Source organism: Rattus norvegicus, chromosome X, assembly GCF_021556685.1.
Source record: "Rattus norvegicus strain SHRSP/BbbUtx chromosome X, alternate assembly SHRSP_T2T, whole genome shotgun sequence".
In the NCBI taxonomy this organism is placed as follows: domain Eukaryota; kingdom Metazoa; phylum Chordata; class Mammalia; order Rodentia; family Muridae; genus Rattus; species Rattus norvegicus.
The window spans coordinates 123,470,460-123,542,548 of record NC_141554.1 but is presented as its reverse complement, the minus strand read 5'-3'; the positions used below and the strand labels follow the sequence as shown (position 1 = coordinate 123,542,548).

At 40.0% G+C, this 72,089-nt stretch overlaps 1 long non-coding RNA gene across 1 annotated transcript; it reads left to right on the top strand.

Moving 5' to 3' along the window:
* Nucleotides 1–37,093: 37,093 nt before the first annotated feature.
* On the top strand, nt 37,094–54,779 carry LOC103690894 (uncharacterized). Its single transcript, XR_015646705.1, has 7 exons — nt 37,094–37,123; nt 44,266–45,767; nt 46,678–49,136; nt 50,353–50,603; nt 51,251–51,302; nt 51,436–51,517; nt 51,626–54,779. It is a non-coding gene; the product is annotated as an uncharacterized LOC103690894 (long non-coding RNA).
* Nucleotides 54,780–72,089: the final 17,310 nt, after the last annotated feature.

Sequence of the window (72,089 nt, the reverse complement as noted above, 5' to 3'; positions counted from 1 at the left end):
TTTTATTGTATATTTTTTATTTAAATTTCAAATATTATTCCCTTTCCTAGTTTCCTGGACATAAGCCGCTATCCCATCCCCCAATCCTTCTTCTATAAGGGTGTACCCCTCCCCCACCACCCTCCTTATGCCCCCCGACATTCTCCTACACAGGGGTGGGCATCTTGCCTTGGCAGGTCCAAGGGCTTCCCCTTCCACTGGTGCCCCAACACCAGTGGTAGCTATTCTCTGCTACCTATGCAGTTGGAGCCCAGGGTCAGTCCATGTATAGTCTTTGGGTAGTGGTTTAGTCCCTGGAAGCTCTGGTTTGCTGGCATTGTTGTTTTTATGGGGTCTCAAGCCCCTTCAACTCTTTCCGTACTTCCTCTTATTCCCACAAGAGGGTCCTGTTCTCAGTAAAGTGGTTTGCCGCTAGCATTGACCTTTGTATTGGACATGCTCTGGATGTGTCTCTCAGGAGAGATCTATATGCAGTCCCTTTCAGTATGCATTTTTTAGCTTCATCAATCTTATCTAGTTTTGGTGGTTGTATATATATGGGCCACATGTGGGGCAGGTTCAGAATGGCTGTTCCTCCAGTCTCTGGTCTAAACTTTGCTTCCATATCCTCTCCTATGGATATTTTCCCCCTTTTAAGAAGGAGTGGGTGCATCTCCATTTTGGTCATCCCTCTTCTTTAGCTTCCTGTGATCTGTGGATTACATATTGGGTAATTCGAGCTTTTTGGCTAATATCCACTTATCAATGAGTACATACCAAGTGTGTTTTTCTGTGATTGAGTAACCTCACTCAGGATAATATTTTCTAGTTCATTCCATTTGCCTATGAATTTCATGAAGTCACTGTTTTGATAGCTGAGCAGTACTCCATTGTGCAGATGTACCACATTTTTTTGAACCCATTCCTCTGTTGAAGGGCATCTGGGTTCTTTCCTGCTTCTGGCTATTATAAATAAGGCTGCTATGAACATAATGGAGCATGTGTCTTTGTTATATGTTGGGGCATCTTTTGGGTATATGCCCAAGAGAGGTATAGCTAGGTCCTCAGGTAGTGCAATGTCCATTTTTCTGAGCAACCTCCAGACTGATTTCCAGATTGGTTGTACCAATTTGCAATCCCACCAACAAGGGAGGAGCGTTCCTTTTTCTACATATCCTAGCCAGCATCTGCTGTCACCTTAGGATTTATCTTAGTCATTCTGACTTGTGTGAAGTGAAATCTCATGTTTTTTTTTTTTTCATCTTTATTAACTTGAGTATTTCTTATTTACACTTCGATTGTTATTCCCCTTCCCGGTTTCCGGTGCAACATCCACCTAACCCCTCCCCCTCCCCTTCTATATGGGTGTTCCCCTCCCCATCCTCCCCTCCATTACCGCCCTTCCCCCAACAATCACGTTCACTGGGGGTTCAGTCTTGGCAGGACCAAGGTCTTCCCCTTCCACTGGTGCTCTTACTAGGCTATTCATTGCTACCTATGAGGTTGGAGCCCAGGGTCAGTCTATGTATAGTCTTTGGGTAGTGCTAAGTCCCTGGAAGCTCTGGTTGGTTGGCATTGTTGTTCATATGGGGTCTCGAGCCCCTTCAAGCTTTTCCAGTCCTTTCTCTGATTCCTTCAACGGGGGTCCCTTTCTCAGCTCAGTGGTTTGCTGCTGGCATTCGCCTCTGTATTTGCTGTATTCTGGCTGTGTCTCTCAGGAGAGATCTACATCCAGGCTCCTGTCGGCCTGCACTTCTTTGCTACATGCATCTTGTCTAATTGGGTGGCTGTATCTGTATGGGCCACATGTGGGGCAGGCTCTGAATGGGTGTTCCTTCTGCCTCTGTTTTAATCTTTGCCTCTCTATTCCCTGCCAAGGGAATTCTTGTTCCCCTTTTAAAGAAGGAGTGAAGCATTCACATTTTGATCATCCGTCTTGAGTTTCGTTTGTCTTGAGTTTCGTTTGTTCTAGGGATCTAGGGTAATTCAAGCATTTGGGCTAATAGCCACTTATCAATGAGTGCATACCATGTGTGTTTTTCTGCGATTGGGTTACCTCACTCAGGATGATATTTTCCAGTTCCAACCATTTGTCTATGAATTTCATAAAGGCATTGTTTTTGATAGCTGAGTAATATTCCATTGTGTAGATGTACCACATTTTCTGTATCCATTCCTCTGTTGAAGGGCATCTGGGTTCTTTCCAGCTTCTGGCTATTATAAATAAGGCTGCAATGAACATAGTGGAGCACGTGTCTTTTTTATATGTTGGGGCATCTTTTGGGTATATGCCCAAGAGAGGTATAGCTGGATCCTCAGGCAGTTCAATGTCCAATTTTCTGAGGATCCTCCAGACTGATTTCCAGAATGGTTGTACCAGTTTGCAACCCCACCAACAATGGAGGAGTGTTCCTCTTTCTCCGCATCCTCGCCAGCATCTGCTGTCCCCTGAGTTTTTGATCTTAGCCATTCTCACTGGTGTGAGGTGAAATCTCAGGGTTGTTTTGATTTGCATTTCCCTTATGACTAAAGATGTTGAACATTTCTTTAGGTGTTTCTCAGCCATTCGGCATTCCTCAGCTGTGAATTCTTTGTTTAGCTCTGAGCCCCATTTTTTAATAGGGTTATTTGTTTCCCTGCGGTCTAACTTCTTGAGTTCTTTGTATATTTTGGATATAAGGCCTCTATCTGTTGTAGGATTGGTAAAGATCTAAAAACAAAGTTATTATACTAGATTGATGTAGTCTTGTAGACATTAGACACAGTATATTAATGTCCCCAGGTGAGATTATTGAATATCAGAACCTTGGACATATCTTCTTTTTTGTTTGTTTGTTTGTTTGTTTGTTTGTTTTTTGTTTCATGGTGGTATATGCCTTTAATCCAGCTATTGGGAAGCTTAGACCAGAGTACTGCATGTTTGATAGCAGTTAGGCTACTCAGCAAGACCAGGCTACCAAAAAACAATTCTAAATATCATAGAATGCGATCACAAACTCCTACGAACACCATATTGGCAGTTTATAATCAGAAGTAGTTTGTTGCTGTTTCTATGCCAATCTCCCTCTTTCTAGATGGCTCCGAAACTCATGTAGTAGAATCAGTCAAATGCATAAAGTATGTGGTTATATCATATGACTGGAACTGATAAAGTAAGACAATAAAAATAGTGTAACTTTTTTTCTCAAATGTAATTTGAGTTTCTTTGTCTACGTTATGTTCACATTATCTTTCCTGTGGAAAACTATATTAAAAATGTTGAATTTTTATTCTTTAATTTTAAGTAGTAATTCTTATAATAAAGCAGGAAAGTCTACAGCTATCATTTAGGCCTAACATATTGTTTGTAAATTCTACTGGTCTATGAAATTCTCAAGCTTCCAAACCAGTAACAGAAATCAACTGTGTTACGTATCTAATGTTACTGCATCACATTACCACACATTTACAGTGATGGTGTATTATTATTCTATCATTCTGTAATATAATATTCTGATACGGGTCTCACTGAAGGATACATTACTCTCTGTCGGGCAAAGGGAGAAAGTCTCTCTTTGCCTTTTCCAGCTTTTGAACCTTTGGTTTGTGAACCAATAGCAAAGTTGAGTTCCACTCTTACTGTTATCTCACCCTCTACCTAATCTGCTGGCATTCTAGTGCTGAGTAAGTGGAGTTTATCCACTGTAAAGGTTTTGAAGCACAGAGTCAAGCTCACACACATAAAAAAATTCCTCAAGTCATCATTGTCTATTAAGGTATTACTTTTCTTACTCTTCTTTTTGTTCAAAAGCAAAGAAAATAATTAAGTCCTCAACAGACCCTAGAAACTGACCAGAACAGAGATGCAACAAACCGAGTCCAAGTCCACTGATGAACTTACAGTTACCAAGACAGACATTGCTTTCACAATATGTTATTGCAAAGTACCTTAGATGATTATCTTTTTTTTCTTTTATTGTATATTTTTTATTTAAATTTCAAATATTATTCCCTTTCCTAGTTTCCTGGACATAAGCCGCTATCCCATCCCCCAATCCTTCTTCTATAAGGGTGTACCCCTCCCCCACCACCCTCCTTATGCCCCCCGACATTCTCCTACACAGGGGTGGGCATCTTGCCTTGGCAGGTCCAAGGGCTTCCCCTTCCACTGGTGCCCCAACACCAGTGGTAGCTATTCTCTGCTACCTATGCAGTTGGAGCCCAGGGTCAGTCCATGTATAGTCTTTGGGTAGTGGTTTAGTCCCTGGAAGCTCTGGTTTGCTGGCATTGTTGTTTTTATGGGGTCTCAAGCCCCTTCAACTCTTTCCGTACTTCCTCTTATTCCCACAAGAGGGTCCTGTTCTCAGTAAAGTGGTTTGCCGCTAGCATTGACCTTTGTATTGGACATGCTCTGGATGTGTCTCTCAGGAGAGATCTATATGCAGTCCCTTTCAGTATGCATTTTTTAGCTTCATCAATCTTATCTAGTTTTGGTGGTTGTATATATATGGGCCACATGTGGGGCAGGTTCAGAATGGCTGTTCCTCCAGTCTCTGGTCTAAACTTTGCTTCCATATCCTCTCCTATGGATATTTTCCCCCTTTTAAGAAGGAGTGGGTGCATCTCCATTTTGGTCATCCCTCTTCTTTAGCTTCCTGTGATCTGTGGATTACATATTGGGTAATTCGAGCTTTTTGGCTAATATCCACTTATCAATGAGTACATACCAAGTGTGTTTTTCTGTGATTGAGTAACCTCACTCAGGATAATATTTTCTAGTTCATTCCATTTGCCTATGAATTTCATGAAGTCACTGTTTTGATAGCTGAGCAGTACTCCATTGTGCAGATGTACCACATTTTTTTGAACCCATTCCTCTGTTGAAGGGCATCTGGGTTCTTTCCTGCTTCTGGCTATTATAAATAAGGCTGCTATGAACATAATGGAGCATGTGTCTTTGTTATATGTTGGGGCATCTTTTGGGTATATGCCCAAGAGAGGTATAGCTAGGTCCTCAGGTAGTGCAATGTCCATTTTTCTGAGCAACCTCCAGACTGATTTCCAGATTGGTTGTACCAATTTGCAATCCCACCAACAAGGGAGGAGCGTTCCTTTTTCTACATATCCTAGCCAGCATCTGCTGTCACCTTAGGATTTATCTTAGTCATTCTGACTTGTGTGAAGTGAAATCTCATGTTTTTTTTTTTTTTTTCATCTTTATTAACTTGAGTATTTCTTATTTACACTTCGATTGTTATTCCCCTTCCCGGTTTCCGGTGCAACATCCACCTAACCCCTCCCCCTCCCCTTCTATATGGGTGTTCCCCTCCCCATCCTCCCCTCCATTACCGCCCTTCCCCCAACAATCACGTTCACTGGGGGTTCAGTCTTGGCAGGACCAAGGTCTTCCCCTTCCACTGGTGCTCTTACTAGGCTATTCATTGCTACCTATGAGGTTGGAGCCCAGGGTCAGTCTATGTATAGTCTTTGGGTAGTGCTAAGTCCCTGGAAGCTCTGGTTGGTTGGCATTGTTGTTCATATGGGGTCTCGAGCCCCTTCAAGCTTTTCCAGTCCTTTCTCTGATTCCTTCAACGGGGGTCCCTTTCTCAGCTCAGTGGTTTGCTGCTGGCATTCGCCTCTGTATTTGCTGTATTCTGGCTGTGTCTCTCAGGAGAGATCTACATCCAGGCTCCTGTCGGCCTGCACTTCTTTGCTACATGCATCTTGTCTAATTGGGTGGCTGTATCTGTATGGGCCACATGTGGGGCAGGCTCTGAATGGGTGTTCCTTCTGCCTCTGTTTTAATCTTTGCCTCTCTATTCCCTGCCAAGGGAATTCTTGTTCCCCTTTTAAAGAAGGAGTGAAGCATTCACATTTTGATCATCAGTCTTGAGTTTCGTTTGTCTTGAGTTTCGTTTGTTCTAGGGATCTAGGGTAATTCAAGCATTTGGGCTAATAGCCACTTATCAATGAGTGCATACCATGTGTGTTTTTCTGCGATTGGGTTACCTCACTCAGGATGATATTTTCCAGTTCCAACCATTTGTCTATGAATTTCATAAAGGCATTGTTTTTGATAGCTGAGTAATATTCCATTGTGTAGATGTACCACATTTTCTGTATCCATTCCTCTGTTGAAGGGCATCTGGGTTCTTTCCAGCTTCTGGCTATTATAAATAAGGCTGCAATGAACATAGTGGAGCACGTGTCTTTTTTATATGTTGGGGCATCTTTTGGGTATATGCCCAAGAGAGGTATAGCTGGATCCTCAGGCAGTTCAATGTCCAATTTTCTGAGGATCCTCCAGACTGATTTCCAGAATGGTTGTACCAGTTTGCAACCCCACCAACAATGGAGGAGTGTTCCTCTTTCTCCGCATCCTCGCCAGCATCTGCTGTCCCCTGAGTTTTTGATCTTAGCCATTCTCACTGGTGTGAGGTGAAATCTCAGGGTTGTTTTGATTTGCATTTCCCTTATGACTAAAGATGTTGAACATTTCTTTAGGTGTTTCTCAGCCATTCGGCATTCCTCAGCTGTGAATTCTTTGTTTAGCTCTGAGCCCCATTTTTTAATAGGGTTATTTGTTTCCCTGCGGTCTAACTTCTTGAGTTCTTTGTATATTTTGGATATAAGGCCTCTATCTGTTGTAGGATTGGTAAAGATCTAAAAACAAAGTTATTATACTAGATTGATGTAGTCTTGTAGACATTAGACACAGTATATTAATGTCCCCAGGTGAGATTATTGAATATCAGAACCTTGGACATATCTTCTTTTTTGTTTGTTTGTTTGTTTGTTTGTTTGTTTTTTGTTTCATGGTGGTATATGCCTTTAATCCAGCTATTGGGAAGCTTAGACCAGAGTACTGCATGTTTGATAGCAGTTAGGCTACTCAGCAAGACCAGGCTACCAAAAAACAATTCTAAATATCATAGAATGCGATCACAAACTCCTACGAACACCATATTGGCAGTTTATAATCAGAAGTAGTTTGTTGCTGTTTCTATGCCAATCTCCCTCTTTCTAGATGGCTCCGAAACTCATGTAGTAGAATCAGTCAAATGCATAAAGTATGTGGTTATATCATATGACTGGAACTGATAAAGTAAGACAATAAAAATAGTGTAACTTTTTTTCTCAAATGTAATTTGAGTTTCTTTGTCTACGTTATGTTCACATTATCTTTCCTGTGGAAAACTATATTAAAAATGTTGAATTTTTATTCTTTAATTTTAAGTAGTAATTCTTATAATAAAGCAGGAAAGTCTACAGCTATCATTTAGGCCTAACATATTGTTTGTAAATTCTACTGGTCTATGAAATTCTCAAGCTTCCAAACCAGTAACAGAAATCAACTGTGTTACGTATCTAATGTTACTGCATCACATTACCACACATTTACAGTGATGGTGTATTATTATTCTATCATTCTGTAATATAATATTCTGATACGGGTCTCACTGAAGGATACATTACTCTCTGTCGGGCAAAGGGAGAAAGTCTCTCTTTGCCTTTTCCAGCTTTTGAACCTTTGGTTTGTGAACCAATAGCAAAGTTGAGTTCCACTCTTACTGTTATCTCACCCTCTACCTAATCTGCTGGCATTCTAGTGCTGAGTAAGTGGAGTTTATCCACTGTAAAGGTTTTGAAGCACAGAGTCAAGCTCACACACATAAAAAAATTCCTCAAGTCATCATTGTCTATTAAGGTATTACTTTTCTTACTCTTCTTTTTGTTCAAAAGCAAAGAAAATAATTAAGTCCTCAACAGACCCTAGAAACTGACCAGAACAGAGATGCAACAAACCGAGTCCAAGTCCACTGATGAACTTACAGTTACCAAGACAGACATTGCTTTCACAATATGTTATTGCAAAGTACCTTAGATGATTATCTTTTTTTTCTTTTATTGTATATTTTTTATTTAAATTTCAAATATTATTCCCTTTCCTAGTTTCCTGGACATAAGCCGCTATCCCATCCCCCAATCCTTCTTCTATAAGGGTGTACCCCTCCCCCACCACCCTCCTTATGCCCCCCGACATTCTCCTACACAGGGGTGGGCATCTTGCCTTGGCAGGTCCAAGGGCTTCCCCTTCCACTGGTGCCCCAACACCAGTGGTAGCTATTCTCTGCTACCTATGCAGTTGGAGCCCAGGGTCAGTCCATGTATAGTCTTTGGGTAGTGGTTTAGTCCCTGGAAGCTCTGGTTTGCTGGCATTGTTGTTTTTATGGGGTCTCAAGCCCCTTCAACTCTTTCCGTACTTCCTCTTATTCCCACAAGAGGGTCCTGTTCTCAGTAAAGTGGTTTGCCGCTAGCATTGACCTTTGTATTGGACATGCTCTGGATGTGTCTCTCAGGAGAGATCTATATGCAGTCCCTTTCAGTATGCATTTTTTAGCTTCATCAATCTTATCTAGTTTTGGTGGTTGTATATATATGGGCCACATGTGGGGCAGGTTCAGAATGGCTGTTCCTCCAGTCTCTGGTCTAAACTTTGCTTCCATATCCTCTCCTATGGATATTTTCCCCCTTTTAAGAAGGAGTGGGTGCATCTCCATTTTGGTCATCCCTCTTCTTTAGCTTCCTGTGATCTGTGGATTACATATTGGGTAATTCGAGCTTTTTGGCTAATATCCACTTATCAATGAGTACATACCAAGTGTGTTTTTCTGTGATTGAGTAACCTCACTCAGGATAATATTTTCTAGTTCATTCCATTTGCCTATGAATTTCATGAAGTCACTGTTTTGATAGCTGAGCAGTACTCCATTGTGCAGATGTACCACATTTTTTTGAACCCATTCCTCTGTTGAAGGGCATCTGGGTTCTTTCCTGCTTCTGGCTATTATAAATAAGGCTGCTATGAACATAATGGAGCATGTGTCTTTGTTATATGTTGGGGCATCTTTTGGGTATATGCCCAAGAGAGGTATAGCTAGGTCCTCAGGTAGTGCAATGTCCATTTTTCTGAGCAACCTCCAGACTGATTTCCAGATTGGTTGTACCAATTTGCAATCCCACCAACAAGGGAGGAGCGTTCCTTTTTCTACATATCCTAGCCAGCATCTGCTGTCACCTTAGGATTTATCTTAGTCATTCTGACTTGTGTGAAGTGAAATCTCATGTTTTTTTTTTTTTTTTCATCTTTATTAACTTGAGTATTTCTTATTTACACTTCGATTGTTATTCCCCTTCCCGGTTTCCGGTGCAACATCCACCTAACCCCTCCCCCTCCCCTTCTATATGGGTGTTCCCCTCCCCATCCTCCCCTCCATTACCGCCCTTCCCCCAACAATCACGTTCACTGGGGGTTCAGTCTTGGCAGGACCAAGGTCTTCCCCTTCCACTGGTGCTCTTACTAGGCTATTCATTGCTACCTATGAGGTTGGAGCCCAGGGTCAGTCTATGTATAGTCTTTGGGTAGTGCTAAGTCCCTGGAAGCTCTGGTTGGTTGGCATTGTTGTTCATATGGGGTCTCGAGCCCCTTCAAGCTTTTCCAGTCCTTTCTCTGATTCCTTCAACGGGGGTCCCTTTCTCAGCTCAGTGGTTTGCTGCTGGCATTCGCCTCTGTATTTGCTGTATTCTGGCTGTGTCTCTCAGGAGAGATCTACATCCAGGCTCCTGTCGGCCTGCACTTCTTTGCTACATGCATCTTGTCTAATTGGGTGGCTGTATATGTATGGGCCACATGTGGGGCAGGCTCTGAATGGGTGTTCCTTCTGCCTCTGTTTTAATCTTTGCCTCTCTATTCCCTGCCAAGGGAATTCTTGTTCCCCTTTTAAAGAAGGAGTGAAGCATTCACATTTTGATCATCCGTCTTGAGTTTCGTTTGTCTTGAGTTTCGTTTGTTCTAGGGATCTAGGGTAATTCAAGCATTTGGGCTAATAGCCACTTATCAATGAGTGCATACCATGTGTGTTTTTCTGCGATTGGGTTACCTCACTCAGGATGATATTTTCCAGTTCCAACCATTTGTCTATGAATTTCATAAAGGCATTGTTTTTGATAGCTGAGTAATATTCCATTGTGTAGATGTACCACATTTTCTGTATCCATTCCTCTGTTGAAGGGCATCTGGGTTCTTTCCAGCTTCTGGCTATTATAAATAAGGCTGCAATGAACATAGTGGAGCACGTGTCTTTTTTATATGTTGGGGCATCTTTTGGGTATATGCCCAAGAGAGGTATAGCTGGATCCTCAGGCAGTTCAATGTCCAATTTTCTGAGGATCCTCCAGACTGATTTCCAGAATGGTTGTACCAGTTTGCAACCCCACCAACAATGGAGGAGTGTTCCTCTTTCTCCGCATCCTCGCCAGCATCTGCTGTCCCCTGAGTTTTTGATCTTAGCCATTCTCACTGGTGTGAGGTGAAATCTCAGGGTTGTTTTGATTTGCATTTCCCTTATGACTAAAGATGTTGAACATTTCTTTAGGTGTTTCTCAGCCATTCGGCATTCCTCAGCTGTGAATTCTTTGTTTAGCTCTGAGCCCCATTTTTTAATAGGGTTATTTGTTTCCCTGCGGTCTAACTTCTTGAGTTCTTTGTATATTTTGGATATAAGGCCTCTATCTGTTGTAGGATTGGTAAAGATCTAAAAACAAAGTTATTATACTAGATTGATGTAGTCTTGTAGACATTAGACACAGTATATTAATGTCCCCAGGTGAGATTATTGAATATCAGAACCTTGGACATATCTTCTTTTTTGTTTGTTTGTTTGTTTGTTTGTTTGTTTTTTGTTTCATGGTGGTATATGCCTTTAATCCAGCTATTGGGAAGCTTAGACCAGAGTACTGCATGTTTGATAGCAGTTAGGCTACTCAGCAAGACCAGGCTACCAAAAAACAATTCTAAATATCATAGAATGCGATCACAAACTCCTACGAACACCATATTGGCAGTTTATAATCAGAAGTAGTTTGTTGCTGTTTCTATGCCAATCTCCCTCTTTCTAGATGGCTCCGAAACTCATGTAGTAGAATCAGTCAAATGCATAAAGTATGTGGTTATATCATATGACTGGAACTGATAAAGTAAGACAATAAAAATAGTGTAACTTTTTTTCTCAAATGTAATTTGAGTTTCTTTGTCTACGTTATGTTCACATTATCTTTCCTGTGGAAAACTATATTAAAAATGTTGAATTTTTATTCTTTAATTTTAAGTAGTAATTCTTATAATAAAGCAGGAAAGTCTACAGCTATCATTTAGGCCTAACATATTGTTTGTAAATTCTACTGGTCTATGAAATTCTCAAGCTTCCAAACCAGTAACAGAAATCAACTGTGTTACGTATCTAATGTTACTGCATCACATTACCACACATTTACAGTGATGGTGTATTATTATTCTATCATTCTGTAATATAATATTCTGATACGGGTCTCACTGAAGGATACATTACTCTCTGTCGGGCAAAGGGAGAAAGTCTCTCTTTGCCTTTTCCAGCTTTTGAACCTTTGGTTTGTGAACCAATAGCAAAGTTGAGTTCCACTCTTACTGTTATCTCACCCTCTACCTAATCTGCTGGCATTCTAGTGCTGAGTAAGTGGAGTTTATCCACTGTAAAGGTTTTGAAGCACAGAGTCAAGCTCACACACATAAAAAAATTCCTCAAGTCATCATTGTCTATTAAGGTATTACTTTTCTTACTCTTCTTTTTGTTCAAAAGCAAAGAAAATAATTAAGTCCTCAACAGACCCTAGAAACTGACCAGAACAGAGATGCAACAAACCGAGTCCAAGTCCACTGATGAACTTACAGTTACCAAGACAGACATTGCTTTCACAATATGTTATTGCAAAGTACCTTAGATGATTATCTTTTTTTTCTTTTATTGTATATTTTTTATTTAAATTTCAAATATTATTCCCTTTCCTAGTTTCCTGGACATAAGCCGCTATCCCATCCCCCAATCCTTCTTCTATAAGGGTGTACCCCTCCCCCACCACCCTCCTTATGCCCCCCGACATTCTCCTACACAGGGGTGGGCATCTTGCCTTGGCAGGTCCAAGGGCTTCCCCTTCCACTGGTGCCCCAACACCAGTGGTAGCTATTCTCTGCTACCTATGCAGTTGGAGCCCAGGGTCAGTCCATGTATAGTCTTTGGGTAGTGGTTTAGTCCCTGGAAGCTCTGGTTTGCTGGCATTGTTGTTTTTATGGGGTCTCAAGCCCCTTCAACTCTTTCCGTACTTCCTCTTATTCCCACAAGAGGGTCCTGTTCTCAGTAAAGTGGTTTGCCGCTAGCATTGACCTTTGTATTGGACATGCTCTGGATGTGTCTCTCAGGAGAGATCTATATGCAGTCCCTTTCAGTATGCATTTTTTAGCTTCATCAATCTTATCTAGTTTTGGTGGTTGTATATATATGGGCCACATGTGGGGCAGGTTCAGAATGGCTGTTCCTCCAGTCTCTGGTCTAAACTTTGCTTCCATATCCTCTCCTATGGATATTTTCCCCCTTTTAAGAAGGAGTGGGTGCATCTCCATTTTGGTCATCCCTCTTCTTTAGCTTCCTGTGATCTGTGGATTACATATTGGGTAATTCGAGCTTTTTGGCTAATATCCACTTATCAATGAGTACATACCAAGTGTGTTTTTCTGTGATTGAGTAACCTCACTCAGGATAATATTTTCTAGTTCATTCCATTTGCCTATGAATTTCATGAAGTCACTGTTTTGATAGCTGAGCAGTACTCCATTGTGCAGATGTACCACATTTTTTTGAACCCATTCCTCTGTTGAAGGGCATCTGGGTTCTTTCCTGCTTCTGGCTATTATAAATAAGGCTGCTATGAACATAATGGAGCATGTGTCTTTGTTATATGTTGGGGCATCTTTTGGGTATATGCCCAAGAGAGGTATAGCTAGGTCCTCAGGTAGTGCAATGTCCATTTTTCTGAGCAACCTCCAGACTGATTTCCAGATTGGTTGTACCAATTTGCAATCCCACCAACAAGGGAGGAGCGTTCCTTTTTCTACATATCCTAGCCAGCATCTGCTGTCACCTTAGGATTTATCTTAGTCATTCTGACTTGTGTGAAGTGAAATCTCATGTTTTTTTTTTTTCATCTTTATTAACTTGAGTATTTCTTATTTACACTTCGATTGTTATTCCCCTTCCCGGTTTCCGGTGCAACATCCACCTAACCCCTCCCCCTCCCCTTCTATATGGGTGTTCCCCTCCCCATCCTCCCCTCCATTACCGCCCTTCCCCCAACAATCACGTTCACTGGGGGTTCAGTCTTGGCAGGACCAAGGTCTTCCCCTTCCACTGGTGCTCTTACTAGGCTATTCATTGCTACCTATGAGGTTGGAGCCCAGGGTCAGTCTATGTATAGTCTTTGGGTAGTGCTAAGTCCCTGGAAGCTCTGGTTGGTTGGCATTGTTGTTCATATGGGGTCTCGAGCCCCTTCAAGCTTTTCCAGTCCTTTCTCTGATTCCTTCAACGGGGGTCCCTTTCTCAGCTCAGTGGTTTGCTGCTGGCATTCGCCTCTGTATTTGCTGTATTCTGGCTGTGTCTCTCAGGAGAGATCTACATCCAGGCTCCTGTCGGCCTGCACTTCTTTGCTACATGCATCTTGTCTAATTGGGTGGCTGTATATGTATGGGCCACATGTGGGGCAGGCTCTGAATGGGTGTTCCTTCTGCCTCTGTTTTAATCTTTGCCTCTCTATTCCCTGCCAAGGGAATTCTTGTTCCCCTTTTAAAGAAGGAGTGAAGCATTCACATTTTGATCATCCGTCTTGAGTTTCGTTTGTCTTGAGTTTCGTTTGTTCTAGGGATCTAGGGTAATTCAAGCATTTGGGCTAATAGCCACTTATCAATGAGTGCATACCATGTGTGTTTTTCTGCGATTGGGTTACCTCACTCAGGATGATATTTTCCAGTTCCAACCATTTGTCTATGAATTTCATAAAGGCATTGTTTTTGATAGCTGAGTAATATTCCATTGTGTAGATGTACCACATTTTCTGTATCCATTCCTCTGTTGAAGGGCATCTGGGTTCTTTCCAGCTTCTGGCTATTATAAATAAGGCTGCAATGAACATAGTGGAGCACGTGTCTTTTTTATATGTTGGGGCATCTTTTGGGTATATGCCCAAGAGAGGTATAGCTGGATCCTCAGGCAGTTCAATGTCCAATTTTCTGAGGATCCTCCAGACTGATTTCCAGAATGGTTGTACCAGTTTGCAACCCCACCAACAATGGAGGAGTGTTCCTCTTTCTCCGCATCCTCGCCAGCATCTGCTGTCCCCTGAGTTTTTGATCTTAGCCATTCTCACTGGTGTGAGGTGAAATCTCAGGGTTGTTTTGATTTGCATTTCCCTTATGACTAAAGATGTTGAACATTTCTTTAGGTGTTTCTCAGCCATTCGGCATTCCTCAGCTGTGAATTCTTTGTTTAGCTCTGAGCCCCATTTTTTAATAGGGTTATTTGTTTCCCTGCGGTCTAACTTCTTGAGTTCTTTGTATATTTTGGATATAAGGCCTCTATCTGTTGTAGGATTGGTAAAGATCTAAAAACAAAGTTATTATACTAGATTGATGTAGTCTTGTAGACATTAGACACAGTATATTAATGTCCCCAGGTGAGATTATTGAATATCAGAACCTTGGACATATCTTCTTTTTTGTTTGTTTGTTTGTTTGTTTGTTTGTTTTTTGTTTCATGGTGGTATATGCCTTTAATCCAGCTATTGGGAAGCTTAGACCAGAGTACTGCATGTTTGATAGCAGTTAGGCTACTCAGCAAGACCAGGCTACCAAAAAACAATTCTAAATATCATAGAATGCGATCACAAACTCCTACGAACACCATATTGGCAGTTTATAATCAGAAGTAGTTTGTTGCTGTTTCTATGCCAATCTCCCTCTTTCTAGATGGCTCCGAAACTCATGTAGTAGAATCAGTCAAATGCATAAAGTATGTGGTTATATCATATGACTGGAACTGATAAAGTAAGACAATAAAAATAGTGTAACTTTTTTTCTCAAATGTAATTTGAGTTTCTTTGTCTACGTTATGTTCACATTATCTTTCCTGTGGAAAACTATATTAAAAATGTTGAATTTTTATTCTTTAATTTTAAGTAGTAATTCTTATAATAAAGCAGGAAAGTCTACAGCTATCATTTAGGCCTAACATATTGTTTGTAAATTCTACTGGTCTATGAAATTCTCAAGCTTCCAAACCAGTAACAGAAATCAACTGTGTTACGTATCTAATGTTACTGCATCACATTACCACACATTTACAGTGATGGTGTATTATTATTCTATCATTCTGTAATATAATATTCTGATACGGGTCTCACTGAAGGATACATTACTCTCTGTCGGGCAAAGGGAGAAAGTCTCTCTTTGCCTTTTCCAGCTTTTGAACCTTTGGTTTGTGAACCAATAGCAAAGTTGAGTTCCACTCTTACTGTTATCTCACCCTCTACCTAATCTGCTGGCATTCTAGTGCTGAGTAAGTGGAGTTTATCCACTGTAAAGGTTTTGAAGCACAGAGTCAAGCTCACACACATAAAAAAATTCCTCAAGTCATCATTGTCTATTAAGGTATTACTTTTCTTACTCTTCTTTTTGTTCAAAAGCAAAGAAAATAATTAAGTCCTCAACAGACCCTAGAAACTGACCAGAACAGAGATGCAACAAACCGAGTCCAAGTCCACTGATGAACTTACAGTTACCAAGACAGACATTGCTTTCACAATATGTTATTGCAAAGTACCTTAGATGATTATCTTTTTTTTCTTTTATTGTATATTTTTTATTTAAATTTCAAATATTATTCCCTTTCCTAGTTTCCTGGACATAAGCCGCTATCCCATCCCCCAATCCTTCTTCTATAAGGGTGTACCCCTCCCCCACCACCCTCCTTATGCCCCCCGACATTCTCCTACACAGGGGTGGGCATCTTGCCTTGGCAGGTCCAAGGGCTTCCCCTTCCACTGGTGCCCCAACACCAGTGGTAGCTATTCTCTGCTACCTATGCAGTTGGAGCCCAGGGTCAGTCCATGTATAGTCTTTGGGTAGTGGTTTAGTCCCTGGAAGCTCTGGTTTGCTGGCATTGTTGTTTTTATGGGGTCTCAAGCCCCTTCAACTCTTTCCGTACTTCCTCTTATTCCCACAAGAGGGTCCTGTTCTCAGTAAAGTGGTTTGCCGCTAGCATTGACCTTTGTATTGGACATGCTCTGGATGTGTCTCTCAGGAGAGATCTATATGCAGTCCCTTTCAGTATGCATTTTTTAGCTTCATCAATCTTATCTAGTTTTGGTGGTTGTATATATATGGGCCACATGTGGGGCAGGTTCAGAATGGCTGTTCCTCCAGTCTCTGGTCTAAACTTTGCTTCCATATCCTCTCCTATGGATATTTTCCCCCTTTTAAGAAGGAGTGGGTGCATCTCCATTTTGGTCATCCCTCTTCTTTAGCTTCCTGTGATCTGTGGATTACATATTGGGTAATTCGAGCTTTTTGGCTAATATCCACTTATCAATGAGTACATACCAAGTGTGTTTTTCTGTGATTGAGTAACCTCACTCAGGATAATATTTTCTAGTTCATTCCATTTGCCTATGAATTTCATGAAGTCACTGTTTTGATAGCTGAGCAGTACTCCATTGTGCAGATGTACCACATTTTTTTGAACCCATTCCTCTGTTGAAGGGCATCTGGGTTCTTTCCTGCTTCTGGCTATTATAAATAAGGCTGCTATGAACATAATGGAGCATGTGTCTTTGTTATATGTTGGGGCATCTTTTGGGTATATGCCCAAGAGAGGTATAGCTAGGTCCTCAGGTAGTGCAATGTCCATTTTTCTGAGCAACCTCCAGACTGATTTCCAGATTGGTTGTACCAATTTGCAATCCCACCAACAAGGGAGGAGCGTTCCTTTTTCTACATATCCTAGCCAGCATCTGCTGTCACCTTAGGATTTATCTTAGTCATTCTGACTTGTGTGAAGTGAAATCTCATGTTTTTTTTTTTTTCATCTTTATTAACTTGAGTATTTCTTATTTACACTTCGATTGTTATTCCCCTTCCCGGTTTCCGGTGCAACATCCACCTAACCCCTCCCCCTCCCCTTCTATATGGGTGTTCCCCTCCCCATCCTCCCCTCCATTACCGCCCTTCCCCCAACAATCACGTTCACTGGGGGTTCAGTCTTGGCAGGACCAAGGTCTTCCCCTTCCACTGGTGCTCTTACTAGGCTATTCATTGCTACCTATGAGGTTGGAGCCCAGGGTCAGTCTATGTATAGTCTTTGGGTAGTGCTAAGTCCCTGGAAGCTCTGGTTGGTTGGCATTGTTGTTCATATGGGGTCTCGAGCCCCTTCAAGCTTTTCCAGTCCTTTCTCTGATTCCTTCAACGGGGGTCCCTTTCTCAGCTCAGTGGTTTGCTGCTGGCATTCGCCTCTGTATTTGCTGTATTCTGGCTGTGTCTCTCAGGAGAGATCTACATCCAGGCTCCTGTCGGCCTGCACTTCTTTGCTACATGCATCTTGTCTAATTGGGTGGCTGTATATGTATGGGCCACATGTGGGGCAGGCTCTGAATGGGTGTTCCTTCTGCCTCTGTTTTAATCTTTGCCTCTCTATTCCCTGCCAAGGGAATTCTTGTTCCCCTTTTAAAGAAGGAGTGAAGCATTCACATTTTGATCATCCGTCTTGAGATTCGTTTGTCTTGAGTTTCGTTTGTTCTAGGGATCTAGGGTAATTCAAGCATTTGGGCTAATAGCCACTTATCAATGAGTGCATACCATGTGTGTTTTTCTGCGATTGGGTTACCTCACTCAGGATGATATTTTCCAGTTCCAACCATTTGTCTATGAATTTCATAAAGGCATTGTTTTTGATAGCTGAGTAATATTCCATTGTGTAGATGTACCACATTTTCTGTATCCATTCCTCTGTTGAAGGGCATCTGGGTTCTTTCCAGCTTCTGGCTATTATAAATAAGGCTGCAATGAACATAGTGGAGCACGTGTCTTTTTTATATGTTGGGGCATCTTTTGGGTATATGCCCAAGAGAGGTATAGCTGGATCCTCAGGCAGTTCAATGTCCAATTTTCTGAGGATCCTCCAGACTGATTTCCAGAATGGTTGTACCAGTTTGCAACCCCACCAACAATGGAGGAGTGTTCCTCTTTCTCCGCATCCTCGCCAGCATCTGCTGTCCCCTGAGTTTTTGATCTTAGCCATTCTCACTGGTGTGAGGTGAAATCTCAGGGTTGTTTTGATTTGCATTTCCCTTATGACTAAAGATGTTGAACATTTCTTTAGGTGTTTCTCAGCCATTCGGCATTCCTCAGCTGTGAATTCTTTGTTTAGCTCTGAGCCCCATTTTTTAATAGGGTTATTTGTTTCCCTGCGGTCTAACTTCTTGAGTTCTTTGTATATTTTGGATATAAGGCCTCTATCTGTTGTAGGATTGGTAAAGATCTAAAAACAAAGTTATTATACTAGATTGATGTAGTCTTGTAGACATTAGACACAGTATATTAATGTCCCCAGGTGAGATTATTGAATATCAGAACCTTGGACATATCTTCTTTTTTGTTTGTTTGTTTGTTTGTTTGTTTGTTTTTTGTTTCATGGTGGTATATGCCTTTAATCCAGCTATTGGGAAGCTTAGACCAGAGTACTGCATGTTTGATAGCAGTTAGGCTACTCAGCAAGACCAGGCTACCAAAAAACAATTCTAAATATCATAGAATGCGATCACAAACTCCTACGAACACCATATTGGCAGTTTATAATCAGAAGTAGTTTGTTGCTGTTTCTATGCCAATCTCCCTCTTTCTAGATGGCTCCGAAACTCATGTAGTAGAATCAGTCAAATGCATAAAGTATGTGGTTATATCATATGACTGGAACTGATAAAGTAAGACAATAAAAATAGTGTAACTTTTTTTCTCAAATGTAATTTGAGTTTCTTTGTCTACGTTATGTTCACATTATCTTTCCTGTGGAAAACTATATTAAAAATGTTGAATTTTTATTCTTTAATTTTAAGTAGTAATTCTTATAATAAAGCAGGAAAGTCTACAGCTATCATTTAGGCCTAACATATTGTTTGTAAATTCTACTGGTCTATGAAATTCTCAAGCTTCCAAACCAGTAACAGAAATCAACTGTGTTACGTATCTAATGTTACTGCATCACATTACCACACATTTACAGTGATGGTGTATTATTATTCTATCATTCTGTAATATAATATTCTGATACGGGTCTCACTGAAGGATACATTACTCTCTGTCGGGCAAAGGGAGAAAGTCTCTCTTTGCCTTTTCCAGCTTTTGAACCTTTGGTTTGTGAACCAATAGCAAAGTTGAGTTCCACTCTTACTGTTATCTCACCCTCTACCTAATCTGCTGGCATTCTAGTGCTGAGTAAGTGGAGTTTATCCACTGTAAAGGTTTTGAAGCACAGAGTCAAGCTCACACACATAAAAAAATTCCTCAAGTCATCATTGTCTATTAAGGTATTACTTTTCTTACTCTTCTTTTTGTTCAAAAGCAAAGAAAATAATTAAGTCCTCAACAGACCCTAGAAACTGACCAGAACAGAGATGCAACAAACCGAGTCCAAGTCCACTGATGAACTTACAGTTACCAAGACAGACATTGCTTTCACAATATGTTATTGCAAAGTACCTTAGATGATTATCTTTTTTTTCTTTTATTGTATATTTTTTATTTAAATTTCAAATATTATTCCCTTTCCTAGTTTCCTGGACATAAGCCGCTATCCCATCCCCCAATCCTTCTTCTATAAGGGTGTACCCCTCCCCCACCACCCTCCTTATGCCCCCCGACATTCTCCTACACAGGGGTGGGCATCTTGCCTTGGCAGGTCCAAGGGCTTCCCCTTCCACTGGTGCCCCAACACCAGTGGTAGCTATTCTCTGCTACCTATGCAGTTGGAGCCCAGGGTCAGTCCATGTATAGTCTTTGGGTAGTGGTTTAGTCCCTGGAAGCTCTGGTTTGCTGGCATTGTTGTTTTTATGGGGTCTCAAGCCCCTTCAACTCTTTCCGTACTTCCTCTTATTCCCACAAGAGGGTCCTGTTCTCAGTAAAGTGGTTTGCCGCTAGCATTGACCTTTGTATTGGACATGCTCTGGATGTGTCTCTCAGGAGAGATCTATATGCAGTCCCTTTCAGTATGCATTTTTTAGCTTCATCAATCTTATCTAGTTTTGGTGGTTGTATATATATGGGCCACATGTGGGGCAGGTTCAGAATGGCTGTTCCTCCAGTCTCTGGTCTAAACTTTGCTTCCATATCCTCTCCTATGGATATTTTCCCCCTTTTAAGAAGGAGTGGGTGCATCTCCATTTTGGTCATCCCTCTTCTTTAGCTTCCTGTGATCTGTGGATTACATATTGGGTAATTCGAGCTTTTTGGCTAATATCCACTTATCAATGAGTACATACCAAGTGTGTTTTTCTGTGATTGAGTAACCTCACTCAGGATAATATTTTCTAGTTCATTCCATTTGCCTATGAATTTCATGAAGTCACTGTTTTGATAGCTGAGCAGTACTCCATTGTGCAGATGTACCACATTTTTTTGAACCCATTCCTCTGTTGAAGGGCATCTGGGTTCTTTCCTGCTTCTGGCTATTATAAATAAGGCTGCTATGAACATAATGGAGCATGTGTCTTTGTTATATGTTGGGGCATCTTTTGGGTATATGCCCAAGAGAGGTATAGCTAGGTCCTCAGGTAGTGCAATGTCCATTTTTCTGAGCAACCTCCAGACTGATTTCCAGATTGGTTGTACCAATTTGCAATCCCACCAACAAGGGAGGAGCGTTCCTTTTTCTACATATCCTAGCCAGCATCTGCTGTCACCTTAGGATTTATCTTAGTCATTCTGACTTGTGTGAAGTGAAATCTCATGTTTTTTTTTTTTTTCATCTTTATTAACTTGAGTATTTCTTATTTACACTTCGATTGTTATTCCCCTTCCCGGTTTCCGGTGCAACATCCACCTAACCCCTCCCCCTCCCCTTCTATATGGGTGTTCCCCTCCCCATCCTCCCCTCCATTACCGCCCTTCCCCCAACAATCACGTTCACTGGGGGTTCAGTCTTGGCAGGACCAAGGTCTTCCCCTTCCACTGGTGCTCTTACTAGGCTATTCATTGCTACCTATGAGGTTGGAGCCCAGGGTCAGTCTATGTATAGTCTTTGGGTAGTGCTAAGTCCCTGGAAGCTCTGGTTGGTTGGCATTGTTGTTCATATGGGGTCTCGAGCCCCTTCAAGCTTTTCCAGTCCTTTCTCTGATTCCTTCAACGGGGGTCCCTTTCTCAGCTCAGTGGTTTGCTGCTGGCATTCGCCTCTGTATTTGCTGTATTCTGGCTGTGTCTCTCAGGAGAGATCTACATCCAGGCTCCTGTCGGCCTGCACTTCTTTGCTACATGCATCTTGTCTAATTGGGTGGCTGTATATGTATGGGCCACATGTGGGGCAGGCTCTGAATGGGTGTTCCTTCTGCCTCTGTTTTAATCTTTGCCTCTCTATTCCCTGCCAAGGGAATTCTTGTTCCCCTTTTAAAGAAGGAGTGAAGCATTCACATTTTGATCATCCGTCTTGAGTTTCGTTTGTCTTGAGTTTCGTTTGTTCTAGGGATCTAGGGTAATTCAAGCATTTGGGCTAATAGCCACTTATCAATGAGTGCATACCATGTGTGTTTTTCTGCGATTGGGTTACCTCACTCAGGATGATATTTTCCAGTTCCAACCATTTGTCTATGAATTTCATAAAGGCATTGTTTTTGATAGCTGAGTAATATTCCATTGTGTAGATGTACCACATTTTCTGTATCCATTCCTCTGTTGAAGGGCATCTGGGTTCTTTCCAGCTTCTGGCTATTATAAATAAGGCTGCAATGAACATAGTGGAGCACGTGTCTTTTTTATATGTTGGGGCATCTTTTGGGTATATGCCCAAGAGAGGTATAGCTGGATCCTCAGGCAGTTCAATGTCCAATTTTCTGAGGATCCTCCAGACTGATTTCCAGAATGGTTGTACCAGTTTGCAACCCCACCAACAATGGAGGAGTGTTCCTCTTTCTCCGCATCCTCGCCAGCATCTGCTGTCCCCTGAGTTTTTGATCTTAGCCATTCTCACTGGTGTGAGGTGAAATCTCAGGGTTGTTTTGATTTGCATTTCCCTTATGACTAAAGATGTTGAACATTTCTTTAGGTGTTTCTCAGCCATTCGGCATTCCTCAGCTGTGAATTCTTTGTTTAGCTCTGAGCCCCATTTTTTAATAGGGTTATTTGTTTCCCTGCGGTCTAACTTCTTGAGTTCTTTGTATATTTTGGATATAAGGCCTCTATCTGTTGTAGGATTGGTAAAGATCTAAAAACAAAGTTATTATACTAGATTGATGTAGTCTTGTAGACATTAGACACAGTATATTAATGTCCCCAGGTGAGATTATTGAATATCAGAACCTTGGACATATCTTCTTTTTTGTTTGTTTGTTTGTTTGTTTGTTTGTTTTTTGTTTCATGGTGGTATATGCCTTTAATCCAGCTATTGGGAAGCTTAGACCAGAGTACTGCATGTTTGATAGCAGTTAGGCTACTCAGCAAGACCAGGCTACCAAAAAACAATTCTAAATATCATAGAATGCGATCACAAACTCCTACGAACACCATATTGGCAGTTTATAATCAGAAGTAGTTTGTTGCTGTTTCTATGCCAATCTCCCTCTTTCTAGATGGCTCCGAAACTCATGTAGTAGAATCAGTCAAATGCATAAAGTATGTGGTTATATCATATGACTGGAACTGATAAAGTAAGACAATAAAAATAGTGTAACTTTTTTTCTCAAATGTAATTTGAGTTTCTTTGTCTACGTTATGTTCACATTATCTTTCCTGTGGAAAACTATATTAAAAATGTTGAATTTTTATTCTTTAATTTTAAGTAGTAATTCTTATAATAAAGCAGGAAAGTCTACAGCTATCATTTAGGCCTAACATATTGTTTGTAAATTCTACTGGTCTATGAAATTCTCAAGCTTCCAAACCAGTAACAGAAATCAACTGTGTTACGTATCTAATGTTACTGCATCACATTACCACACATTTACAGTGATGGTGTATTATTATTCTATCATTCTGTAATATAATATTCTGATACGGGTCTCACTGAAGGATACATTACTCTCTGTCGGGCAAAGGGAGAAAGTCTCTCTTTGCCTTTTCCAGCTTTTGAACCTTTGTTTTGTGAACCAATAGCAAAGTTGAGTTCCACTCTTACTGTTATCTCACCCTCTACCTAATCTGCTGGTATTCTAGTGCTGAGTAAGTGGAGTTTATCCACTGTAAAGGTTTTGAAGCACAGAGTCAAGCTCACACACATAAAAAAATTCCTCAAGTCATCATTGTCTATTAAGGTATTACTTTTCTTACTCTTCTTTTTGTTCAAAAGCAAAGAAAATAATTAAGTCCTCAACAGACCCTAGAAACTGACCAGAACAGAGATGCAACAAACCGAGTCCAAGTCCACTGATGAACTTACAGTTACCAAGACAGACATTGCTTTCACAATATGTTATTGCAAAGTACCTTAGATGATTATCTTTTTTTTCTTTTATTGTATATTTTTTATTTAAATTTCAAATATTATTCCCTTTCCTAGTTTCCTGGACATAAGCCGCTATCCCATCCCCCAATCCTTCTTCTATAAGGGTGTACCCCTCCCCCACCACCCTCCTTATGCCCCCCGACATTCTCCTACACAGGGGTGGGCATCTTGCCTTGGCAGGTCCAAGGGCTTCCCCTTCCACTGGTGCCCCAACACCAGTGGTAGCTATTCTCTGCTACCTATGCAGTTGGAGCCCAGGGTCAGTCCATGTATAGTCTTTGGGTAGTGGTTTAGTCCCTGGAAGCTCTGGTTTGCTGGCATTGTTGTTTTTATGGGGTCTCAAGCCCCTTCAACTCTTTCCGTACTTCCTCTTATTCCCACAAGAGGGTCCTGTTCTCAGTAAAGTGGTTTGCCGCTAGCATTGACCTTTGTATTGGACATGCTCTGGATGTGTCTCTCAGGAGAGATCTATATGCAGTCCCTTTCAGTATGCATTTTTTAGCTTCATCAATCTTATCTAGTTTTGGTGGTTGTATATATATGGGCCACATGTGGGGCAGGTTCAGAATGGCTGTTCCTCCAGTCTCTGGTCTAAACTTTGCTTCCATATCCTCTCCTATGGATATTTTCCCCCTTTTAAGAAGGAGTGGGTGCATCTCCATTTTGGTCATCCCTCTTCTTTAGCTTCCTGTGATCTGTGGATTACATATTGGGTAATTCGAGCTTTTTGGCTAATATCCACTTATCAATGAGTACATACCAAGTGTGTTTTTCTGTGATTGAGTAACCTCACTCAGGATAATATTTTCTAGTTCATTCCATTTGCCTATGAATTTCATGAAGTCACTGTTTTGATAGCTGAGCAGTACTCCATTGTGCAGATGTACCACATTTTTTTGAACCCATTCCTCTGTTGAAGGGCATCTGGGTTCTTTCCTGCTTCTGGCTATTATAAATAAGGCTGCTATGAACATAATGGAGCATGTGTCTTTGTTATATGTTGGGGCATCTTTTGGGTATATGCCCAAGAGAGGTATAGCTAGGTCCTCAGGTAGTGCAATGTCCATTTTTCTGAGCAACCTCCAGACTGATTTCCAGATTGGTTGTACCAATTTGCAATCCCACCAACAAGGGAGGAGCGTTCCTTTTTCTACATATCCTAGCCAGCATCTGCTGTCACCTTAGGATTTATCTTAGTCATTCTGACTTGTGTGAAGTGAAATCTCATGTTTTTTTTTTTTCATCTTTATTAACTTGAGTATTTCTTATTTACACTTCGATTGTTATTCCCCTTCCCGGTTTCCGGTGCAACATCCACCTAACCCCTCCCCCTCCCCTTCTATATGGGTGTTCCCCTCCCCATCCTCCCCTCCATTACCGCCCTTCCCCCAACAATCACGTTCACTGGGGGTTCAGTCTTGGCAGGACCAAGGTCTTCCCCTTCCACTGGTGCTCTTACTAGGCTATTCATTGCTACCTATGAGGTTGGAGCCCAGGGTCAGTCTATGTATAGTCTTTGGGTAGTGCTAAGTCCCTGGAAGCTCTGGTTGGTTGGCATTGTTGTTCATATGGGGTCTCGAGCCCCTTCAAGCTTTTCCAGTCCTTTCTCTGATTCCTTCAACGGGGGTCCCTTTCTCAGCTCAGTGGTTTGCTGCTGGCATTCGCCTCTGTATTTGCTGTATTCTGGCTGTGTCTCTCAGGAGAGATCTACATCCAGGCTCCTGTTGGCCTGCACTTCTTTGCTACATGCATCTTGTCTAATTGGGTGGCTGTATATGTATGGGCCACATGTGGGGCAGGCTCTGAATGGGTGTTCCTTCTGCCTCTGTTTTAATCTTTGCCTCTCTATTCCCTGCCAAGGGAATTCTTGTTCCCCTTTTAAAGAAGGAGTGAAGCATTCACATTTTGATCATCCGTCTTGAGTTTCGTTTGTCTTGAGTTTCGTTTGTTCTAGGGATCTAGGGTAATTCAAGCATTTGGGCTAATAGCCACTTATCAATGAGTGCATACCATGTGTGTTTTTCTGCGATTGGGTTACCTCACTCAGGATGATATTTTCCAGTTCCAACCATTTGTCTATGAATTTCATAAAGGCATTGTTTTTGATAGCTGAGTAATATTCCATTGTGTAGATGTACCACATTTTCTGTATCCATTCCTCTGTTGAAGGGCATCTGGGTTCTTTCCAGCTTCTGGCTATTATAAATAAGGCTGCAATGAACATAGTGGAGCACGTGTCTTTTTTATATGTTGGGGCATCTTTTGGGTATATGCCCAAGAGAGGTATAGCTGGATCCTCAGGCAGTTCAATGTCCAATTTTCTGAGGGTCCTCCAGACTGATTTCCAGAATGGTTGTACCAGTTTGCAACCCCACCAACAATGGAGGAGTGTTCCTCTTTCTCCGCATCCTCGCCAGCATCTGCTGTCCCCTGAGTTTTTGATCTTAGCCATTCTCACTGGTGTGAGGTGAAATCTCAGGGTTGTTTTGATTTGCATTTCCCTTATGACTAAAGATGTTGAACATTTCTTTAGGTGTTTCTCAGCCATTCGGCATTCCTCAGCTGTGAATTCTTTGTTTAGCTCTGAGCCCCATTTTTTAATAGGGTTATTTGTTTCCCTGCGGTCTAACTTCTTGAGTTCTTTGTATATTTTGGATATAAGGCCTCTATCTGTTGTAGGATTGGTAAAGATCTAAAAACAAAGTTATTATACTAGATTGATGTAGTCTTGTAGACATTAGACACAGTATATTAATGTCCCCAGGTGAGATTATTGAATATCAGAACCTTGGACATATCTTCTTTTTTGTTTGTTTGTTTGTTTGTTTTTTGTTTCATGGTGGTATATGCCTTTAATCCAGCTATTGGGAAGCTTAGACCAGAGTACTGCATGTTTGATAGCAGTTAGGCTACTCAGCAAGACCAGGCTACCAAAAAACAATTCTAAATATCATAGAATGCGATCACAAACTCCTACGAACACCATATTGGCAGTTTATAATCAGAAGTAGTTTGTTGCTGTTTCTATGCCAATCTCCCTCTTTCTAGATGGCTCCGAAACTCATGTAGTAGAATCAGTCAAATGCATAAAGTATGTGGTTATATCATATGACTGGAACTGATAAAGTAAGACAATAAAAATAGTGTAACTTTTTTTCTCAAATGTAATTTGAGTTTCTTTGTCTACGTTATGTTCACATTATCTTTCATGTGGAAAACTATATTAAAAATGTTGAATTTTTATTCTTTAATTTTAAGTAGTAATTCTTATAATAAAGCAGGAAAGTCTACAGCTATCATTTAGGTCTAACATATTGTTTGTAAATTCTACTGGTCTATGAAATTCTCAAGCTTCCAAACCAGTAACAGGAATCAACTGTGTTACGTATCTAATGTTACTGCATCACATTACCACACATTTACAGTGATGGTGTATTATTATTCTATCATTCTGTAATATAATATTCTGATACGGGTCTCACTGAAGGATACATTACTCTCTGTCGGGCAAAGGGAGAAAGTCTCTCTTTGCCTTTTCCAGCTTTTGAACCTTTGGTTTGTGAACCAATAGCAAAGTTGAGTTCCACTCTTACTGTTATCTCACCCTCTACCTAATCTGCTGGCATTCTAGTGCTGAGTAAGTGGAGTTTATCCACTGTAAAGGTTTTGAAGCACAGAGTCAAGCTCACACACATAAAAAAATTCCTCAAGTCATCATTGTCTATTAAGGTATTACTTTTCTTACTCTTCTTTTTGTTCAAAAGCAAAGAAAATAATTAAGTCCTCAACAGACCCTAGAAACTGACCAGAACAGAGATGCAACAAACCGAGTCCAAGTCCACTGATGAACTTACAGTTACCAAGACAGACATTGCTTTCACAATATGTTATTGCAAAGTACCTTAGATGATTATCTTTTTTTTCTTTTATTGTATATTTTTTATTTAAATTTCAAATATTATTCCCTTTCCTAGTTTCCTGGACATAAGCCGCTATCCCATCCCCCAATCCTTCTTCTATAAGGGTGTACCCCTCCCCCACCACCCTCCTTATGCCCCCCGACATTCTCCTACACAGGGGTGGGCATCTTGCCTTGGCAGGTCCAAGGGCTTCCCCTTCCACTGGTGCCCCAACACCAGTGGTAGCTATTCTCTGCTACCTATGCAGTTGGAGCCCAGGGTCAGTCCATGTATAGTCTTTGGGTAGTGGTTTAGTCCCTGGAAACTCTGGTTTGCTGGCATTGTTGTTTTTATGGGGTCTCAAGCCCCTTCAACTCTTTCCGTACTTCCTCTTATTCCCACAAGAGGGTCCTGTTCTCAGTAAAGTGGTTTGCCGCTAGCATTGACCTTTGTATTGGACATGCTCTGGATGTGTCTCTCAGGAGAGATCTATATGCAGTCCCTTTCAGTATGCATTTTTTAGCTTCATCAATCTTATCTAGTTTTGGTGGTTGTATATATATGGGCCACATGTGGGGCAGGTTCAGAATGGCTGTTCCTCCAGTCTCTGGTCTAAACTTTGCTTCCATATCCTCTCCTATGGATATTTTCCCCCTTTTAAGAAGGAGTGGGTGCATCTCCATTTTGGTCATCCCTCTTCTTTAGCTTCCTGTGATCTGTGGATTACATATTGGGTAATTCGAGCTTTTTGGCTAATATCCACTTATCAATGAGTACATACCAAGTGTGTTTTTCTGTGATTGAGTAACCTCACTCAGGATAATATTTTCTAGTTCATTCCATTTGCCTATGAATTTCATGAAGTCACTGTTTTGATAGCTGAGCAGTACTCCATTGTGCAGATGTACCACATTTTTTTGAACCCATTCCTCTGTTGAAGGGCATCTGGGTTCTTTCCTGCTTCTGGCTATTATAAATAAGGCTGCTATGAACATAATGGAGCATGTGTCTTTGTTATATGTTGGGGCATCTTTTGGGTATATGCCCAAGAGAGGTATAGCTAGGTCCTCAGGTAGTGCAATGTCCATTTTTCTGAGCAACCTCCAGACTGATTTCCAGATTGGTTGTACCAATTTGCAATCCCACCAACAAGGGAGGAGCGTTCCTTTTTCTACATATCCTAGCCAGCATCTGCTGTCACCTTAGGATTTATCTTAGTCATTCTGACTTGTGTGAAGTGAAATCTCATGTTTTCTTTTTCATCTTTATTAACTTGAGTATTTCTTATTTACACTTCGATTGTTATTCCCCTTCCCGGTTTCCGGTGCAACATCCACCTAACCCCTCCCCCTCCCCTTCTATATGGGTGTTCCCCTCCCCATCCTCCCCTCCATTACCGCCCTTCCCCCAACAATCACGTTCACTGGGGGTTCAGTCTTGGCAGGACCAAGGTCTTCCCCTTCCACTGGTGCTCTTACTAGGCTATTCATTGCTACCTATGAGGTTGGAGCCCAGGGTCAGTCTATGTATAATCTTTGGGTAGTGCTAAGTCCCTGGAAGCTCTGGTTGGTTGGCATTGTTGTTCATATGGGGTCTCGAGCCCCTTCAAGCTTTTCCAGTCCTTTCTCTGATTCCTTCAACGGGGGTCCCTTTCTCAGCTCAGTGGTTTGCTGCTGGCATTCGCCTCTGTATTTGCTGTATTCTGGCTGTGTCTCTCAGGAGAGATCTACATCCAGGCTCCTGTCGGCCTGCACTTCTTTGCTACATGCATCTTGTCTAATTGGGTGGCTGTATATGTATGGGCCACATGTGGGGCAGGCTCTGAATGGGTGTTCCTTCTGCCTCTGTTTTAATCTTTGCCTCTCTATTCCCTGCCAAGGGAATTCTTGTTCCCCTTTTAAAGAAGGAGTGAAGCATTCACATTTTGATCATCCGTCTTGAGTTTCGTTTGTTCTAGGGATCTAGGGTAATTCAAGCATTTGGGCTAACAGCCACTTATCAATGAGTGCATACCATGTGTGTTTTTCTGCGATTGGGTTACCTCGACTCAGGATGATATTTTCCAGTTCCAACCATTTGTCTATGAATTTCATAAAGGCATTGTTTTTGATAGCTGAGTAATATTCCATTGTGTAGATGTACCACATTTTCTGTATCCATTCCTCTGTTGAAGGGCATCTGGGTTCTTTCCAGCTTCTGGCTATTATAACTAAGGTTGCTATGAACATAGTGGAGCATGTGTCTTTGTTATATGTTCGGGCATCTTTTGGGTATATTCCCAAGAGAGGTATAGCTGGATCCTCAGGTAGTTCAATGTCCAATTTTCTGAAGAACCTCCAGCCTAATATCCGGAATGGTTGTAGCAGTCTGCAATTCCACCAATAATGGAAGAGTGTTCTGTTTTGTCCACATCCTTGCCAGCATCTTTTGTCACCTGAGTTTTTGATCTTAGCCATTCTGACTGATGTGAGGTGAAATCTCAGGGTTGTTTTTATTTGCATTTCCCTGATGACTAAGGATGTTGAACATTACTTTAGGTGCTTTTGGCCATTTGATATTCCTCAGCTGAGAATATTTTCTTTAGCTCTGTACCCCATTTTTAGTAGGGTTATTTGGCTCTCTGGGGTCTAACTTCTTCAGTTCCTTGTATACTTTGTATATTAGCCCTCTATCAGATGTAGGATTGGTGAAGATCTTTTCCCAATCGGTTGTTTGCCATTTGTCCTAATGACAGTGTCCTTTGATTTACAGAAGCTTTGCAGTTTTATGAGATCCCATTCTTGATCTTAGAGCCTAAGCCATTGGTGTTTTATTCAGGAAATTTTCACTAGTGCCCACGTATTCGAGATTCTTCTGCACTTTTTCTTCTATTAGTTTTAATGTATCTGGTTTGATTTGGACTTGATCCACTTAGACTTAAGCTTTGCACAAGGTGATAAGGATGGATTGATTTTCATTCTTCTACATGCTGCCCTCCAGTTGAACTAGCACCATTTGTTGAAAATGCTATCTTTCTTTCATTGGAGGGTTTTAGCACTTTTGTCAAAGATCAAGTGACCATAGGTGTGTGCATTCATTTCTGGTCTTCAATTCTGTTTCACTGGTCTGTCTCCCTGTCGCTGTACCAATACCATACAGTTTTTATGACTACTGCTCTGTAAAATAGCTTGAAGTCAGGGATGGCGATTCCCCCAGAAGTTCTTTTATTGTTGAGTATTGTTTTTGCTATCCTGGTCTTTTGTTATTCCAAATTAATTTGCAAATTGCTCTTTCTATCTCTATAAAGAATTCAGTAGGAATTTTGATGGAGATTGCATTGAATCTGTAGATTGTTTTTGGCAAAATGGCCATCTTTACTCTATTAATCCTGCCAATCCATGAGCTTGGGAGATCTTTCCATCTTCTGAGATGTTCAATTTCTTTCTTTAGACACTAGATGCTCTTGTCATGCAGTTCTTTTACTTGCTTGATTAAAGTCACACTAAGATATTTTATATTATTTGGAACTATTGTGAAGGGTGTTGTTTCCATAATTTCTTTCTCGGCTTGTTTCTCTTTTGTGTAGAGGAAGACTACTGATTTGTTTGAGTTAATTTTATACCCTGACACTTTGCTGAAGTTGGTTATCAGGTTAAATAGTTCTCTGGTGGAACTTTTCGGGTCATTTAAGTATACTATCATATCATCTGCAGATAGTGATATTTTAATTTCTTCCCTTCCAAGTTGTATCCGTTTGACCTCCATTCTTGTCTGATTGCTTTGGGTAGAATTTTGAGTACTATATTGAATAAGTAGGATGAAAATGGGCAGCCTTCTCTACTCCCTGATTTTAGTGGGATTGCTTCAAGTTTCTCTCCATTTAGTTTGATGCTAGCTGTTGGTTTGCTGTATATTGCTTTTACTATGTTTAGATATGGGCCTTGAATTCCTAATCTTTTTAGGACTTTTGTCATGAAGGGGTGTTGAATTTTGTCAAATGCTTTCTCAGCATCTAATGAAATGATCATGTCGTTCTTAACTTTGAGTTTCTTTATATAGTTATTAAATTGATGGATATCCATATATTAAACCATCCCTGCATCCCTGGGATGAAGCCTACTTGATCACAATGGATGATCATTTTGATGTTTTCTTGGATTTAGTTTGCAATAGTTTTATTGAGTATTTTTGCATCAATATTCATAAGGGAAATAGGTCTGAAGTTCTCTTTCTTTGTTGAGTCTTTGTGTGGTTTTGGTTTAAGCATAATTATGGCTTCATAAAAGGAATTTGGTAGTGCTCTGTCTGTTTCTATTTTGTGGAATAGGTTTGACATTATTGTTATGAGCTCTTCTATGAAGGTCTGACAGAATTCTGCATTAAACCCATCTGGTCCTGGTTAATTTTGGTTGGGAGACTTTTAATAGCTGCTTTTATTTCTTTAGGAGTTATGGGCTTGTTTAGATGATTTATTTGATCCTGATTTAACTTGGTACCTGGTATCTGTCGAGAAAACTGTCCATTTCCTCCAGATTTTCCAGTTTTGTTGAATATAGGCTTTTGTAGTAGGATCTGATGATTTTTTAAATTTTTTTCAGATTCTGTTGTTATGTTTTCCTTTTCTTTTCTGATTTTGTTATTTTGGACACATTCTCTGTGACCTCTGGTTAGTGTGGCTAAGGGTTTATCTATCTTGTTGATTTTCACCAAGAAACAGCTCCTGGTTTTCTTGATTATTGGTATAGTCCTTTTCATTTCTACTTGTTCGATTTCAGCCCTTAGTTTGATTATTTCCGGTCTTCTACTTTTCTTGGGTTTATTTATTTCTTTTTGTTCTAGATCTTTTTCATGTGCTGTCAAGCTGCTGACATATTCTTTCTCCTGTTTCTTTTTGCAGGCACTCAGAGCTATGCGTTTTCCTCTTAGCACAGCTTTCACTGTGCTCCAAAAGTTTGGGTATGTTGTATCTTCATTTTCATTACATTCTAAGAAGTCTTTAATTTCTTTCTTTATGTTTTCCTTCACCAAGTTCTTTTTTTTAGCAGGACCAAGGGCTTCCCCTTCCACTGGTGATCTTAGTCCATGTGTAGTTTTTAGGTAGTGGCTTAGTCCGTGGAAGCTCTGGTTGCTTGGCATTGTTGTTCATATGGGGTCTCGAGCCCCTTCAAGCTCTTCCAATTCTTTCTCTGATTCCTTCAACAGGGGTCCTGTTCTCAGTTCAGTGGTTTGCTTCTGGCATTTGCCTCTGTATTTGCTGTATTCTGGCTGTGTCTCTCAGCAGAGATTTACATCCGGCTCCTGTCAGCCTGCACTTCTTTGCTTCATCCATCTTGTCTAATTGGGTGGCTGTATATGTATGGGCCACATGTGGGGCAGGCTCTGAATGGGAGTTCCTTCAGTCTCTGTTTTAATCTTTGCCTCTCTCTTCCCTGCCAAGGGTATTCTTGTTCCCCTTTTAGAGAAGGAGTAAAGCATTCACATTTTGATCATCTGTCTTGAGTTTCATGTGTTCTATGCATCTAGGGTAATTCAAGCATTTGGGCTAATAGCCACTTATCAATGAGTGCATACCATGTGTGTTTTTCTGTGATTGGGTTAGCTCACTCAGGATGATATTTTCCAGTTCCAACCAGAGCTTCCAGTGACTAAGCCACTAACTAAAGACTATACATGGACTGACCCTGGACTCTGACCTCATAGGTAGCAATGAATATCCTAGTAAGAGCACCAGTGGAAGGGGAAGTCCTGGGTCCTGCTAAGACTGAACCCCCAGTGAACTAGACTGTTGGGGGGAGGGTGGCAATGGGGGGAGGGTTGGGAGGGGAACACCCATAAGGAAGGGGAGGGGGAGGGGGATGTTTGCCTGGAAACCGGGAAAGGGAATAACACTCGAAATGTATATAAGAAATACTCAAGTTAATAAAAAAAAAAAAACAAGTCTGGTGCAATTCTTATTGGTCTGCTTTTATATGTCATTTGACATTTTCCCCTTGCTGCTTTTAATATTCTTTGTTTTGTGAATTTGCTATTTTTAATCTTATGTGACACTAGGAATTTCTCTTTTGGTCCAATCTATTTGGAGCTGTGTAGGCTTCTTGTATGTTTATCAGCATCTCTTTCTTTAGGTTAGAGAAGTTTTCTTCTATAGTTGTGTTGAATATATTTACTCGCCCTTTAAGTTGGGAGTCTTCAGTTTCTTCTACACATAATATCCTTAGGTTTGATCTTCTCATTGTGTCCTGGATATCCTGGATGTTTTGGGCTAGGAGCTTTTTGAATTTTACATTATCTTTGACGGTTTGTCGATGTTTTCTGTATTATCTTCTGCCCCTGAGATTCTCTCTTCTATCTCTTGTATTCTGTTGGTGATGCTTGTATCTGTGGCTCCTTGTCCCTTCCTTAGGTTTTCTGTATCCATGGTTGTCTCCCTTTGTGCTTTCTCTATTGTTTCTATTTCCATTTTTAATTCCTTAATGATTTTGTTCAATTCCTTCACCTGTTCGGTTCTGTTTACCTGTAATTCTTTCAGGGTTTTTGTGTTTCCTCTCTAAGGGCTTCTACTTTTTTACTTGTGTTTTCCTGCATTTCTTTAAGATAGTTCTTCATGTCTTTTTTAAAGTTTTCCATCATTCTCATAAATTGTGATTTTAAATCTGAATCTTGTTTTTCTTGTGTGTTTGGATATCCAGTATTTTTTTGGTGGGAGAACTGTTGCTGTGATGATGACAAATAGTCTTGGTTTCTGTTGATTAGGTTCCTGTGCTTGCCCCTAGCCATTGGGTTGTCTCTGGTGTTTGCTTGTCTTGCTGTTTCTGTGACTTGACCCTGTTGTAGGACTCTTTGTCAGCACTCCTGTAGAACTGTTTTCTTGTTTTCTTTCAGCTTTTTCTGAGAACAGGTGCTCTGATTTCAGGTGTGTAGGCACCCCTGTAGACTGTCTTTCAGCTCTAGGTGTTCTCAGCATGTCTGCACTCGTGGGTGTTCAGCTATCTTCCCCACGGGATTTGTGTGCAGGGAACTGAGGGATGGTATCAGTTTACTTCAGGGCAGAGCCAGAAACAGGAAGTGCCCTGACCCATAGGAGTTCTGCCTCTGTGTGTCCTGAATTCACCAGGCAGCTCGCTTGGTAGCAGGAAAGAGTGTCTTAACTCTGTTCGTGGGTGTGTGGGGGCTCCTGGAGACTGTCTTCCTGCTCTAGGCATGGTCAAGAATCAAGCGTTCTGCCCCTGATTGCTCCTAGGTCTTGCACCCATGGGACATAGTTGGCACTATGTGATTCCTTATTGGGTCTAGACTGTGGGCAGAGGGTAGTATCCTCTGACTTCTCAGGAGTGTCCAGACATCTGAGGGTCCATCACTCTCCCCCGTGGGATTTGGGTATAGGGAGCTGTTTGTCTGGTTCAGTTAGGTCTTGGGGGCATTCCAGAACTGAGGGTACCAGTGGCTGACTGCTCCTATATTATTGTGTCCAGAAGCACTGTGCAGTTTCCCCTTGGACCACGGATGTGGGCAGTGGTGTGCAAAAGTGGCAGTCTGTCTTGTGGTCTCAGGATGTCTGCACTTCTGGATCCCCTTCAGCTTTTTCAATACTTTCTCTAATTCCTCCAGTGCAGAACCCATTCTCAGTTCAGTGGTTTGCTGCTAACCTTTGCCTCTGTATTTGACATGCTGTGGCTTTGCCTCTCAGGAGATATCAGGCTCCTGTAAGAATGCACTTCTTACTTCATCGATCTTAACTACTTTCGGTGGCTTTATATATATTGGCTGTATACCCATGTGGGGCAGTCTCTGAATATCTGTTCCTTCAGTCACTGGTTCAAACTTTACCTCCATATTACCTCCTAGGAATATTTTTGTTCCCCCCTTTTAAGAAGGACTGAAGTATCGAAACTTTGGTTGTCCTTCTTCTGGAGCTTCATGTGGTCTGTGGATTGTATCTTAGGTAATCTGATGGTTTGGGCTAATATCAGTTTATCAGTGAGTACATACCATGTGTGGTTATTTTGTGATTGGGTTACCTCGTTCAGGATGATGTAGATTAGTTCCATCCATTGCCTAAGAATTTCATGAAGTCATTGTTTTTAAAGGCTCAGTAGTATTCCATTGTGTAGATGTACCACGTTATCTGTATCCATTACTCTTTTGAAGGACATCTGTTTTTATCAGCTTCTGGCTACTATAAATAAGGTTGCTATGAACATAGTGGCACATGTGTCCTTGTTATATGTTGGAGCATCTTTTGGGTATACAACCAGAAGTGGTATATCTGGGTCCTCAGGGAGTAGTATGTCCAATTTTCTGAGGAACTGTCAGATGGATTTCCAGAGTGGTTGCCCCAGCTTGCCATCCCACTAACAATGGAGCATCTCCAAGAGAGAATGAAGGAAAGGACATCCAGGAGTATTCTACCTGGGGAAACAGTCCATATAAATGCAGTCGCCATACCTAGACGATATTGCTGATTCCAAGAAGTGCATGGTGACAGGAACCTGATATAACTCTCTCCTGAGATGTTCTGGCAGAGCATGACAAATACAGAGGTGAATGGTAGCAGCAAAACATTGAACTGAGAGCAGGGTCCTTATTGGAGGAGTTAGAGAGAGTATTAAAGGTGCTTCAGAAGTTGGCAATCCCACAGTCATAATAGTACCAATCAACCAGAGCTCCCAGGGTCTAAACCACCATCCAAAGAGGACACTTTTCTGTGGTTGTTTGAATGTGCCATGCTCTCTGCCATGATGGGTTTTAATCCTCTGAAATTGTAACTCCCAAATACATGCTTGTGTCGCCATACACTGAAATACAATTAAAATATTCTGCCATTTTTCTTACTTAAACACCAGCTATTTCTCCTCTCATGAACCTCTCCCAATTTCACGGCACCTTTAATATGTGATAATTCATTAAGTCCTCTTAGTGCTGCCCAAATGAACTTGGATATCCATTAGAACATGGAAACTTGCTTAGAACTCCCCCTCCAACAGCTACCAACTGCCAATTGCTTCTCATAAGAGGTGGAGCATGGAGAACACATCCATGTATTTATGTCCATAATTCTAGATGGCTTGTTCCATATGGATATCTAGATAATCACAGTTGCTGTGGGTTCATGAGTACAATGCCCAAACTCCTGTCTCAAAGACAGGATTTCAAAGCAGTCCTCATTTTCTCTTTCTTATATTGTTGTTCTCTCCTCCACTTTGATGGTGTTCCCCGAGATTTGGAGGGTGCAAAGATGATATTGTGTTTAATTTTGGGAGTTTGCTTTCACTGTCATTTATTCTCTGAACACTGGAAAGTTGTTAGTCTTTCCAATGATTGTTGTCCACTTCATAAGAAGCATTTTGACTAAGGGTAATGACAATCTATATATAAAAACCTTAACATAGAAGACAATTTTATAACATCACCATGAGCAAAATTATAGTAAATTCTGAATTTTAATAGTAGGTTCTATTCTATGACCAATATACCCCCAATCTGTGAGCCTTTAACTAAAATTTCAGTACCAAACATTAAATTTCCTCATGTGGATCAAGTCTCAATTCAGTAAGAAGGTAGATGTTTACTTCTTAATAGCTGTGCCAACATAGCAACAGTGAAAGGATCTTGACTATAAAGGCAGTGTTTTATTTAGCAAGCTGCCTCCAGCACTGGGTGAGACCATGGGTGAGTTTTATCCCCTGAAGCAAACTGTATAGTATATTCTGACAGTGGAAAATCTAGCAAGCTGGAACGATGTTTTCCTGTTCACTTTTAGATGGAATTTTCTGTGTCTTTAGTTAAAGGGTGCAGTGCCTTCATCATTAGTGTTTTCCATGAAGTTGAGGTGGTTAGCCAAGGACAATAACAAAGTTGTGTTACTTTGGAAACTATTAGAAATATCAAGGTGAGGTGTCCTATTCACAGCACTGTGATTTTTACTTAATAACCAATGCTTTTAGGGGGTGAAATTATTGATGCCTGCTGGCTAGTTCAGAATAGAATTTGAACTTTGGGCTTTTAATTTTTTGAGACTGTTATGCACTATGGAAACTTTGAGAATTGGAATGAACTTATTTTTATTGTGCTATGGATCAGTGTGAACAAGATTATGGTGGCCAGTGAGAGGAATCTGGTGATTTGAATATGCTTAGCCTAGGCAAGGTAACTATTATTACATGAGGCCTTGTTGGAGGAAGGATGTCACTTTGGAGATAGGCTTTGAGACCTTCTTCCTAGTTTGTATGATGCTTTGGCTAGGTTTAGGACCCATACCCTCATTTGTTTGAAAAAGCCTATTGGTGTCAGGTTGTGGATCTGCTGGTTTGAATATGTTTAGCCCACAGGAATTTGGCACTAATCAGACATGTGTCCTTAGTGAGGAAGATATGGCTTTGTTACAGCAAGTGTGTCACAGTGGAGATGGGGCTTTGAGGTTTCAGGAAATTCTCAAGTCTGGCCAGTATGGTTCAGACCATCCTTCTGGCTGCTTGTGATAGAGAATTTCCTGTCTGCATTAGGATCAAGCTATAGAACCCTTGGCTTCTCCAGCACCATGGCTTCCTTCATGCTGTTATACTTCCTGCCATGATGATAATAAAAGGAAGCTCTAAAGTGTAAGTGTAAGTCAGCTCCTATTAAATGTCTTCCTATATAAGAGTTGTCTTAGTCATGGAGTCTCTTCAATATCTTTACTGTAATGACACAGTAACTAAGACAGAAGTGCATACCAGAGACTGGGGTATTGCTGTTTTTAGGTATTCCTTTGTTTACATGATGATCAAGTATCATCAAGTAACTATCATCAACTATGATGTGTTTAATGTTAAGTATATACTGTGATGATGGAGGTATGTCATGTACTACTTAACTTTTATTTTATAGGGGATTACACTTAAGATATTGCATGAATCTCAGAAGTGGCTTGGGACGTTTAAACATTGTTGTGGTTTGTTAGACTATCGGGACTTTTTGAGTTCGAGTTAATGAACTTTTGTAGTGTAATGTTAGAGCTTGTTATAGTCCCATTGCTTCATGTTTTTAAACAACACTATGAAAGCCAGAGACTGGAATGTGATTGGTTAGATATGTTTAGCCCATGGGAAGTAGTTTGCAATAATTAGACATGTGGCCTTATTAGGGAAGGTATAGCTTTCCTACAGGAAGTGGGTCAGTTTGTGTCACAATGGAGGTAGTGCTGTGAGGTTTCAGGAAATTCTGGAGTCTGGGCAGAGTGATCCAGACCATCCTCCTGGATGGCTGTAAAAGAGAGTCTACTATCTGTCTTTAGATAAAGCTGTAGAACCATTGGTTCCTCCAGCAACTTGGTTTCCTGCATGTGTCCACACTACCTGAAATGATGGTAATATTAGGAATTTGCTAGCAGGGACATAGTATTGCTATGATAGGTCTAACCATAGATTTTTATAAAAAGAATGTTTATTTTAGCACTTTTTAATGCAGCAGGATGCTTTAAAGGGTGCTTAATGTTACAGAAGATTAGAATCATGGAAGACAATCATGTAGAGTGTGATGTCAACTGTGGGGGCCTGTCTCAAAAGATTTCAGCAAAGAATTGTAGTATGTATCTTAGAAAACATTCTTTTGGTATTTTGGTGAAGCATGTGTTGCTTTTGCCCTTGTCTGAAGAGTCTGCCTGAGACTAAGGTAAAGAGATTTACAATGATAGCATTAACAAAGGAAGCCTCAAAGCATCCTAATTTTGACTTTTTTCTCTGGTTCACTCTCATGGGGTGCATTTTGAACAAGGGTAGTAAACTGAGAAAGAATAATCCAAAATGTATGGTGCAAAGATAAATGGGGTACCAGAAAATGGAATGGCGTTAAATCCTGTGTTTAAGGACATTAAATGGAATTAAATGATTGGAATGCTTGGTGCAAATCCCAATGTAGATATGCCTACTACTTAATGTGATTCATATCCTTTGGCTTGACTATAAAGGCAGTGTTTTATTTAGCAAGCTGCCTCCATATCCTTGTTATGGTCAAAGAGGCATCTAAAAATAGTATAGGTGCCACTGAAAATGTTAGTGTATGGAGTCTATGTATTAAGAAATATGTAATCTTATAGTCACCATTGTATAAAGGCTGGTACTACTTTTAGAGGACTAATATTTATAGGCGTTGTTTGCAATCTTCCTAATGCTGCAATCATTAATACAGTTCCTCCTTTTGGGGTGACCCCCAACCAAAAAAATTTTTTGTTGCTTCTTCATAACTGTAATTTTAACAATTTATATCAATATTTTATTTTAAAATAGGTTGTCCAGGTTGTACAGAAGTACTTAGAATCTTTTATAATCAATTATATGGTAATCTTAAAAGGAAAGAGCATGGTAATACTGGAAGTTTGGTTCGTATCACTCTTGTTCTTATGATCTTGAAGAAAAATATTGGTGGAAGTTATGTTAGAATGTATATTACTGACACGTACAAATGTTAAGTGGTTAGTTATTTCCCTTTTTTATTGGATTTTTTATTTACATTTCAAATATAACCCCTTTTCCAGTTTTCCCATCATAAAGCCACTATACCATCCTCCCACCTACTTCTTTTGTAAGAGTGTTTTCCCACCCATCCACCCACCACTATCCACCTCACCCTCTGTCATTCCCCTATATTGTGGAGGGAGGTGGAGACATGTCACGACTAAGGGCTTCTCCTTCCATTGTTGACCATCAAGGCCATCCTCTGCTACATATATGTCTGGAACCATGTGTTCATAGACTCTGGGAGCTCTTGTTGATTGGTACTGTTATGATTATGGGGTTGCAAACGTCTTCAGCACCTTCTATCCTTTCTCTAACTTGTCCAATGGGGGACCCCATTCTCAGTTCAATGGTTGGTTTCTAGCATCTACCTATGTGTTTGTCATGTTCTGGCAGAGCCCCTTAGGATATTGTATATCAGCCTTTTGTCATCATGCACTTCTTGGCATCAGCACTATTGTTTTGGTTTGGTGGCTGTATGTATATGGGCTGGGTCCCAATGTGGGGCAGTCTCTGGATGGCCTTTCAGTCAGTCACTGCTCCAAATTTTGTCTCCATATCTTTTCCTATGCATATTTTGTTCTCCTTTTTAAGAAGGATTGATGTATCTGTACTTTGGTTATCCTTCTTCTTGAGCTTCATGTGGTCTGTGGATTATAACTTGGATAATCCAAACGTTTGGGCAAATATCAACTTATCAGTGAGTGCATACCATGTGTAGTTTTTGTGATTAGATTACCTCACTCTGGGTGATATGTTCTAGTTCCAGCCATTTGCCTAAGACTTTCATGAAGTCATTGTTTTTAATAGCTGTTTAGTACTTCATTGTGTAAATGTACCACATTTTCTGTATTCATTCCTCTGTTGAAGGACATCTGGGTTCTTTCCTGATTCTGGCTATTATAAATAAGGCTGTTGTGAACATAGTAGAGCATGTGTCCTTGCTATATGTTAGACCATCTTTTGGGTGTATGTCTAGCAGTGGTGTAGCTGGGTCCTCAGGTAGTTCTATGTTCAATTTTCTAAGGAACATTTGGACTGATTTTCAGAGTGGTTGTACTAGCTTGCAATTCAATCGACAACGGAGAAATGTTCCTTTTTCACCACATCCTCACCAACATCTTTTTGAACCTGAGGTTTTTACCTTAGTCATTCTGACTGGTTTGAGGTGAAATCTCAGGATTGTTTTGATTTGCATTTCTCTGATGACTAAGGATGTTGAACATTTCTTTAGGTGCTTCTCAGCCATTTGATATTTGTCACTTGAGTATTCTTTGTTTAGTTCTGTACCATATGTTTTAATAGGTTTATTTGATTCTCTGGAGTCTACCTTCTTACATTCTTTGTATATATTGGATATTAGCCCTCTATTGGATGTTGGATTGGTAAAGATTTTTTTTCTCAATTTGTTGGTCCACAGACCACAATAAACTCAGGAAGGATGGCCAAAGTGAGTCCTTTTTAGATAGGGAAACAAAATATTCATAGGAGGAGAAATGTAGACAATGTTAGGAGCAGAGACTGAAGGAAAGGCAATCCAGAGATTGCCCCTTCTGTGGATCCATTCCATATACCTACAGCCACCAAACCCCAACAATATTGCTGATGCCAAGAAGTGCATGTGAACAGAAGTGTGATATAGCTGTCTTGAGAGCCTCTGCCAGAGCATGACAAATACAGAGGCAGATGCTCTTAGCCAACCTTTGATCTGAGAATGGGGTCTCCATTGGAGGAGTTAAAGAAAGGATCAAAGGACCTGAAGGGGTTTGCAATCCCATAAGAACAATAATACCAACCAACCAGAGTTCCTAAGGACTAAACCACTATCCAAAGTGTACACATGAACAGACACATGGCTCTAGCGACATGTAGCAGAGGATGGCCTTGTTGAACCCCAACTGGAGAAGAAGTCTTTTTTCTTGCCAAGGCTTGACCCTCCAGTGTAGGGGAATATCAGGGCAGGGAGGCAGGAAGGGGTGGGTGGATGGGTTGGGAAACACCCTCATAGAATAAAGGGACAGGTGATGGGATAAGGTGTTACTGAACAGGAAACCAGGGAAGGAGATAACATTTGAAATGTAAATCAATAAAAACATCCAATAAAAAAGAAAGCCACTATATAAACAAACTCAAAGGAACAAATTGCATGACCATCTCATTAGATGCTGAGAAAGCATTTTACAAAATAAGTGGTTTCTTACAAGCCATCTTTTATAAATATTTCAAATTATGTAAAAAAATCATTTACTTGTATCAATATGCAAAGCTCCAGATAAGAAAATGTCAGCCAATATAAATTAAAGTCAATAGTGTAGAAGGGTTTTATGTTTTTATGTTAGTCTGAAACATAAGATACTTCCCCTTTAAGCTATTAACCCCGCTTATGTAGTATGTGTGTCAGGAACTCCTGGCTGTCTCCCTTTTAGTTGCCCTCTTCATGCAGTCCCCTTTAACAACTTGTATTCATTTGTATTTGGGTGAAATGTTCTTTAGATGATGTTAGGTACACTTGTTTCACAATGTCTGTTAGCTCCAGTATTTCTCTATTTAGGTTTGGTCTGAATGACCACATTTCCTTTACAAATGTGGATGCCCTTGCATTTGGGTCATAGATGGTAAGAATCAAAAGATCACCTTGGTAGATCTTTTCTTTGATGAATATGAAGTGTCTTTTTGTGTCTTCACTAATTTATTGTGGTTTCAAATCTTTGTTGGATATTAGTGTGGCTCACCCAGCCTGCTTCTTAGGTCCTTTGCTTGTACAGGTTAGATTAGGATACTGATTGCTCACATCTTGAACTGAAAGCAGGAAGCAGAGAGGATAAACAGGTGGTAGTGAGATGACATTTGTCCTGATGTCCTGCCTGCAATAATATACTTCTTAATCCCAAACACAGCCCTACAAAACAACACCAAACATTTGGGACCAATTGTTTGAGTTCCAAAGATCATGGGAAGCATTGCTTACTTAACTCACAAAAGCACCCTTCTTAACATTGAGACGTCACCATGGAGAATAGAGTTGAAAGATTCCAAGAATGAAAGGTAGTGACTGACTACAGAGAAAGTCTGTTTTCCAGACACAAGAAGACATTTCTACATGTGAAATCATAGTGACTATAACTATAGGCACAAGACCAGTACAAGATCAAGCCAAACAAATCCTAGCATGTAGGGCAAGAACTTTGGAAAATTCCACTTCTAGCTAACTAACTTTAACCACTTCCTTTTGGTCCCTATTTGAAGATGAAAAGTTATACATTTTTAGGGATATAGACCATGCATCTAATGACAACAGAACATGAATATACTGGGTTAAATGAGAAATGTCTCATATAGGCATTTGAACACTTTATCCTCCTTTGGTGCTGGTTTTTGGGAAGGTATAGTTAAAAGTTTATGGTGATACCTTAAGAATTATGTTATTACAGGCAGGCTTTGGGTATATATAGCTTAGCTCGACTACCAATTTAGTTCCTAACTTTGTGCTTGTAAAAGAAGAGAGCTCTCTGCTTTCTCCTCATTATACTCTTCCTGACTTTTGCTAGCATATAACCCTACCTTGATGGAAACTTTTCCATCTGAGAGCATACTCCCAAATAAACTATTCCTTCTGTAAGATGCCCTGGTCATGGTATTTTATCATAGCACCTGGAAAGTAACTAATTCAATGTACTTCATGGGTTTAACAGAAAGGACACATAAAACATGAAGGGGATAGTTACTGCTACAGGAACAGAAAAGGATTTAGAAGGGAGAAAATAGTGAGGGGATTTTTTCACCTAAACACACATAAGTAAAGAATAAGGAAACTAGGTAAATTTGTTCTGTAGAAGTTAGGGTTCTGATTGGATTCAAGGCCCACTACATAGCTGAGGACTGATGTTCCATAATGGAAATTTTGACCAAAATCATATAGCTAAGGAGGTCATAGAACGTATGGGAGAACCTAGTACTATTATTTTTAGGTAGATGGATAAAGTATCAATCAATCCAGACATAGAAAAATCACACATATTTGGGCAATATTTAGCTGTGATAAAATATAATTCTATCATCTGAAGCAAAATAGACATAATTAGAAAATAATATGTGATTTTAAATAAGAGACATAAATAAGTGCATTCATTTGATCTAATATGTAAATTAAAGGGTAAAGTTTTAATTAAATTGTGCATGTTCATTTGCTTATGCCTTATATGGTATATAGGTATTTATGTACCTACTTAATAGTGTGATTTCTTATGACTTTTCCAGATATTCTTGGTTTATCTTACCCTCTTCCCTCTTTCTTCTATATACTTCTCTCTTTGTAATTAGAACCTGAATCTCCAAAGTGTCTCCAGATAATATTATGATGACAGTCATTCATGAGTCATCAATGTCTATGTTGAAACCTACAGTCCTTGTTGCTTCTGAAGAGATTTCTAATGTCAAGGATCCCTGAAGCCAGCAGAATCTACACTGAAGTTCACAATCAATATTGCAATGTCAGGTCATTTTGAGAGCTACATGTTCTGAGATATGTTTTGTCGGGGTCATATATATACTAGCAACAGACAACAGTGTATACTCATGATACTTCAGACCTCCAGCAGCCATGATGTCATTGATCTCCACTGCCTCATGGGAGCCCATTAATATGAGTGTCTTCAACTTCAAGTAAAATCATTACAGATATCAGTTATCCATGATCCTTCCCAACTCATGAGAAGGGTTCTGCCAGCTGTAACCATCTTTACGTCATGTTGTATCTTGTCACTAGACAAGAGGTTTCTGTATGTGGGCATACCAGCTATCTGAAATTATCTTATTGTCCGTGATATTTCTGGTGACAGACACCATGGTGTATCCCTGATCCTTCCTGTGACTTTGGATCAGTTGATAACATGAGAAAGACAAGCATCCAAAGAAAACATATTGACATTACTCATGTACAATGCCAGTGGTAAGTATGTTCAGATCCACAGCCAGCATTGTCCTGGAAGTGCTCTCTGATGTCTGAGATCCCAATGCCAGAAGAATCTATGATAAAGATCATTGTCAGTAGTGCTGCCTACTGTCATAATGAGGTAAGTACTGTGTTTTGCTACTGAAGATACCATTGATGCCAATGATCCTACCTGCAACCTGAAGCTATGTTAAGGTCAGTGCTGCTTGAAGTGACCAGCCATCCAGATGGAGTTCACTGTTAATATTGCTGAAGGAGATCCTGATGATGGCTATGATCTACATTGCTTCTGGAGAACCTGCTGAATTCCAAGGCCCATACTGACACCCAAGGTCATTTTGAGGTAAGTGTTCTGAGCTGTCACTAGAGAAAGATTGATGGCTGAGGTTCTATCATTACAGGAAATTCAGTTGAAGTTTCTGATGTATGCATGTATCCCCGGATATTAATCATGATACAGCAATCCTACCTGTAATATGAAGTTCTGTTGATGTCAATGATGTATTCTGTGACCAGCAATCATGAAGGAGTACATTATTCCTATTGGTGATGGAGACTCTGTTGATGGCTAAGGTCTTTGTTGCTGTTCAAGCATCTGATAAATTCCAAGGTCCTTACTGATTCCTGAATTCATATTGGAGTAATTATTCATAGCTGGCACTGGAGATCAAATTGATGGCTGAGATGCTACCTGTTACAGGAAATTCTATTATTCCTAGTGCATGCAAATACCTCCAGATGTTACATATGCAATGTGCTTTGATGTTTATGACAATATCTGGAACCTAAAGCAATATAGATGTAAATGCTGCATGATATAAACTGCAATCATGGTGGAGTCCATTATTCCTATTGTTGATGGAGACCCAAGGTAAGGCTATGATCTGTGTTGCTGCTTGAGATTCCAGTGAAATTGGCAGTCTATACTGATGCCCAAGGTCATATTGAGATAAATTTTTTGAGCTGACACTAGAGGTTCAATTGATTTCTGAGATCAAACTTTCCACAGGAAATTCTGTTGATGTCCAGTACATTCATGTAGCATACATAGTCAACTATGGAATGTAACATGAAAAGAGATAGTATTATGAAAAATCTATCTTGCCACATCTATCTTGTCAATGGAGAAGAGGTGCATGACCATAATATATTATGCCCTCTGAGTCAACCCTGAAATAATTATTGTATACTCGGCAACAGACATCATGGACTTGTTCAAGTTCCATGTAGACATTGGCAACCTTGTCAGTGAACCCTGCTTCTACTGGGAATACTGTGGGCTCTGAGGGGTTGTCTTAATTAGATTTCTATTGTTGTGACAAACACGATGATCAAAGTGACCTGGGCATGCAGGGTACATCATTTCGCTTACATTTCTAGGTCATCGAGGGAGGTCATCTTGAATAACAATAATCAAAAGTGCCTGCAGCAATTATGATGATGTCAACCCATCATTTCTCCAGAAGTCATGTTAAAATCCATAGTACATGATGCTTCTGAGATTTTTAGTATCAAGTATCCCTGAGTCCAGCAGAGTCTGCAGAGATGTGAAACTTTAATAGTGTTTCCACAGGTCATTTTGAATTACAAGTTCTGAGATGTGTTATGTCGAGGTCACATATAGTTGCAACAGGCACCATTGTATGTCCATTATACTTTGTGCTTCAATCAGGCATGATGTCAATGATCCCTGCTGCCACATGGGACCACAAACTATGAGTGTCTCCAAATACCAATGGAAATTTACTTATGTCTATTATCCATGCTTCTGTCCAATTTAGGAAAAGTATTTTGTGAGCTCAACCATTTTGATTTCATAATACATCCTATCACTGGAGAGGTTTCTGGCTAAGGTTCTTCTGGTCATCAGAAACTGTCTGGGAGTGCATAATACTTAAGTTCATGATCGATGCTGCTACTTTTCACTTGATTAATGACATTGGTGATTACAACTCTCAAGGGAAATATATTAATGTCACTCATCTATAATATTATTTGCTACCATGTTGAGATCCAAAGTCAGTGTTTTCTTGGAAGTGCTCTCTGAAATGTGAATTCCTTGATACAGAAGAATCTCTTGTGAAGTTCATGATCAGTAGTGCTGCCCAAGGTAATAATGAGGTAAGTGCTGTGTGCTATTACAGGAGATGCATTTGATGCCTGTGACCCTACCTGAAATATGAAGCTATTCTGATGTCGGTGCTGCTGCTGTGACCAGCAATCACTATAGAGTGATTCTTATTACTGATTAAAACCCTGTTGATTGCTATGACCTATTTTTCTTCTGGAGAACTGCCTGAATTCCAAGGTCATACTGACAACTGATGTCATATTGAGGTAAGTGTTCTGAGCAGGCACTGGAGAAAAGATTGATGGCTGATATCCTAAGTGTCACAAGAAATTCTGTTGATGTTCCTGAGGCATGCATGTAGTTCCCGGTGTCTTTCATGGAGTATATTTTGATACCTGTGATCCTACCTCTAACAAGATGCTATGTAGATGTCAGTGATGCATTCTGTGACCAGCAATCATGAAGAAGTCTATTATTCCTATTGATGATGGAGACCCTGGAATTGCTAAGATCTGTCTTTCTGCCTGAGAATCTGATAAATTCCAAGGTCCTTACTGATGCCTGCAGGCATATTGAGGTAAGTGTTCTTAGTTGGCCCTGGATAGCATATTGATGTCTTAGATCCTACCTGCCACAGGAAATTCAGATGATGTCATAGGTGCATACATGTAGCCCCTGCTGTCAATCATGTAGTATATAAAATCTCTACCTCCCCCATAAGTGGAAGTGATGTCTAATATCTATTCTGCCACTGGAGATGGGGTTTATAAACACAATTTCTTTGGCTCTCTGAATTGTTGCTGATGTTACTGATATATACATGGCAAGAGACTCCACAGTATTGCCCATCATCCATAGTGTCTGGAAAAGTTGTCAGCGATCTCTGATTTCACTGGGAACCATGTCAATATCACTAATCCAAAGTGCCTGCAGAAACTTTGATGATTGGAATCATCCATCCTGTACCATAGCTATGTTGAAAGCAATAGAATATATCACTTCTGGAGACATGGTTAATGTAAAGGGCACCTGAGACCATCAGTGTAAGGTGAAGTTCAAGTTCAATAGTGCTGCCCATGGTAATTTTGAGTTATATTTGCTGACATGCGCTGAGGGCATATCAATTTCAGCAGTCATGTTTAAACACATAGTCCATGATGCTTCTTAGGCTATTTTTTATTTATTTTTTCTTTTTTGGAGCTGGGGACTGAACCCAGGGCCTTGTGCTTGCTAGGCAAGCACTCTAACACTGAGCTAAATCCCCAACCCCACTTAGGCTATTTTTAATGTAAAGCATCCCTGTGGCTAGCAGATTCTAAGGTAAAGTTTTAGGTAAATACTGCTGCCTCAGGTAAGGTTGAGTCACATGTTTTGAGATATATTATGGTGAGTTCATATATAGTGTGACAACAGACACAGTTGTCTGTCATATATACTTCAGTCCTCCAGCAGCCAGGTCAGTGATCCATGCTGCCTCTTGGGACCACATTAATATCACTGTTTCTTACTGCCAATGGAATTATTACTGATGTCAATTTTCCATGATTCTGCCCAATTCATTAGAAGGGTTCTGCCAGTTGTAGCCATTTTTATGTCATGTTGCATTCTGTCACTATACAAGAGGTGTCTGTACATGGTCCTGTCTGCTCTCTGAAACTGTTTTGATATCCCTGACAACAGATATACCATGATAAATTTCAGATTCCTATGCCAACAGTCAAACAGGCAGTGAGTAATCACTACTACCACTTTGGAACAAATTGATTATATCCATGATTCCAACTGCCAAGGAAAATATATTGATGTCACCCATTCATGCTGTCACTTGTATCCATATTGTGATCCATGACCAGCAGCTTTGAAGAGGCCTTGATGTCTGTGATAACTCAACCAGAAAGATCTGTTTTGAACTTCATTGTTAGTTCTGGTGCCTAAGGTCATAATGAGGCAAGTCGTGTGTGATCCAACTGAAGACATGTTTGATGCCAGTGCTCATATCTGCAACTGGAAGTTATGTTGATGTTAGTGCTGCATGCTGTAACCAGAAATCATAGTAGAGTCCAGTATTCCTATTGCTAGTGGAGACCCTTGTGATGGCTATGATCTGTGCTGCTTTTGGAGGACATGCTGAATTCCAAGGTCCATACTGACATGTGGGGTCATAGTTAGGTAAGTGTTCTTATCTAGCAGTTGAGATCAAATTGATTTATGAGATCCAACTTGCCATAGGAAATTCTCTTAATGTCCATGATGCATGCATGTAGCACCTACTATTAAGCATGAAATGGACAATATCCTTACTACCACCATATGTTCTAGTTTTGTCAATAATCTCTCCTTTCACTGCAGAATAGGTTTGTCTCCATAGTTTCTTCTCTTCCATGAATCAATGCTGATGGCACTGATATACACTTGGCAGCAGACACCATGGTATTGCCCAAGATAATTGTTGCCGATAACAAACTTATTATCAATGATCCTAGCTGCATGGGGAACCATGTTTATGTCACTAATGCACAGGGGTTGCAGGAACTTGGATTATGTAAATCATACATGCTGCCTCTAGTAGCCATGTTGAATCCATAGTCAGTGTTGCTGTTGAAGACATCGTGGATGTTAAGAATCCCCGAGATCATCAGAATCTACAATGAAGTTCAGTCAGTAGTGCTGTCTTGGATCATGTTGAGTTACATGTTCTAAGATATGATATGTTCAGGATATATATATATATATATATATATATATATATATATATATAATCACTGTATGTTTATAATTCTACCTGCCTCTAGTAACCAATATGTCATTGATCCCTTATGACACTTGTGACCAGATTAATCTGATTTTCATTAATTGTCAGTGGAATCACTACTGATATCTATTATCTATGCTTCTGCAGAAAATCTAAGAAGTGTCTTTTCATTCATAAGTAATTTGATGTAATGATTCATTCCACAACTAGAAATGAAGTTTCTATATATGGTCATACCTGTCTTCTGAAAATATTTTCATATCCCTTGTACTTCCTGGTAATGGACACCATGTTATTTCACAGATCCCTGCTGCCATAGACAACCAGATCAGGAGTGATCCCTAATCCCACTTTGGACCAGATTGATGACATCTGTGGTTCCAACTACCAAGGAAAATACATTGACATTACTGATAATGACCCATGTTGGCACTGATAATAATGTTGATCTCCATAGTTTGTGTGTTCATTGAAAAGCTACATGATATTAAGAATCCCTGATACCATCACAATGTACAGTGAAGTTCAGTCAATAGTACTGTCTTTGATTATGTTGAGTTACATGTTCTGAGATATGTTATGTTGAGGATATATATTTACACCAGACACCACTGTATGTCCATGATATTTCAGGTTTTGAAGTCCATGGTATGAATTGCTGTCTAAAGTTATAATGAAGTAGATGTTGTATGCTGCTACTGGAGACATGTTTGATATCTGTGATCCTAACTGCAACCTGAATCTATGTTGATGGCAACACTGAACTAGGATGGACTCCAGGATTCCTAATGTGGATAAAGACTATGGTTATGGCTATGATCTCTGCTGCTATCTAAGACATTCGAAATTATAAGGTCTATACTGACACTTGAGGTCATATTGAGGCATGTATTCTGAGTTTGGCACTGGAGATCATATTGATATCTGAGATGCTACCTGCCACAGGAAACTCTGTTTATGTCCCTGAAGCATGCATGTATCCCCTGTTATGAACCATGAGTTCACTGATATACACATCATGGGAAGAGACACCATTGTATCTCTAAACTCTAATGCCACAAGCAGCCATGTTGTGATTCTTTCCCCACTTGGGACAACATTAATATGAGTGATTCCAACTGTCATTGGAATCTATACTGATGTCAGTGATGCATGCTTCTGTCACCTGTGAGAATGTTCTTTATGAGATTTGTACTCAAAGCCATAATAATTTTGAAGTCAATGACTCATCCTGACACTATAGATATGATTTCTTCTCATGGTCCTCCATGCCCTATGAAACTATCATAATGTCCCTGTACTCCATGGCAATAAACAACATAGTATACCCAAGACCCCTAATGCCACAGGCAACCAGGATTTAATGATCCCTACTGACACTTTGGAATAGAATGGACTAGAATAGTTGTCCTATTTGTTAAAAGAAATATATTGATTTTACTCATCCATTGTATCATTTATAACCACATTGAGATATATAGTCAGTGTTGTCTCTGAAGATATTCATGATGCCTGTGATCACTCTTGCCAGCATGTCAATTGTGAACTTCATGGTCAGAACTGCTGCCCAAGATTATAATGAGGTAAGTAGTGTGTATTGCTATTGAAAACCAGTTTTAAGTCTCTGGTGTGATTTAAAATACAAACCCATGTTACTGTCAGTGCTATATAATGGACTCAGGAAATGTAATGCCATCCATAGTTTCTATTTCCTAGGAAGAGCCATTTGATGACATGATCTGTGTTGTTGCATGAGAACAGGATGAATTCAAAGATCTATACTGATGTGCATATTGAGGTGAGTGTTGTCAGCTGGAACTGGGGATAAGGTGGGTGTCTGAGATCCTACCTGCCATAGGAAACTGTCCTGCTGTCTCTGACACATGCATATGTTTTCTTTTTATAGACCTTGCTATGAGTAATATCCTTGCTGCCACAAGAAGAAATTTGATGTGATTGATTCCTCCTGCCACTGGAGAAGAGATTTATGTCCATAATTTCTTCTGCCCTCTGAATCAACTCTGATGTCAGTGATACAACTGTCAGCAGACATCATACTATATAATCCATGATGTGAATAGGAAACATCATATTAGATATCTGTGCTGCCGGTTTGGATCAGGATGGTATCAATGATCCTAACTGCCAACAGAAAATAGTGATGCCACTCATCTATGCTTCTACCTGCAAATATAGTGATATCTATATCTGTTGTGCCTCTGAAGAGCTTGGAGATAACTGTTATCCATGGTGCTAGAAAAGTCTGTCTTGAACTACATGGTCAATAATACTGCCTAAGTCATGTTGACTTATGTGTACTGTGCTGCAACCAGAGATGAGTTTTATGACTGTGACCTGACTTGAGAACTGTATCAGTGTTGATGTCACGGCTACCTACTGACAACAGTAATCATGAGGATATTTATTGTTTCTATTAAGATACTGTAAAACACAGGAGTGTATGAAATGCCTATTATATGAGTGAAATCCCTGCTGTTGACTATATTATGAATAAGATCCTCAATGCAATCAATCAGAAGAACTAATCAAGATGTCATTGATCCGTCCTGACAATAGAGAAGATGTTTATGTTAATATTTTCTCTTGCCCTCTGAATATATACCAATATCCATGATATGGCCAGAAACAGATAACAGGGTATTGCCCAAGATGAATCCTGCCACAGGCAACCATGATTTCAGTGATCTCTGTTGCAAATGAGTAACATGTTAATATCACTAATTCAAGGTGCCACTATGTTGATGTCCATCATCAATGATGACACTGACAGCTATGTTGAATGCCATAGTTCATGTTGATTCTGAAGAGATTGTTAATATCAAGGAACCTTGTTGCTACCAGAGCCTATGGTGAAGTTCAGTCAATACTGCTAACTAAGCTTATGTTTAGTTAAACTTTCTGTGGTATGTTGAAGTCAGTGATAAATTGTGGCAACAGACACCATTGTATTCCCATGAATCTTGATGTGACTAGCAGCCATAGTGTCAGAGATCACTGGAGAAACATGTGACTACATTTATCTGAGTGATTCCAACTGTCACCAGAATCTATACTGATGTCAGTGATCCATTTTCTGCTGCCTGAGGCCATGTTACATATGAAATATGTGCTGCAAGATCTATCATTATGTATGAAATGTGTGCTGTTAAGAATCCACCCTGCCATTAGAAAAGAAGTTTCTGTCCATGGTCTGATCTGGCCTCTGAAACTGCATCAATGTTACAGATACCTCCTAGAAGAAAACCCCATGGTATATCCTATATCATCACTGTGGCCACTAGCCCACCAGCAAACACGATGATGCCCATTATTTCTATTGAGGTCCTACCTGCCACAGGAAACTATGGTGATGTCCCTGATGTATGACTGTAGCTGATCTGTAAAGCATGCCATGTATAAGATCCTAACTGCCCCCAGAATATCTAGTGTTATAAATGGTCCACCCTTGTAGATACTTGCCAACTGTAACTATTTTGATATCGAGGATCCATCCTGGAACTAGAGAAGAGGGTTTTTTTGTTTTGTTTTTTTTTTTACATGATCTGTCCTTACAGTGAAACTATGATGTCAGTGACAACTCCATGGTAACAAACATTATGGTATATCCCTGATCGATGCTGCCAAAAGTTGCAGGATGTTAATGATTCCAGGTCCCACTGTGGATCAGGATGATTACATTAGCTATCCCACTTCTCGATGCAAGGAATGTTCATGTTAGTGCTACCTGTTGTCACCAGCAAACAAGATGATGTCCTTCATTGCTTTTGAGATTCTACCTGCCACAGATAATTATGGAGAGGTCCCTGATGGATGTATTGATCCTTTGCTACAGACTATCACGTATACCACTACCAGAAGTGATATTTTTGTTAGTGATACTTCCTGTGACATAAGAAGTGATTTATGCCTATACACTCTTTCCCTCTGAGTATATACTGATGTTGTTGACATTCTTGGCAATATATATGATGGTATAGCCCAAGATCCATGCTGCCACAGGCAACTTTGTTGTCTGTGTTCCTTGCTGCCACTGGAAATTATACTAATATCACTAATCTAACCTGCCGTCAGAAATTCTGTTGATATCCATCATCCATGATGCCAACGGTACGTACCCAATTTACACATAGTCCAGTTGCTTCTGAAAGAATGTTAATATTAAGGAGTTCTTCAGGCACTAGTGTCTATTCTGAAGTTTATCATCAATATTGCTGCTTGAGGTCATGTTGTGAAGTGTTCTAAGATACGTTATATTGAAATCATTGATAAATTTTGGGAAAAGATGCCATTGTATGTCCACAATCCTTGATGCCAGGATCAGACAAGATGGCAGCATTCTCTGCTGTCAATCAGCATGTGAATTATTCTAATACAACCCAAATCTATGCTGATGTCAGCAATCCACACTTCTGCCATCTCATACCATATTATGTATGTGATGTGTGCTGCTGGCTGCAACCAATTTGATGCCAAAGATCTATCCTGCCACTAGAGTAGACATTTCTGGCTATGGTCTGATACATTCTCTGAAACTGTGTACATGTCAATGATACCTCCTGGCAACAAACCCTATGGTTTAAACCTGATGATGTCTGCTACTAGCCACTGTGATATTAGGGATTCATGCTGCCACTTTGGACCATATTGATTATATCATTGAACTCAATTGCAAAGGAAAATATCTTGATATCATGTAATACTGCTGCCTGTGGTAACCATGTTGATATCCCTAGTCAGTGTTTACTCTCAAGAACTTGGTGATATCTGTGAGCCCTATTGTCAGAAGAGTCTATCTTGAAGTGCATAAACAATACTGCTGCTTAGTTCTGAATGTTATCTGAGAAATATGTGTAATAATACTTGCAACTGGAATCTACAATGATATCAATACTGCCTGCTGTCACAAGCAAACAAGATTGTGTCCATAGATATTATTGAGATCCTACCTGCCATAAGAAACTATGATGATTTCCCAGATGCATGCATGTATGTAGCCCAAAATGTAGACCACATTAAATAAAACAGCCTTTTTGACACCAGATTTGCTATTGATGTCTATGGTCCATCCTTCCACTGGAGAAGAGGTTTATGTGCATGATCTTTTGTACTGCCTGGGTCTAGGATGATATCACTGATATAACTGGCAATAAATACTATGGAGTCTACACTGATGTCAGAGCTGCACTCTGATACATATGTGTGTGGGGGACCAGGTTCAGTCTGTGTATGCTAATTGGTTGATAGTTCAGTATCTGATAGCCTTAATGGTCCAAGTTAGTTGATTTTGTTTGTCTTCCTTTAGAGTTCTTGTCCCCTTTGGGACCCTCAATCCTTCTCCCAAATCTTCTATTAGAGTTTGCAATTTCCATTCAATGTTTTGCTGTGGGTGTCTATATCTGTCTGAGCCAGATGCTGGATAGAACCTCCTACATGACAGCATGCTTCTGTCTGCAAACCTAACATAGGATTAATAATGTCAGGGTTTGGTTGCTGCCCAAGGGATGGGTCTCTAGTTGGGGCAGTTATTGCTTTTGTCTTCTCTATCCTCTGTCCATCCATTTCTGGTAGATAGTAGAAATTTTCACTCAATTGTTTTGTGGATGACTTGATGTGACTATAGCTTCACTGGGGTTCCTGCCTAGTTACAAGATGCAGCCTCCTCAGGTTCCATAAACCCAATTTTGTGAGTCACAATTAAAGTCACCCGCATTGATTGTTGGGTGCTTCCCTTATCCCAAGTCTCACTCTCATCTTCATGATGCCCCTTCCCCAAGCTCTCGATCTCTGCAAGTTTCAGATTTCTATTCATTCTCATGGCCATCTGGACATATATCCTGCCCCTCACCACATTTGATCCTGAATACCCCCATTCCCCTGCCCATCCTTTCTCTCACCCACTTACCTTTGTCCATCTGCCTCCTATGCTTTTTTATTCCCCACTTTAAGTGATATTCAAGCATCCTCACTTGGGTTTTTCTTCTTGTTTAGCTTCCTTGGGTCTGTGGAGTACATAGCAAGTATATCCCATATTTCAAGTCTTATATTGACTTTTAAGTGACTATATACCATCCATGTCTTTTGGGTCTGGGATATCACTTAAAATGATATTCTCAATTCCATCTTTTTGCCTGCAAAATTCATTGTGTCTTTTTAATAGCTGTATAGTACTCCATTATGTAGTTGTGTCACATTTTCTATATCCATTCTTCAGTTGAAGGACAACTAGGTTGTTTTCAGTTTCTGTGTATTACAAATAAAGCTGCTCTGAACATAGTTGTACAAGTATCCTTGTTGGATGGTTGAATATATTTTGGGTACATGTGGATAGTGAAGTAGAACTATTTGCAATTTTCTGAGAAACCACCAAGTTGATTTCCAAAGTGGTTGTACAATTTTACAGTCCTACTAGCAATTGAGGAATGTTCTCCTTGTTCCACATTCTTGCAACATGTGATTTCACTTGAATTTTTTGTCTTAGCTACTGGTGGAAGATAGAATTTCAGCGTTGTCCTGATTTGTATTTCCATGACAAAAAATGGATATTGAACATTTCTTTTAGTGAATCTTAGCTATTTGGGATTCCTTTGTTGTGAATTCTCTGTTTAGCTCTATGCCTCATTTTTCAATTGTATTATTTGGGTTTTTAGAGGTTAAATTCTTGAGTTCCCTGTAAATTTTGGATATTAGCCCTCTGTCAGATTTATGGTTGTTGAAAATTGTTTCCTTATCTGTAGGCTGACATTTTGTCCTATTGACAGTGTCCTTCACCTTACAGAAGCTTTGCAGTTTTATGAGGTCCCATTTATTAATTGTTGATCTTAGAGCCTAAGCCATTGATGTTCTGCTCAGGAAGTTGTTCCCTGTACCAATGTGTTAGTCCTATTTCCTATGTTGTCTTCTATGAGGTTTAGTTTATCTGGTTTTATGTTTAGATCTTTGTCCATTTTTACCTGAGTTTTGTTCAGTATGATAGATCTGGATCTATTTGCATTCTTCTACATGCAGACATCCAGTTAGACCAGCACCACTTTTTGAAGATGCTTTTTTTCTTGTATAGTTTTGCCTTTTTCTCCTTGTATATTTTTTGCCTTTTTGTCAAAAATAAAGTGTCCACAGGTTTGTGAGGTTATTTCAGGATCTTCCATTCAATTTTCTTGATCCACACATCTCTTCCTATACAAATACCATGCAGTTTTTTTTTTCTTTATTAACTTGAGTATTTCTTATTTACATTTCGATTGTTATTCCCTTTCCCGGTTTCCGGGCCAACATGCCCCTAACCCCTACCCCTCCCCCTCTATATGAGTGTTCCCCTCCCCATCCTCCCCACATTACCGCCCTCCCCCTAACAATCACGTTCACTGGGGGTTCAGTCTTAGCAGGACCAAGGGCTTCCCCTTCCACTGGTGCTCTTACTAGGCTATTCATTGCTACCTATGGGGTTGGAGCCCAGGGTCAGTCCATGTATAGTCTTTAGGTAGTGGCTAAGTCCCTGGAAGCTCTGGTTAGTTAGCATTGTTGTTCATATGGGGTCTTGAGCCCCTTCAAGCTCTTCCAGTCCTTTCTCTGATTCCTTCAACGGGGGTCCGGTCCTCAGTTCAGTGGTTTGCTGCTGGCATTCGCCTATGTATTTGCTGTATTCTGGCTGTGTCTCTCAGGAGAGATCTACATCCGTTTTCTGTCGGCCTGCAGTTCTTTGCTTCATCCATCTTGTCTAATTGGGTGGCTGTATATGTATGGGCCACATGTGAGTCAGGCTCTGAATGGGCATGCAGTTTTTAATATCATTTCTCTGTAATATAGGTTGAGGTCAGAGATGTTGATGCCTCTGGTAGTTCTTTTGTTGTTCAGGATTATTTTAGCTATCCTGCATTTTTGTTTATCTGTATAAGGTTTAGAATTGTGTTTTCAATGTATGTAAAGAATTGTGTTGGAATTTGATGGGGTTTGCATTTAATCTGTAAATTTCTTTTGGTTAGATTGTAATTTTCAATATCTTAAAACTACCACTCATAGGCATGGGGGATCTTTCCATCTTCTAATATGTTCCTCAGTTTCTTTCTTCAGAGAGTTGAGTTTTTCTCATATAGCTCTTTAACTTACTTGGTTAGAGTTACACAAAGACATTTTATATTGTTCATGGCTATTGTAAAGTGTGTTCTTTTCCTAATTTCTTTATCTACTCATATATCATTTATCAGAAGGAGGGCTACTGATTACTTTGAGCTAACTTTACATTCATCCCATTTTCTGGATTTGTTTGTCAGCTTGCTTATGCTTACTATCATATCTCCAAATAGTGATACATTGACTTCTTTCTTCCCTATTCGTATCCCTGTAAACTCCTTTAGTTGCTTTGATGCTCTGGGTAGAACTTCAAATACTATATTAAATAAATTGGAAGAGAATGGGGAGCCTTCTCTTGTCCCTAATTTAGTGGAACTGTTTAATTTCTCTATATTTAGTTTCATGTTGTCCATTGGTTTCCCATATATTTCTTTGATTAAGTTAAGGTAAGTGCCTTGTGTCACTGGTCCCTCTAAGACTTTTGACATGAGTCGGTGGAGGATTTTGTCAAAGGCCTTTTCACCATATTATGAGATGATCATGTGATTATTTTCTTTCAGTCTGTTAATAGAGTGTATTACATTGATTGATTTTCATATATTGAACCATACCCATATCCCTGGAATGAAGCCAAGTTGATCATGGTGGATGATGTTTTTTGATGTGTTTCTGAATAGGTCCAAACTGCACTTCAAGAAATTTTCAAAGTCCTTAGTCATAAGGGAAATGCAAATCAAAACAACCCTGAGTTTCCACCTTACACCATTCAGAATGGCTAAGATCAAAAACTCAGGTGACAGCACATGCTGGTGAGGATACAGAGATAGAGGAACAGTCCTCCATTTATGGTGGGATTGCAAACTGGTACAGCTAGCCACTCTGGGAATCAATCTGGCCATTCCTCAAAAATTGGAAATAGTTCTATCTGAAGACCCAGTTACACCCACTTTGGGGCATCTATCCAAAATATGTCCCACTATTTCACAGAGACATATGCAAACTATGTTCATAACAGCCTTACTTGTAACAGCCAAAATCTGGAAACTACCCAGATGTTCCTCAATGAAAGAATGGATACAGAAAATGCTGTTCATATATACAATGCAATACTATTCAGCTATTAAGAATGAGAACATCATTAGTGTTTCAGCAAAACGGGGGCAACTTGAAAATATCATGAGTGAAGTAACTCATACCCAAAAGGACATGCATAGTATATAGTCACTAATGAGGGATATTAGCTGAAAACTACAGAACACCTAGGATACAACCTACAGAACTTAAGAAGTTTAACAAGCAGAAGACCCAAATAAGAATGCTTTATTCCAACTTAAAAGGGGGAAGAAAACAACAATTGGAGGCAGAAAGAGGGATTAAGCTGGGTGGGAGTGGGGAGGGGAAGGGGAAAGGGGAACAGGATCAGGTAGTGGTAAGAAGAGAAGCTCAGAGGTGCATCAGAATGAATGGAAATATGTAGCTTTGGTGGTTGGGAGGCCTACTTTCCTCTAGAATATACCAAAGACCTGGGAGGTGAGACCCTCAGGACTCAATGAAATGTCCAATACTTGGGAGAGGGAATTCAAAAAGCATCCACTGACAGTAGATAGACAGGGCCTCAAGTGGAAGGATGGGTTTACCAAAAAATCTGTTTAAGTTTCTGACACAGAATTGTTCCTGTCTAAAAGAACTGCATGGAAAAAATTGGAGAACAGTGGGAAGGAAATGTAGTCCAGTGATCAGCCCAACTTGGGATGCATCTCAAGGGGAGGCTTTAAGACCTGTCACTATTACTGATGCTATGGTGTATATACAGACAGGAACCTAGCATGGCTTTCCTTTGAGAGGCTCAACCAGAAGCTGAATGAAACAGATGTAGATAATTATACCTAACAATTGGACTGATTTCTGGGACCCCTGTGGTGGAATTACAGGAAGGATGGAAGAAGCTGAAGGGGAGCACCACCCCATAAGAAGATGAGCAGTCTCAACTAACACAGACCTCTAGGATCTCCCAGACACTCAGACAACCAGGCCACATACCGGAGCTGATCGGAGGATCCTGACACATATATACCAGAGGACTGCCTGGTCTGGCCTTAGTTTGAAAAGAAGTGCCTAATCCTCAAGAGACCTGAGTCCTTAGGGAATAAGGAGGCCTAGTGGGGGAACATAATATCCTTTTAGAGACAGGATGAGGAGGAATGTGATCTGGAGCTCTCAGAGGGTGGACCAAGAGGAGAGGCAATGGCTGAAAATACACACACACACACACACACACACACACACACAGACACACACAGACACACACACACACACACACACACACACACACACACACACGTATATTTTTCAAGTCATCTTAGAATACACAGTGAGTTTGAATCTATCCTGGGATTTATGAGACCATGTCTCAATAAAATAATTTTAACAGTAGTCATAGTAATAAAAATGGAGTCCAGTAGGAATTGTCACACTTAAATCAAGTATAAATGAAACTCTTCATGGCTTCTGTTATTTGCCCTGAAGTTGTGATAGCAATTGCTTTTCAGTCTTATCAAGCAAAAAAAGACTGGCACAGTTCTACAATCAAAGTGTTTTCCTACGACATGGAAACAGAAGAAAAGCAACCTGATAACAAGCAGACTGGAGTAAAATGCTTATAAATGGCACCAGAATGTACACAGGGTCTTTCTGGTGTCATTCTGAATAACACCTGTAAAGAAGTTGGATAGTGGCTCCCTAACAATGTCAGGCTTGGACACATTTTCTCCAGCTTGAATACCAGGGTTCAGGGGTACCTATTTTCCTTAGTTTTCCCAAATTTCAATGCTATTCAACCATTGGTAACATGGTTTTTAAGACACAATATCCTTTAGTCTCTGAGTTTCTCACATATTTAATCAGTTACACATAGGAAATATGTGCAAGAAAGGCATGGCATCTATACTGAATATTTGCAGACTTTAATTTTCTAATACAATACAACTCTACATAGAATACACATTTTCTTATGTATTTAAGTCTCCTAGAGGTGTTTTAAAACGTGGGGGGATATGTGAATGTAAATATGGTGCTATATGGGACATGTACACGTGGGCTCTTACATATTTGCAGAGATTTCTGAAGCCCATCCTAGACAGGAACAGGAATATAAGATAGTCCCAAGTATGGGATAAACAGGATAAGATGGTAGCAAATTGCAGAACACAAGAGTAGAACACCTAGTGGCTGTTCAGTGGATAGGTATGCGATAGGATTGAGTCTTTAGAGGAAATAACTTTGTAGTTGCCTGAAAGGCTGGTAGAACACAATTCTGAATCCTGGAGAATTTTGTGGGAAGATCCGAGGAGGCAAATGCTGGAGATGAGGCAGAGAGAGGTTATAAAGAAAGCAGAAATTCACTTTTTGTTAAGGTGGACTTTCACAACTCTCCACATACACTTGTATTTGCTTCCTGCCAATCATCAACACAACTAATAGAGAAAGCACATGAATCTGAACAAAGAGGAGGCTTAACATCACTTTTAAAATAAACTAAAGTAGCTGGACACATGGCTCCACTGTTGAACGCACTATTTGTTCTAGAGAACACATATTACATTCTCAGTACTCACAAGGAAATACACAACTGTCTGTAACTCTAGCTTAAGGAACACTAATTCTTCTAATTCCTGCTTCTGAGCTCCATAGGCACCAGGCAAACATGTGGATATATATATATATATATATATATATATATATATATATATATATATATATGAAATAAATCTATTTAAAAATCTCACAAATTGTAAAATAGACTAAAACACATCCAAATGAGAGCATAAATTAAAAATATTTTTCTTCTTTTTTTCTTTTTATTTTAGATGGTATATCATATATCCCAGGGCTTTCTCAAAATCATTATTTGTTCATTGGCTTTCATTTTTTTAAGATTTATTTTTAAATTTATGTGTATATGTGTTTTTGTTTTTGTAACTGCCACATGTGTACAGGTACCCATGGAGTCTAAAAGACAGAGTCAGATCCACTGGCATTATGGGCAGTTGTGAGCTGCCCAATATAGGTATTTGGAGCTGAATTCTCATCCTTTAGAAAAACAGCAAGCACTCTTTACCTACTCTGATCTCTTTCACCTCTCAGACACACTATGTCATCATGGTTAGCTTTCAAATTCTGATCCTCACACCCCGACATCCAAAGATCTTCATGTACCACCATGACCAGCAGAATGAATATCTGAGGTAAATCTGTTAAGAACAGATATAAGCAGAAGAGAGTTAAAATTTCTAAATAAATAAATCAGAAAAGAAAAAGTATAACATAACATTTTCCTTATCTGAAAACCATTTATGGTTACACACACACACACACACACACACACACACACACACACACACGGTACATGTATGGATGTCTATATGCTGTTGAGGACAGGCACAAGATAAGGCAAGGTGTGTGATTGGGCAGTGAAACATAAGGGGGGGGTACAGAGTGAGAGAGGAGAAAGACAGGAGAAAAAGAGAAGAGAGAGGAGGAGGTGGAGGATAGCCCACCCCAGTGTAGCATTAGTTAGCTACAGGAAGCTATGAATATCTATAAGTGATAGATTATTGTAGGCTAATTTGTCTTATCTAAATGTGCTGTTAATATTATTAATTGGCTCTGAGTTGTATGGATGCTTTTTGAAGTGAGCATTTACTGACATAAGAGGGATTGATAACATACAAGCTTCTAGAGTTTTGATTTTACCAGGATACTGGGAATTGTGGTAATGACCACAAGGGGCAGATGATGGGACTGTGAACAGTGTTCACAGAAAAGAGTTGCAAGAGGGCAGCTGCTGCTGGGTCCACAGAGTAGCCTGCAGGAGCATAGGTAGAGAAACGGAGGAAAACATAAATAGACAAGTAGAAGCATATAGAGAGGAATCACAAAAATCCCTGAAAGAATTCTAGGAAAACACAATCAAACAGGTGAACGAATTAAAAATGGAATTAGAAACAATAAAGAAAGCACAAAGGGATACAACCTTGGATATAGAAAGACAAAGGAAGATACAAGGAGCCATAGATACAAGCATCACCAACAGAATACAAGAGATAGAAGAGAGAATCTCAGGAGCAGAAGATTCCATAGGAATCATCGACACAACTGTCAAAGATAATGTAAAACGGAAAAAACTACTGGTCCAAAGCAAACAGGAAATCCAGGACTCAATGAAAAGATCAAACCAAAGGATAATAGGTATGAAAGAGAGTGAAAACTCCCAGCTCAAAGGACCAGTAAATATCTTCAACAAAATCATAGAAGGAAACTTCCCTAACTTAAAGAAAGAGATGCCCATAAGCATACAAGAAGCCTACAAAACTCCAAATATATTGGACCAGAAAAGAAACTCCTCCTGTCACATAATAGTCAAAACACCAAATATACAAAACAAAGAAAGAATATTAAAGTATTAAGGGAAAAATGAGAAGTAACATATAAAGGCAGACCTATCAGAATCACACCGGACTTCTCATCAGAGACTATGAAAGCCAGAAGAGCCTGGACAGATGTCATACAGACCCTAAGAGAAAACAAATGCCAGCCCAGGGTACTGTATCCAGCAAAATTCTCAATTTATATAGTTGGAAAAACCAAGATATTTCATGATAAAACCAAATTTCCAAAATATATCTTTCTACAAATTCAGCCCTACAGAGAATAATAAATGGCAAAGCCCAACATAAGGAGGCAAGCTACACCCTAGAAAAAGCAAGAAACTAATCATCTTGGCAACAAAACAAAGAGAAGAAAAGCACACAAACATAACCTCACATCCAAATATGAATATAATAGGAAGCAACAATCACTATTCCTTAATATCTTGCAACATCAATGGTCTCAACTCCCAAATAAAAAGACATAGATTAACAAACAGGATATGCAATGAGGACCCTGCATTCTGCTGCCTACAGGAAACACACCTCAGAGACAAAGACAGACACTACCTCAGAGTGAAAGGCTGGAAAACAAATTTCCAAACAAATGGTCAGAAGAAGCAAGCTGGAGTAGCCATTCTAATATCGAATAAAATCGATTTTCAACTAAAATTAATCAAAAAAGATAAGGAAGGACACTTGATATTCATCAAAGAAAAAAATCAACCAAGATGAACTCTCTCAATCCTAAATATCCATGCTCAAAATACAAGGGCACCTACATACGTAAAAGAAACCTTACTAAAGCTCAAAGCCCACAGTGCATCTCACACAATAATAGTAGGAGACTTCAACACCCAACTCTCATCAATGGACAGATCATGGAAATAGAAATTAAACTGAGACATAGACAGACTAAGAGAAGTCATGAACCAAATTGACTTAACTGATATTTATAGAACACTATCCTAAAACAAAAGGAGATACCTTCTTCTCACCACCTCACGGTACTTTCTCCAAAATTGACCATATAATTCATCATAAAACAGGCCTCAATAGACACAGAAAGATAGACATAATCCCATTCGTCCTATAAGACCACCACGGGCTAAAGCTGGTCTTCAACAACAATAAGGGAAGAACGAACACATATGCATGGAAGTTGAACAATGCTCTACTAAATGATAATATGGTCAAGGAAGAAATAAAGAAAGAAATTAAAGATTTATTAGAATTTAATGAAAATGAAGGTACAACATACCCAAACTTATGGGACACAATGAAAGTCGTGCAAAGAAGAAAACTCAATGCTCTGAGTGCCTGCAGAAAGAAACAGGAGAGAGCATATATCAGCAGCTTGACAGCACATCTAAAAACTCTAGAACAAAAAGAGGCAAATACACCCAGGAGGGGTAGAAGACAGGAAATAATCAAACTCAGAGCTGAAATCAACCAAGTAGAAACAAAAAGGACCATAGAAAGAATCAACAGAACCAAAAGTTGGTTCTTTGAGAAAATCAACAAGATAGATAAACCCTTAGCCAGATTAATGAGAGGACACAAAGAGTGTGTCCAAATTAACAAAATCAGAAATGAAAGGGAGAAATAACTACAGAATCAGAGGAAATTAAAAAAATCATCAGATCCTACTACAAAAGCCTATATTCAACAAAACTTGAAAATCTGCATCAAATGGACAATTTCATAGACAGATACCAGGTAACAACAATGCCAGCCAACCAGAGCTTCCAGGGACTAAGCCACTACCCAATGACTATACATGGATTGACCCTGGGCTCCAACCTCATAGGTAGCAATGAATAGCCTAGTAAGAGCACCAGTGAAAGGGAAAGCCCTTGATCCTGCTAAGACTGAACCCCCAGTGAATGTGATTGTTGGGGGGAGGGCGGTAATGGGGGGAGGATGGGAAGGGGAATACCCACAGAAAAGGGGAGGGGGAGGAGTTAGGGGGGATATTGGCCCGGAAACCGGGAAAGGGAATAACATTTGAAATGTAGATAAGAAATACTCAAGTTAATAAAGGAAAAAAAAGGAAAAAAAAAGAAAAATTAACCCCCCCAAATAAGAGACCAATAACTGAAGCTAGTGACTGGAATTTACTCAGGTTGGTGAACCCCAAAATAGTCTTTAAAAGAATCTCCAACTCTGAGCCACCTTTTCTGATCAATTGTTCCTTCCTGGGGAAACCATGGGCATATATCTCCCACAAAGTCTAAAAATTTCTTTAGATCCTTCTTTTTAACCCTAATCCCTTGCATCTTGAGTGACTCTTTCAGCCCTGTCTCAAACAGTGACTGCTTTGAAAATGCTTGGCCCTTCACTTACACTTACCTTAAGATCTGTGTCACACTATGAACTTCTCCTGGACTGATTTACGGAGGGTGTACTGTGGCGTCCTAATTATCCGAAGACACTTTCTGGTGTTTTTGAGATGGGTAAACAGGCCTGTCCTCTACTGGTGAGTGGCGTTGTTCTCTCCTCTGTGATCCCCAGGGGGTCCCTGTTCAAGTGCCAGTTGCTCAGTTCCACAGGGCTGTTGATCAGTGTCTGGAGTCCACCTAGGAGAGAATGGGGGACAAGAGATGCAAAGAACGGACAGCAAGAAGTCTGATCAAGCTGAAAATTTTTATTTTTTCTCGGGCAGAAGATATACTGGTAGAAGCAAGATGTAGGGAGGGGTTAGGTAATCACAAAAGAATGGGCCTGGCTGGATGACCAGTATATTGGTTGGTTAAATCGGCCAGCAGGGGGGAAGAATAGGGTGACTTGCTTAGTGGCCTGACCACCAGTGCAAAGTGACCTGACCACCGGTGTTAAGCAACCTGACAACCAGATTTATTCTATCTATTGAATTCAACAGAACTGCAGGTGTAGACTTAGGTATGGCTGCTCTGATCTAACATAAGGCTATTGCTTTTTGATCTAATATAAGGTTAAAATTTAATTGCTTTATTTTTTAATTAACTTGAGTATCTTATATACATTTCGAGTGTTATTCCCTTTCCCGGTTTCCGGGCAAACATCCCCCTCCCCCCTCCCCTTCCTTATGGGGGTTCCCCTCCCAACCCTCCCCCCATTGCCGCCCTCCCTCCAACAGTCTAGTTCACTGGGGGTTCAGTCTTAGCAGGACCCAGGGCTTCCCTTCCACTGGTGCTCTTACTAGGATATTCATTGTTACCTATGAGGTCAGAGTCCAGGGTCAGTCCATGTATACTCTTTAGGTATTGGCTTAATCCCTGGAAGCTCTGGTTGCTTGGCATTGTTCTACATATGGGGTCTCGAGCCCCTTCAAGCTCTTCCAGTTCTTTCTCTGATTCCTTCAATGGGGGTCCTATTCTCAGTTCAGTGGTTTGCTGCTGGCATTCGCCTCTGTATTTGCTGTATTCTGGCTGTGTCTCTCAGGAGCGATCTACATCCGGCTCCTGTCGGTCTGCACTTCTTTGCTTCATCCATCTTGTCTAATTGGGTGACTGTATATGTATGGGCCACATGTGGGGCAGGTTCTGAATGGGTGTTCCTTCTGTGTCTGTTTTAATCTTTGCCTCTCTCTTCCCTGCCAAGGGTATTCTTGTTCCCCCTTTTAAAGAAGGAGTGAAGCATTCACATTTTGATCATCCGTCTTGAGTTTCATTTGTTCTAGGCAACTAGGGAAATTCAAGCATTAGGGCTAATAGCCACTTATCAATGAGTGCACACCATGTGTGTTTTTCTGTGATTGGGTTACCTCATTCAGAATGATATTTTCCAGTTCCAACCATTTGCCTACGAATTTCATAAAGCCGTTGTTTTTGATGGCTGAGTAATATTCCATTGTGTAGATGTACCACATTTTCTGCATCCATTCCTCTGTTGAAGGGCATCTGGTTTCTTTCAAGCTTCTGGCTATTATAAATAAGGCTGCGATGAACATAGTGGAGCACGTGTCTTTTTTATATGTTGGGGCATCTTTTGGGTATATGCCCAAGAGAGGTATAGCTGGATCCTCAGGCAGTTCAATGTCCAATATTCTGAGGATCCTCCAGACTGATTTCCAGAATGGTTGTACCAGTCTGCAATCCCACCAACAATGGAGGAGTGTTCCTCTTTCTCCTCATCCTCGCCAGCATCTGCTGTCACCTGAGTTTTTGATCTTAGCCATTCTCACTGGTGTGAGGTGAAATCTCAGGGTTGTTTTGATTTGCATTTCCCTTATGACTAAAGATGTTGAACATTTCTTTAGGTGTTTCTCAGCCATTCGGCATTCCTCAGCTGTGAATTCTTTGTTTAGCTCTGAACCCCATTTTTAATAGGGTTATTTGTCTCCCTGTGGTCTAACTTCTTGAGTTCTTTGTATATTTTGGATATAAGGCCTCTATCTGTTGTAGGATTGGTAAAGATCTTTTCCCAATCTGTTGGTTGCCGTTTTGTCCTAACCACAGTGTCCTTTGCCTTACAGAAGCTTTGCAGTTTTATGAGATCCCATTTGTCGATTCTTGATCTTAGAGCATAAGCCACTGGTGTTTTGTTCAGGAAATTTTTTCCATTGCCCATGTGTTCCAGATGCTTCCCTAGTTTTTCTTCTATTAGTTTGAGTGTGTCTGGTTTGATGTGGAGGTCCTTGATCCACTTGGACTTAAGCTTTGTACAGGGTGATAAGCATGGATCGATCTGCATTCTTCTGCATGTTGAACCAGCACCATTTGCTGAAAATGCTATCTTTTTTCCATTGGATGGTTTTGGCTCCTTTGTCAAAAATCAAGTGACCATAGGTGTGTAGGTTCATTTCTGGATCTTCGATTCTATTCCATTGATCTATCTGTCTGTCTCTGTACCAATGCCATGCAGTTTTTATCACTATTGCTCTGTAATACTGCTTGAGTTCAGGGATAGTGATTCCCCCTGAAGTCCTTTTATTGTTGAGGATAGTTTTAGCTATCCTGGGTTTTTTGTTATTCCAGGTGTATTTACAAATTGTTCTGTCTAACTCTTTGAAGAATTGGATTGGTATTTTGATGGGGATTGCATTGAATCTGTAGATCGCTTTTGGTAAAATGGCCATTTTTACTATATTAATCCTGCCAATCCATGAGCATGGGAGATCTTTCCATCTTCTGAGGTCTTCTTCAATTTCTTTCTTCAGTGTCTTGAAGTTCTTATTGTACAGATCTTTTACTTGCTTGGTTAAAGTCACACCGAGGTACTTTATATTATTTGGGTCTATTATGAAGGGTGTCGTTTCCCTAATTTCTTTCTCGGCTTGTTTCTCTTTTGTGTAGAGGAAGGCTACTGATTTATTTGAGTTAATTTTATACCCAGCCACTTTGCTGAAGTTGTTTATCAGCTTTAGTAGTTCTCTTGTGGAACTTTTGGGATCACTGAAATATACTATCATATCATCTGCAAATAGTTATATTTTGACTTCTTCTTTTCCAATCTGTATCCACTTGACCTCCTTTTGTTTTCTGATTGCTCTGGTTAGAACTTCAAGAACTATATTGAATAAGTAGGGAGAGAGTGAGCAGCCTTTTCTAGTCCCTGATTTTAGTGGGATTGCTTCAAGTTTCTCTCCATTTAGTTTAATGCTAGCAACTGGTTTTCTGTATATGGCTTTTACTATGTTTAGGCATGGGCCTTGAATTCCTATTCTTTCCAGGACTTTTATCATGAAGGGGTGTTGAATTTTGTCAAATGCTTTCTCAGCATCTAATGAGATGATCATGTGGTTTTGTTCTTTCAGTTTGTTTATATAATGGATCATGTTGATGGTTTTCCGTATATTAAAACATCCCTGCATGCCTGGGATGAAGCCTACTTGTTCATGGTGGATGATTGTTTTGATGTGCTCTTGGATTCGGTTTGCCAGAATTTTATTGAGTATTTTGCGTCGATATTCATAAGGGAAATTGGTCTGAAGTTCTCTTTCTTTGTTGGGTCTTTGTGTGGTTTATGTATAAGAGTAATTGTGGCTTTATAGAAGGAATTCGGTAGTGCTCCATCTGTTTCAATTTGTGGAATAGTTTGGATAGTATTGGTATGAGGTCTTATATGAAGGTTTGATAGAATTCTGCACTAAACCCATCTGGACCTGAGCTCTTTTTGGTTGAGAGACCTTTAATGACTGCTTGTATTTCCTTAGGAGTTATGGGGTTGTTTAACTGGTTTATCTGTTCCTGATTTAACTTCGGTACCTGGTATCTGTCTAGGAAATTGTCCATTTCCTGTAGATTTTCAAGTTTTGTTGAATATAGGCTTTTATAGTAAGATCTGATGATTTTTTGAATTTCCTCTGAATCTGTAGTTATGTCTCCCTTTTCATTTCTGATTTTGTTAATTTGGACACACTCTCTGTGTCCTCTCGTTAGTCTGGCTAAGGGTTTATCTATCTTGTTGATTTTCTCAAAGAACCAACTTTTGGTTCTGTTGAATCTTTCTATGGTCCTTTTTGTTTCTACTTGGTTGATTTCAGCTCTGAGTTTGAATATTTCCTGACTTCTACTCCTCCTGGGTGTATTTGCTTCTTTTTGCTCTAGAGCTTTTAGGTGTGCTGTCAAGCTGCTGACATATGCTCTTTCCTGTTTCTTTCTGCAGGCACTCAGCGCTATGAGTTTTCCTCTTAGCACAGCTTTCATTGTGTCCCATAAGTTTGGGTATGTTGTACCTTCATTTTCCTTAAATTCTAAAAAGTTTTTAATTTCTTTCTTTAGTTCTTCCTTGACCAGGTTATCATTGAGTAGAGCATTGTTCAATTTCCACGTATATGTGGGCATTTTTCCCTTATTGTTATTGAAGACCAGTTTTAGGCCGTGGTGGTCTGATAGCACGCATGGGATTATTTCTATCTTTCTGTACCTGTTAAAGCCCATTTTTTGACCAACTATATGGTCAATTTTGGAGGAAGTACCAAGAGGAGCTGAGAAGAAGGTATATCCTTTTGCTTTAGGATAGAATGTTCTATAAATATCCGTTAAGTCCATTTGGCTCATGACTTCTCTTAGTCTGTGGACATCACTGTTTAATTTCTGTTTCCATGATCTGTCCATTGATGAGAGTGGGGTGTTGAAATCTCCCACTATTATTGTGTGAGTTGCAATGTGTGTTTTGAGCTTTAGTAAGGTTTCTTTTACATATGTAGGTGCCCTTGTATTTGGGGCATAGATATTTAGGATTGAGAGTTCATCTTGGTGGATTTTTCCTTTGATGAATATGAAGTGTCCTTCCTTATATTTTTGATGACTTTTAATTGAAAATTGATTTTATTTGATATTAGAATGGCTACTCCAGCTTGCTTCTTCTGACCATTTGCTTGGAAAGTTGTTTTCCAGCCTTTCACTCTGAGGTAGTGTCTGTCTTTTTCTCTGAGATGTGTTTCCTGTAGGCAGCAGAATGCAGGGTCCTCGTTGCGTATCCAGTTTGTTAATCTATGTCTTTTTATTGGGGAGTTGAGGCCATTGATGTTGAGAGATATTAAGGAATAGTGATTATTGCTTCATGTTATATTCATATTTGAATGTGAGGTTATGTCTGTGTGCTTTTCTTCTCTTTGTTTTGTTGCCAAGATGATTAGTTTCTTGCTTCTTCTAGAGTATAGCTTGCCTCCTTATGTTGGGCTTTACCATTTATTATCCTTTGTAGTTCTGGATTTGTAGAAAGATATTGTGTAAATTTGGTTTTGTCATGGAATATCTTGGTTTCTCCATCTATGTTAATTGAGAGTTTTGCAGGATACAGTAACCTGGGTTGGCGTTTGTGTTCTCTTAGGTTCTGTATGACATCTGTCCAGGATCTTTTGGCCTTCATAGTTTCTGGTGAAAAGTCTGGTGTGATTCTGATAGGTCTCCCTTTATGTTACTTGACCTTTTTCCCTTACTGCTTTTAATATTCTTTCTTTATTTTGTGCGTTTGGTGTTTTGACTATTATGTGACGGGAGGTGTTTCTTTTCTGGTCCAATCTATTTCGAGTTCTGTAGGCTTCTTGTATGCCTATGGGTATCTCTTTTTTTAGGTTAGGGAAGTTTTCTTCTATGATTTTGTTGAAGATATTTACTGGTCCTTTGAGCTGGGAGTCTTCACTTTCTTCTATATCTATTATCCTTAGGTTTGATCTTCTCATTGAGTCCTGGATTTCCTGTGTGTTTTGGACCAGTATCTTTTTCTGCTTTACATTATCTTTGACAGTTGAGTCAATGATTTCTATGGAATCTTCTGCTCCTGAGATTCTCTCTTCCATCTCTTGTATTCTGTTGGTGAAGCTTGTGTCTACAGCTCCTTGTCTCTTCCTTTGGTTTTCTATATCCACGGTTGTTTCCATGTGTTCTTTCTTGATTGCTTCTATTTCCATTTTTAATTCCTTCAACTGTTTGATTGTGTTTTCCTGGAATTCTTCCAGGGATTTTTGCGATTCCTCTCTGTAGGCTTCTACTTGTTTATTAATGTTTTCCTGTGTTTCTCTAAGGGAGTTCTTTACGTCTTTCTTGAAGTCCTCCAGCATCATGATCAAATATGATTTTGAAACTAGATCTTGCTTTTCTGGTGTGTTTGGATATTCCATGTTTATTTTGGTGGGAGAATTGGGCTCTGATGATGCCATGTAGTCTTGGTTTCTGTTGCTTGGGTTCCTGCGCTTGCCTCTCACCATCAGATTATCTCTAGTGTTACTTTGTTCTGCTATTTCTGACAGTGGCTAGACTGTCCTATAAGTCTGTGTGTCTGGAGTGCTGTAGACCTGTTTTCCTGTTTTCTTACAGCCAGTTATGGGGACAGAGTGTTCTGCTTTCGGGCCTGTAGTTTTTCCTCTCTACAGGTCTTCAGCTGTTCCTGTGGGCCTGTGTCTTGAGTTCACCAGGCAGGTCACTTGCA